Source organism: Humulus lupulus, chromosome 7 (genome assembly GCF_963169125.1).
Source record: "Humulus lupulus chromosome 7, drHumLupu1.1, whole genome shotgun sequence".
Taxonomy (NCBI): Eukaryota; Viridiplantae; Streptophyta; class Magnoliopsida; order Rosales; family Cannabaceae; genus Humulus; species Humulus lupulus.
In genome coordinates, this window is record NC_084799.1 from 183,430,515 (window position 1) to 183,502,603 (window position 72,089).

Sequence of the window (72,089 nt, forward strand, 5' to 3'; positions counted from 1 at the left end):
CTAGCCAATCAGGTGTTAGTTGATCAGGTGCTAGCCAGTCGCCAAGAGGTGCTAGCCAATCGCCAGAGGCCCTTGCCGATTGTCGGTGGCCCTCGCCACCCTAGCCTCCTTCCGCACTAGAGTGCATCGAGTGCACACAATAAGCCCCAGCTAGTTGCTAGGAGTCCTAGCTGGTCACCAGAGGCCCTCGTCGATCGTTAGAGACACTCATTGCTCGCCAATGGCCCTCGCCACCCGAGCCTTTTCTCACACTAGAGTGCGCCTTCAACCTTTAAATAAAAAGGACATGTTGGATTTCCATTTTGGGTGAGACAGAAACCTACTTTTGTCCAAGTGTACCAAAAATTAGCCTAATCTGGAAACAAGTTGTCACTATCAGCTCTTCCCATCTCTACGACTATAAATAGTGCAAATCAAGATGCAAGGGAGGGGGGAGGGATGAGTCGGATCAATCCGGATTTGGAAAATTTGGCTAGTTGGCTCATTAAGTCAGTAACTATTCATCTTCAGGAAAGCTCCCATTCTCCATTGATGTAACTTTGCCAATAACAAGATCAAACTCAGTGTACTTGTTCTTGAGTGTTCAAAGTTCATCATCAATAATATTGACTAACATGGATGTAGGTCGTCTTTTTGGGGTCGAACCACTATACAAATTTGTTTCCTTCATTAATTACCACAGTTGTTTCTCTTTCTTTGGTTCACTATTCACAAACAAGATTCCACTCCAGATTTTTACACACAAAAAAACTCTTCATTCATTGCTCCGTGCAAGTTGACGAAAAATTGAGTCAACACAACCCGCCACTAGATTGGTTGGGTATGGGTTGCAATAATATTAGGTGGGTCCAACCCGCACCTACTACTTTTTTCTTGTATATATATATTTTTAATAATATTCTAAACTTAAGAATACAACCTATTATCCATATTTTCCACCTTGTACACGTGGCATGGACAAATGGTTTCCATGGGCTCCCAGGAGAGTTCCAGGCCCAATGAATGATGAGCAACCAAACCCTGTCGGCCTTAACCATGTCGGGCCCAATAGCTGGCGATTAGCACGAGCATAGTAAAAGGGCCGGAATGGAGATGTAGGCCTGAACCACCTTCCCGGGCACACCTAACCTCTATCCTTCGGGATGTAAATTATGGTGGTGGACGATCCATTCTGAAAGATGAATCCCATCGAGTAGGATCCAGGTGAGGTCTCCGGGTCCATTGTCAATGCTAAAATTTTCCATCAAGATGTCCACCCTAATAAATGAACCCGGGTCTTGGTAAACGAACCTAGACATCGGTAAATGAACTAGGACCACAAATCTGGGTAGAACAATCCCAGTCTTTACTACAACTGACGTGTCCCCGAGAAATCTGGCATCTGGTCTCCCTTACCAACCTACAGAATGGGGTACGCACAAAACGTACAATGTTCCTAGGAAATGGTACTGCCACTACTCTGACAGATCCTGTCCCCAGGATCCCCTTAGTAACCCATGCGGATCAGTTCGTGCCAATGTACAAAGGGCAGTTGTAAGGCTCTACCACACCTAAACCGGCCCAACGGGCCTAGATTAACAACCTATAATCATGTTACATTCTTATATTATGGCTCCATTAGTGATCATTTATAATTATATCCTTATTGGGCCCGGATTAGTCCAACCCAAGTCACATGAATGCCTATAAATAGGTTCATTCGTGTACTGTAGCGATGATCCCCGATCTTCTCTTGTAATAAAAATGCTGCTAATCCGACCCAAGTCATATGACTGTCTATAAATAGGGTCATTCGTGTATTATAGTGAAGATCCCCAAATTTCTCTTGTGAGCAAAACGCTACTGAACTTGCAGAAAACCTCAATTGTAAAACTCTCTAAAGCCTAATACTAGTGACTCATGGACGAAGGCTCATTAACGCCCCAACCACGTAAAAATTGTGATCTTCTTCATTTCCTAGTTTTTCTTTCTAGCTCTTATTTTTAAATATATTTATAGTTTCCGAAAAACTCAATAAACATTTTGGTGCTTTCGTTAAGAGCCTGAAGAAATCTTGAATCAATATTTGTCATCTACGAAGATGGTGAACACAAGACATATCGTGTTTGTTCTCGTTCACCAACAGCAACAAGAGAATGGAGAACCATAGCGGGTGAATATGATGAAGACTATTACGAGGAAGATGGAGAGGGGTATGAGGACCACGAGGCTGAGAATCCCGTTGATCGTGGCGAGAATGATGTTGAACCTGAACGGGAGGATCCAGAAGTTGTATGTCTGAAGCAACAGGTCCTTGACCAATATGCAAGAATGGTGGAACAGTAAGAGACCACCCGCCAGATGCAAAAGTCCCTCCTAGCTCTTCAAGCTCTTGCACTGCTCAAGGATTCATAATCGTTCCTCCCCCAGGAACACAGCTACCTGTCCATCCTTCAGGGACTGGCATACCAAACAATGCTACAACCCATGTTCATCCTTCGGAATGATCCCCTCATTCTGGAGCCGGTCCATCGAACCCAACTCAAGAAAAAGGGAAAGCCAAAGTGGTCAATCCCATCGAAAAAGAAAACCCCCACAAGAAAGCCTCTCCCGCTCCAAAAACCAGAGCAGACTCAGGGTAGTTCCCTAGGAAAGAACAGATGAATCCTGTCTCAGGACCAAATCATCCTAACAATCCGCAAGGGAAATGCCCGTAGGGTACTAAGCCCCGGAACGTCCCTAGACAGGACGATCAGTGAAGGAGATTTTATCCCAGCGCATCCGTGAACAAGGATCACGAATGACGTAGAAACGGGGAGGAGCAAGAAGGGGTCAGTTCGGGAGATGACACTTCTTGCGTGGATTTGCGAGACGGCCTCAATGCTCAGAAGGAGCAGGCCTGAAAAATAAAAGATTCACCCTCGAGGAGGTGACTTGATGAATAACCTCAACGACAGGAGGAACGAAAGAGCCCCCATTGATGATGGAATGGCCAGGAAGTTCATGGAATAGATGGCTGCTGTGAAAAAGGTCATGGACCACTTGGTCCAGAAGAAAGAAGGCGGGGATTCTGATTCTAAAGATGAAGAAAAAGAACCATGCGCCAAGCACATTCTGGACGTCGTGTTACCCAAAGTGTTCAAGATGCCGAACATACCCGCCTATACTGGAAGCACTGACCCTAGAAACCATCTATCTCGCTACAATTGCCTGATGACTGTAGCTCATGTCTGCGACAACGACAAGTGCCTATGCTTCTCGATCACTTTGGCTGGACCTGCCGTAGAGTGGTGGAAAAGGCTCAAGACAGGGTCGGCCCAGTCTTGGTCCGAATTGCAGTCAGCTTTCCGTAAATAATTTGTGGCCACCTAGAAACTGGATATTGAGGTCTGTGCACTTGCCAACATTAAGCAACATCCCACTGAAACCCTTAGGGCTACATCCAACACTTCACGGAAGAAGCTTCAAAGACTAAGGTGGATGATGGGTAGCACCTAGTAGCCCTCCAATCCAGAATCAGAGCTAGATCCCCTCTCTGGGATGACATGCAATGTAGCAAGGCGACCACTCTTGAAGAATTTATAAGTAGGGCACAAGGCTTCATCAACTAGGAAGAGGCTCGAATCCAAGCCTTTGGATGGAAGCCGACACCCCAACCAACAACATAAACCCTTTCCCGGGTACGGAGCGCAGTACCTGACAAATCTTTGTTTGACACCTCCAGCGGTGTACGGACCCGCTGGAACCCTCGGGAAGTCGTTCATGATCCCAACTGTTTATGGGCCCACTTCATCGGGATATGCTCCAACTCCTTCAGCCCTTTTCTCTGGAAACAGAGTGGCACAAACTGGATACAGTGCTACTCCCAAAGGTGCCCAACCATCCCAGACCAAAGCAGCTGAGACGAGCATAAACCTTTCCTAAGGAAAGAGATCTGGCATAATTCAAAACCAGTTTGAGCCCATGAAGAAGGGAAAGAAGGGGTACGAGTCCCAATACACAGAATATACAAACTTGGTGGATACTTGGGAGAACATCTACCTTGCGACGGGCAACGTAGTCCATTACCGAAAACTAAGCCACATGTTTAAAGGGGGAAAGAACCCGAGGGACGCAATCAAAAGGTGTGCCTATCACAAGGACGTAGGCCACACAACTGAAGAATGTCATCAACTTAAAGATGAGATCGAGAATTTGATCAAGCTGGGGCACCTTCACCAATGGGTCAGGATGCCAACTGGAGTTCCGGGACTGCCCACGACTCTTGGACAACCTTTGGCCCAGGGAGAGCAGGTACCATACCAAACTCCTCAGGGGGCTGTAATACTGCAATCACCTGGAGGTCCTATGGATCCCGAGCCTAGGATGGCGTATCCCCCGGAACTGCGCCTCCTTAAGTAGATAGCCACGTAGCCACCATATCAGGAGGCCTGCACCTCGGAGGACCATCCCAGAATGACTAGAAGAGGTACCTCAGTGAGCTTGACCATGACCATGAGGTGTGTGCGTTGGTCCAGACTCCGGCCCAACGACCAAAGCTAATAAATCTGCCGATAACGTTCACGGAGGAGGATGCTCGGAATGTTCACGAAGGAGGATGCCCAGAATGCTCAAATCACCAACAAAAGAGTATCCCAAGTGTTGTGGACAATGGGAGTTCTGTCAATGTCCTATTTAAGTTGGCCTTCACAGAAATTGGCCTAACAAAAGCAGACCTGACATCGTGTCCAACGCAAATCTACGAATTCAATCGGGATTCATTGCTCCCAATGAGAAAGATTCAACTCCCTGTCATGTTGGAGAATGAGGTTCAGAGATCATTCAAATACTTCACCTTCGTAGTGTTAGATTGCCCCACTACATATAATGTAATTTTTGGGCGCTCCGCTCTAGTCGACTTCGGCGCCATCACCTCCATCCGCCATTTATGCTTTAAATTCCTGTGTGATAACAGCGGAGTGGGGACAGTATGGGGAGATCAGAAGAGCGCCCAAAAATGTTATCATGCCTCTGCCCAACCAATCTTCATGGTCTGCGAAGAACCTCTTGAAGAGGAAAACATTGATCCAATCCCACCACCACAGCCAACACGGAGGGTGGTCTGCGAAGACGACAGATTGGATCCTTGGATAGAGGCGAACAGGGCATTAGAACCCATGGAGGAAGTTGATGAGGTGTGCATTAGTGAAACCGACCCGACCAAAGTAATCCAGATAGGAAGAAATTTGAATCCGGAGGTCAGGGCTGCCATTATTGCCCAGGTAAAAGAGAACCAGGACGTCTGGGCCTGGTCCCACTTGGATATGGTCAGGATTGATCACAACATCATATGTCATGCCCTGAACATCAACGAGAACACAACTCTCATCTGACAGAAGTGAAGGCCATTGAGCACGGAAAGGGCAGAGGCCCTCAAGCTAGAAATCGAAAAGTTATCCTCGATCAACTTCATCCATTGGCTGGAAAATCTGGTGTCGGTGCCAAAGCCAAACAGGATGTGGAGGAATTGCATCGACTTCACAGATCTCAACAAGGCCTGCCCAAATGATTGATTTCCTCTGCCCCGAATAGACTAGATGGTGGATGCTATGTCTGGGTATGAGTTGATAAGTTTCATGGATGCTTACTCTAGCTACAACCAGATTTCGATGCATGTAGCAGACCAGGAACACACCAGCTTCCAGATGGACAAAGGTGTATACTGCTACATTGTAATGATCTTCGGGCTCAAGAATGCTGGGGCCACCTATCAAAGACTGGTCAACAGAATGTTCAGGAACATACTCAGGAAGAGCATGGAGGTCTACATAGATGACATGTTGGTCAAGTCCAAGACATCAGCCCAACACGCAGACGACTTGCCGAAAACATTCGCCATTATCCGGAAGTATGGGATGAAGCTGAATCCCAAAAAGTGGACTTTTGGCGTGGCATCCTGGATGTTTTTGGGATTCATAGTAAGCTTAAGAGGGATAGAAGCCAACCTAGATAAGATCAGAGCAATGATCGACAAGCCATCGCCGTAGAGACATAATGATGTTCAGATTCTAACGGGAAGAATAGCATCTTTGAGCCGCTTTGTGTTGAAGTCCATAGACAAGTGCATCTCGTTTTTCAACATACTCCACGGAAACCGAAGGTTCAAGTGGACGGCCAAGTGTGATGAGGATTTTCAAAAATTGAAGGAGCATTTGGCCCAAGCGCCAATCTTGTCGAAACCAATGGATGGGGAACCGATGTACTTATATTTGGAAGTTTCAGAACATGCCATCAGCGCTGCATTAGTTCGAGAAGAGGGAAAGGTTTAACTCCCAATCTATTACGTAAGCAAAAGGTTGCTGGGTGCGGAGTCCAGATATCCATTGATCGAGAAGTTGACATTTTGTTTACTGGCTGCTTCTAGGAAGATAAGACCTTACTTTCAGACCCACACCATCAAGGTACTAACAAACCATCCCCTACGACAAGTGTTACAAACACCCAAATCATCGAGAAGACTTTTGAAGTGGGCCACGGAGCTAAGTCGGTTCGATATTGCCTACGTCCCCAGAATCTCCATCAAGGTACAAGCCCTAGCCGACTTCATCCTAGAATGCACCAGAATATCTGAGGACGAAGAACCTATTGACCCCGTAGTGCCATTGTGGAAGATTTTTGTAAACGTAGCCTCCAATGAGAATGGGGCTGGGATCATTCTAATATCCCCTCAAGGTCACCAGTTGCAAAGTTCCGTACACTTCCAGTTCGAAGCATCAAACAATGAGGTCGAACACGAGGCCATGCTGGCTAGATTGCACTTGGCCCGAGAAGTGGGGGTAGAAAACATCGAAGTCCATAGCGACTCCCAACTGGTGGTCATGCAAATTTCGAGAGAATACCAAACAAAGGGGGAGAAGATGGCTGCCTATGTGGTACAAACCCGAGAGTCGCTCCAATCTTTCAAAAGATACTTCATCAGCCAGATCCCCAGGAAACAAAACGTGTTTGCCGACACGCTGGCAAATTTGACCACGAATGTTGAAGCGAAACTCTCCGGGGCAGTCCCAATCGACCATATACCCGCGCCTAGTATTCAAGCTCCCGAAATCATCAATGCCATAAATTAAACCACAACTCGGATGGGCCCCATCATCCAATATCTAATCATTGTGGAATTGCCCTCAGACAGGGTCGCCACCAGGAAGCTTCAATACCAGGCTCCTAGATACGTCATGATGGAGAACAGACTCTATCATAGGGGGTTATCCATGCCATATCTTTGATGCGTATCCAGGACCAAAATGAGCGCAATCATGCACGAAGTGCTCGAAGGCTTTTGCGGAGATCACACAGTCGGACTCAACTTGTCCAAGAAAAACCTCAGGCAAGGATATTTCTGGCCAATGATGAAGAAGGATTGTGTAGATTACGTCTACAAGTGCGAACAATGCCAAAGGTATGCGAAGATCCGTGAGCCCCTCCCATGGAGATAACTTTGATGACTAGTCCCTGGCCTTATGCAGTTTGGGGAATTGATTTGGTAGAATCCCTCCCGACCGAGATGGGCAAAGTAAAACATGCCATTGTAGCCGTCGACTATTACACCAAGTGGGTTGAAGCGAAACTAATGAGCATAATCACCTACAAAAAGGCCTTGGACTTCGTCATTAACAATATTCTATGTCGATATGGCCTCCTTCACAAAATCGTGCCCGACAACGGGAAGCAATTTGATAGCATCCACTTCACTGACTTTTGTGAAAGACATGGAATCATAGAAAGCTTCTCCATAGTCGCAAGGCCTTAAGCGAGCGGGCAAACAGAGGCCGTGAACAAGATTTTGAAGGGGACACTAAAGAATAAGCTACAACCTTGCAAGAGAAAGTGGCTGGAAGAGTTTCCCCTCGTCTTATAGGCCTACCAGACCACGGAAAGAAACTCAACTGGACATACTCCCTACTCAATGGTTTATGGATGCGAAGCGGTCATCCTAGTAGAAACTACAGTCCCATCCCACATACGAGACACATACAATTCCGTCCAAAATCATGCCCTATTCTAGGAATCCCTGGATCTCATCGAAGAGGTCTAGGAAGAATCACAAGTGTAGTTGAAGATGTATCAAGGAAAGATCGCAGGGCACTAAACTCAAAAGTTAAGAGCTGAAGGTTCGGAACCAGCGATCTAGTTCTAATAAGAGTCTTCCCTGCATCTCAAGATCTGGGAGTGGGGGTTTTAGGACCAAATTGGGAAGGACCCTATGAGATCCAAAACGAAGTATGTCCGGGAACATATCGCCTAAAGCAACTAGACGGAACAGAGGTCCCATGGCCTGGAACACAGAACACCTTCGCTGGTACTATCAGTAGTCGGGAGGATTTAACTCTGCTCTCTCTAACATTTTTAATTTCAAGTAATGTACACCCCAGGGCCATGTCTTATCTAATGAAAATGGTGTGAACAAGACACCATACGAAATTTTTTAAGAAAAGAAAAAGTTCATGTCCGTCTTTAATTTTTATATGAACAAGTGACCTAAGACTACACTCTTTGGTCACTTGGGGGGTAGGTCCATAAATACAAGTTAAGGATTAAAAACAAAAAAGGATACAAAGCTCAGAGCTTAGCCCTGATCCTGATTCGTATAGACTGGGGGTCCAAAACCAAACTCCAAAAAAAAAAAAGGATGTAAGACTCAAAGCCCAGTCCTAATCCCAAAGATTGGTCCAAACCTAACATGGTCCAGGATAACTTAATCCCTATTCATGGTTTCCCTATAACGGTGCAGGACCTTTGGAATCAGAATCTTAGGTTGAAATCGATTAAATTTTAGTCTTGTAAATTGTCCAGGTCATTGGAACATGAACCTAGGGTTCGAAATAAGTTAATTAACTAATTTCTACCTAAGTCATGTCATTAATGGTCCAGGCCATTAAAACTAAGTCATGACTGAAAAGTCCATAACAGTCCAGGCCGTTGGAACCTGAACCATAGAGTCAGGATAAACCAGTCAAGTTATATTCGGCAAGTCCAAAACGGTTTAGGCCGTTGAGACCTGAATTGTGGTTTCAGGACAAAGTAATTACTTTCTACATTTTTTCCCTAATGGTCCTGGCCATTGGAACAGGGATTCCACATTTAATCCTTATTCACTTATAGTGGTAAAACACTTAGTGGATTTTTTGCGGAAAAATAAATTAATATAAAGTGAGAATCATTGTGCAAAGACAAAAACCAATATAATAAAAGTGCAGTAAGATAAGCAGCTGTCTTAAGCGCATCTGTGCCCATAAAAAATATGTTTACAAAAAACAAAGAAAAGGAGAGAGAAGGCCCCAAATAAATGTACAACAACTTAGACCTGGGCTTCATTCTGAGTCGAGACGTCTGGAGCGTTTTCATCTTGTTTATCCCCAGCAAGGAGCTCCGCGCCCTCTCTTTCCTTAGCCTCGAACTCGACCCTATTTGCATCTGCATCCGGATAGAGGAGGAGATTCATATTCCTATCTTGGAGCCAAGCCATGTAAATGGCCTCATCAAAAGTGGCCGCCAATAATTCGTCAGCTTGCTCCTTCTCCTTGAGAGCCTCCTCGCTCCACTTCATCTCCAGCTGGATCATGGCCTCCAAAGACTGGAATTGTGCCCCGAAAGATGCCACATTTTCTTGCTCCAAGTGAAGTTGGGCCTCGGCCACCTCCAAGATTGCCTTGGTCGAAGCCTTCGAGTCGTGAGCACAGGATAGCTCCGCCTCCAGGTTATCCACCAACTTCTTGTGCTCGACATCTTTCCTGGACAAAGCTTCCTCATGCTGAGCCTGAACCCGAGCAGCCTCCTTGGAAAGGGCCTTGTTAGCAATTTATTTCTGGTTGACGGCTCCCTTCAGCTCCATCTTGGTCGTCTCCAGCTTCATTGCCATCTCTTCCATCAGCTCCTCGTTCCTATGAGCCAGCAATGCATCTTGGAACAATGCAGAGTTAGAGAGCACAAAAAGACAACGATAATAAAAAAACAAGACAGGGAAGTTGCTTACCATAGTGACCTGATGACGGATGGGCTGGGAGACGAAGAGCGTGTATTTGCTCGCCAAGGTGGTGTAGCAATTAAGCTGAAGGGTAGACATGGTAGTCCCCACCTGGGCCAGCAAGTCTTCAACAAGTGGGGTCGTGTCCTGCCCCAACCTAGGTCAAAACCTAATCTTGGCTGCCAGCCGATCCACGATTTGCTGGGGGTATTGAAGGCCTCGGGACGTTCGGAAAACTCCACCTTTAGACGGATGATCAAGGTCTGGGCCAACTCGTACCATTTATCGTGCCCCTCATCCCAGGCCTGAGACACCATCTTCATCCTCTCCTCCAGGATGATTGAGTCCTCTTCCCCAGGAAGGGCCGAATTGATGGGAAGCTCAGGAGCCTCCGGGAGCTTTGGCGTAACAATAAGGCTCTCACCAGAGGAATGTTCCTCGGTCACAGTGATGTATTTGGTCTTGGCCCGCTTCGAGGACTTCGCAGTAACAGAGTCTGTTTTCCTATTGCTCGTCCCACCTCCTTTCGAAGGCTCCTACTCCAACTTAATAATCTTGAGAGGAGCAGAGTGGGACAGGGGCTGCTCAACAAGCGTCATCAGAACTGCAGCGGTAGTTTGAACTCCTTTGGAAGTCGCTAGGTCCGATTTTGAGTCCCCAATGATCATGTCAATGATCTTCTTCTTGGTTAGGCCCTTGGCGGCTTTCTTTGTCGAGGCCTTGGTCGCAGCGACCCTGGCCTCAATCATTTCCTTCATCTTGGCCACTGGATTAGACATGTCCAGTTCACCCGAGATAGGAATAAAAATGGATTAGTAACGTAATGAAACAGGAATGACAGACAAATACAAAGGAACACATGCAGGCCTAAGTCCTCCGAGACAAACCCTCATCCATGGAATGGGTCTGACTTAACTCTCCTAGTGCAAAAGCATGAATTTGATCCCTCATGTCATCCGGGTCCAAAAAGCTACCATACTGAAGGAACTAGAACGAATACATGAGAGTTAACGTGTCTACAGCAATGGGGCAAGGAATCCCCACATTGCTAACAGTCCCGGTCAAATAATCTTGGTGACATTGCTTATTTCTAACTAAGCCCTCGATATGAGGGGCATAAGTTAAAATCGGAGGCATTTTACCTTGCCCTGAGATGCTGGCCCCAGGAGTTCCAGTGTTTGGCTGCCTACCCTCGAGAAGGGCATCCAACTCTTCAGATTCGGCTTGCTCCACACATCATGCATGCTCATTTTTCAGTTTCTCCACGTCCACCTTGACTGCGGCCTCCACCGCCTCGATATGAATAAGGGCTAAGTCCTCTCTTAAAGCAGGGTCCCTCTCACATTGCAGTCCCCAGAGGCTAGAGGCGTCTATCAATTGATGGCTGGCAATTAGCTTGACCAATCGAAGGTTCTCCATAGTCACAAACCCCCCCACGTCCAGCTCCTCGGTACTGAGGGTAGCATAAAACTTTTTACGATCTAGGATTGACTTAGTAAGTTGGGTTTGAGCGTACAGTCCTGTTCAAGGGAACGTGAGTATCCAATAAACAAAACAAAGGACGAGACGAAGGATGAAGAAGCATAAATTACCCACACGCTGAAAGTCCAGCACCAGAGTGGGATTCTTCTCTAGAAGGAATCCGAATGGCATGAACCAGTGGTGTCTAACATCCTGGGGATGTTTCCAGGAGATGTATGGAACCGAATTAATGCCACGGATCTTCAACTTATAAAATTTGTCTCGCATCTTGTCTTTGGAGTTTAGTTGCAGCTCCAACCGGTAATAATACAGCACCTCCGCAGGGGTGGGTGTCGCGATCTCCTGTGAGGTGCAAAATATGCACCATCTCGCAAGCAACTTGTACGCCTGAGGCAAGAGCTGGAAATGCGCGATCCCCACAAACTTGAGAAACCATGCAAAGTAGTCGTGAAGCGGGAGAATAGCTCCCGCACTGATATGGCATGCACTCCAGGCCCCAAATGAGCCCACTCTAGTGTGAGCCTTCTCTTCTTTCTGAGCCAGCCTACTGTAGAAGCGCCCTGGAGTCGACTATATACCAAAGGCTTTTTCCAACGCATTCAGCATCCAATAGTTCTAGAACTCGTTCGCTTTCACGTCCATTTCCCATGTGTTTCCAGTGGGAAGCTTATGCTCCTCCAAGACGACGAGGACAACATTCACTATATATTATGCATAGAGGGTGATGCCATGACCCATGATCGAAGACCTGGAGATGAAAAGAAAAAAATGAACTAAGCAGTTAGCACCAAAACTGAAGAAAACTGGTTAAGGTATGGGGATTCTCCTAAAACTTCTTGGAGAGGTCCCCTCCGGATCCAGATCCGGGAACAATTAAAGTCCTAGGAACATAAGTCGAGAACTAAAGGCCAAGGGTATTTACAAATAAACTAATTCACCTGAATGTTTTTTAGACGTCCAGGTTCAATGATCCAGAGCAATCAAGCCTGCTCCATCAATCAATTTTCCTACAGAATGGAGTATCACCTAGAAAGTTCCTTAATGTTCATCTTTACTACTACCACTACCTAAAGCCACCCTACATAGTGGTCGCGACCCTGACAGCTACATGGTCGTGGAAACAACGTGATAACAAAAATGATGAAAATAAATAAAGAAGTGACCAGAAAACTTACAAAGTGAGCGTGGATTTGGAATTCGTTGAGGTATAGGCGACAACGCCGAAAGGAATTCAACCCCTAAGGAAGTAATAAAGTAGTTCGTCGACGCTTTCAGACAGATCAGCCGAGAAAAAGTTGTCTTTTTGATGAATGAAAAAGGGCTTCGTCAGAAACAGATGAGCATGAAAATGTACTAATTGTCGGAGAATTTCGTTGGCAACTTCGAACATTCAAGGTTTCTAGCTCTCTGCTCTCTAGTTTGAAAATTTGGGATCAATAAAAGTGTGGAAGGAAGCCTACTGAGGTATTTATAGGAAGAAAATTTATTGTTTAATTCAACGGTCCACAGCGAGAATCCTAAGGCAATCCTCATCCGACGATCCCGGACAGCGCAGATGCATTAAATGGCCCAATCAAGTGCTAAATTATGGATTCGTCAATCCAAGATTCGTGCCTCCCTCATACAATGGTCCACATTGAAAATCCCAAGAAAATCCCCATTTGACGGCTCCGGATAATGCAAAAGCATTAAATAGCCTACTCGAGTGCTCAAAGCACCTTTTCGTATAGATGGGACGCTTCAGAAAATGCACTGACATCCATCAGTCACCTAGGTCATCAAAAGATTTTCCCCAGATTTTTCGGTCGCCAGTGGTACAGACATACCATCTATCTGGAGACACATGTCTAGGACAATGGGAAGTTGAAAGGACGGGGAGTGACCAGTTGGCCCCTAAGTAAAAGAACTTGGGTCTTGGTAAATGAACCGAGACGTAGGTAAATGAACCCGGATACAAGTGATTGATCCGGGATGAAAAAGGCAAGTCTCCACAGCGTGAACGCGAGTGTAGACTTTGGGGTAAATGTTATCCATATTTTCCACCTTGTACACGTGCCATGGCCAAATGGTTTCCATGTGCTCCCAGGAGAGAGGTCCGGGCCCAACCAAGGCCTAGTGAACGATGAGAAACCAAAACCTATCGGCCCTAACCATGTCAAGCCCAATAGCTAGCGAGTAGAACGAGCATAGTAAAGGGTTCGGAATGGAGATGCAGGCTTGAACCACCTTCCCATGCACACCTAACCTCTATCCTCGAGGATGTAAATTATGGTGGCAGACGATCCATTATGGGAGATGAATCCCATCGAGTAGGATCCAGGTGAGGTCTCCGGGTCCATTGCCAATGCTTAAATTTGACATCAAGATGTTTGCCCTAGTAAATGAACTCGGGTCTTGGTAAAAGAACCTGGACATCGGTAAATGAACCTGGACCACACTTCTGGGTAGAATAATCTAAGCCTTTCCTACAGCTGACGTGTCCCCGAGAAATTCGGCATCTGGTTTCCCTGAATAAACTGTAGAATGGGGTACACACAGAAAGTACAATGTTCCTAGGAAACGGTACTACCACTACTCTGACAGATCCTGTCCCCAGGATCCCCTTGGTAGCCCACACAGATTAGTTCGTGCCAACGTACAAAGGGCAGTTGTAAGGCTCTACCATACCTAGACCGACCCAACGTGCCTAGATTAACAACCTTTAATCATGTTACATTCTTATATTATGTCTTCGTTAGTGAGCATTTATAATTATATCCTTATTGGGACAAGACTAATCCGACCCAAGTCATATGACTGTCTATAAATAGGGTCATTCGTGTATTGTAGTGAAGATCCCCAAATTTCTCTTGTGAGCAAAACGCTACTGAACTTGCAGAAAACATCCATTGTAAAACTCTCTAAAGCTTAATACTAGTGACTCGTGGACTAAAGCTCATTAACGCCCCAACCACATAAAATTGTGATCTTATTCATTTTCGAGTCTTTCTTTCTAGCTCTTAGTTTTCAATACATTTTTAGTTTCCGAAAAACTCGGTAAACACAACCCATAAATGTTTCATTGAAATTATAAAGTTTGTGACCCATTTAATATTAGATTTTGAGATGTGAATTATTGTATTCTTTGTATTTATACATATATATACATATTTATATTAGTCCAAATATTTAACTTTTTTAATGAAAGCTTTCATTGCTATGAGATTAATTGTAATAACTTATGAATTCTAATATAAACTTTTTTAAGAAGAATAGATAAAAAAAAAAAAAATAATGTTACTTGTACTGATTGTATAAATATTAGTGAAACTTTTCATAATAAAACTCAAATTGTTGAAATTATCAACGTGTGGATTGATAATTTTGATATTATTAAGGGGTAGTGTCGTCCCTCATGAGAATTGGGAGTCATTCTCAAGAAAAGTCTATGAATGGAATGTGCACATGATCATTAATGGTGCAAAAGTGAGACATTGAGGTCTTAAGTGAACATAGCAAAGGAGTGTGTGTTATCATCGGTTTGTTATCAAGAGATAGTGGTTCAATGCTTCGGCAACCAAAATTTCAACAAACTTTGTGATAATTATACTAAGGTAAAATTCAAGTCGAAAGACATTTTACTTTATTCACCAATGCAAATGTTTCTATAGAGAGTGATTATTTAATCAAGTGGGGGAATATTATAATTTAATATAATGTTTGATTGATGAAATAAGTGTTACAAAAAGTTATTATTTAATCTAGTGGGGGAATGTTATATTATTTCATATAATATAATGTTAGATTAATGTGACAAAATGTGATTTGTTACACAAATGTGATTTGTCACACCTTGTAACATATTATTGAGAGTCACAAAAAATTAGACACATGTGTATGCCCAAATGTGACATATTTTGGAGTTACAAAATCAGTTACAAATTTGTAACTCCCAAATATTACCCAATAATGTGTATATTATATGTTACACAATTGAGATTGGATTTCACAAAGCTATGATGAAATATGGCTGTTGGAGACATGTTTTTAACTCCCAATAGGTGTTTGGAGGTTACAAAATCATGTGGAAAATGATTTGGGACGTTTTGGAATGTTTTGGAAAGATGGTTTTTTTGTGCTGAAAATGGCCTGTGGCCGCGACCTGGGGGACAGAAGCCAGTGGCTGCGGCCATTGAAAAGTCCTGGCCGCGCCCAATGAGGCTAACAAGATATATGATTTTTCAGTTTTTTCCAAATTGAACGGTTCTAAAATTCCAAATAACTCACAAATCTCCATTTTAACTCCATAAACATCCAATTAACACATTGGTAACATCCATGGGGGTTGGTGGAATTTGAAATTCAAAAGGGTATCTCAAACTCTATAAAGAGGAGCCTAAGGCTCACTTGTAAGACACACAATTTTCCATCCACAAAGCACTTGGCTGGAAAATACACCATAGAGGCTTGATAATTCCAGAGAGCTATTTCCTATAGAGATCTCTTAGTGCTTAGAGAATAGGGGGAAATAAGCTTTTGGACAAAGGTTTTGAACCTTGTTCAAGTTGGTGATCCCCACTACTCTACACTTTGGTTGAGTGAGAGTTTGTGTTTTCCATTGATCTTTTCATTCTGTTGTTCTTCTTGTATTATTATTGTTTTGAGTTTGTAATCTTCTTCTTCTAGATCTTTCTAGTTACTTGTATTTTGAGCAATTGAGTTGTAATATTTATTTAATCAATTACCTTGTCTATTGTATTTTTTGCATAGAGTTGTATTTTGGTTTTTCCATATTTCCACTGAGCAATAACATATATTCTCTAACAACATGTCCTACTCTGACTGCCACGTGTTCTACTCAAACCACCACGTGTCTTTGGGTGAAAATACGGACAGCAGTTATTATTGTTGATCTTGGTTATATTTTTCGAGGCTTGAATTTTGGATAAGGGCGTTATATTGATGTTTAAATCAGAATTATGAACTAATAATTTGGTTTTGAATGTGGATTGTGAACTAATAATTTTGGATAAGGATTTTGAATCTAGTTTTAATGATGAACTCAAAAACATATTTTGCTTTGATATGAGTCTTGATTCTTGATTCTTGATTTTAAATATGGGTTTCAAGGATGAACTCAACCACATATTTTGTTTTAATTTTTTATTTTGAACCTGGATTTTGAATATAGGTTTTGAATTTGGATTTCATAATGAATTAAAGAGCAAGTTTTTATTTAAAAGTATTTATGTTTTAATAAAAGTAATTTATATAATTTGTATTTGTTATTTAATATTAATTATTTAATTAACTCATTAATTAATAAAATTTTATGAGTATTTTTGTCATATTGAAAAATATTTTGACCAAAATTGAGTCCAGGGTGCTATTTTTACCAATTTTGTAAAATATAGTCTAAATCATCATTTTACAAAACATAAAAATCGATCAAGTATTCAGTCAAATCAGAGGGGCCAAACTGATATTTTCACTTTTTTACATTAAATTACAGGACAAAATGTTACTTTTGCCCCTTGAATTTTTTTGCTTGTCAAAATTACCCCTTGAACTATACCATCTGTGGAATCTTACCCTTTTCGTCCAAAATAGTAACAGTTTACTGATGTGGCAGTTAAGAAATATTTAAAAATATTTTTTTATTAATTAATTGATATTAAATTAGAAAGAATAAATAAAAATAATTTTAAAAATAAAAATTTGATAAAAACTTATATTTAAATTTATTAAATTATATAAAACCCAATAAATAAAAAATCCATAAACATAAATAGTTTTTAATCTAAATATAATTTAAAAAAAACTACAATCAATATTTCTAAACTAAATTATACTTTGAACTAAACTAAATTAAAATATTTAATTTTTTGCTTGATTGTTTTATAAATATGTTTGATTATCTGCGTTTGAAATATAGATTTGGTTGAGTTTTAATTTAATTTAGTATAGAAATATTGATTTTAGTTTTTTCAAAATTATATTAGAATTAAAAAAAATTATGTTTATTAATTTTTTATAGGATTTTATATAATTTTATAAATTTAAAAAAATAGTTTTTATTAATTTTTTATTTTTAAAAATGATATTTATTATTTTTTAATTTAAAATTTATTAATTAATAAAAAAAATATTTTTAATTGATTTTTTAACTGCCAACTTAGTAAACTGTTACTATTTCGGAGGGACGAAAATCTGCAAGTGCTATAGTTTGGGGATATTTTTACCAGCAAAAAAATAATAAATAACATTTTTGCCCTCGAACTATGACCACTATATGATCGTACCGTTCTGAATGATTCGCGATGTTAAAAATTTCCCTCAAACTATGCACGTTAGTGAAATATGAGACTTTTGTTAGATTTCGTCTTAGGTGGCTAACAGATTGATGATGTAATATTTTTTCTGTTGATGTGACACTGTCATGTGTAGAATAATTAGCAACCCCCCCCCCCCCCCGAAACTTTGACCGCTACCAAATAATACCTCTTTTATTAAAAAAAATTAATTTTCTTTTCTAAAAATAACAATCAAATCCTTAAAAAATTAAAATTTTAATTAATAAAAAATAACTCTTCTTTAGTTTTACTTTTTATTTTCTTTTACAATATAAACTAAATCTATTTTAGAATAAAAATTTAAAATAAATACTAAAATAAAGAAAAAATATATTTAATTAAAGTGAATGAGGACGAAGGGGAATAAACTTTGTTTTACGATTAATTTTTTTTATTATTAATTAGATTTTTAATTTTTGAGTATTTAAAAATTTATTTAATTAATTTAAAACTTTTAGTATTGTTTATTTTCTTAATTTTTTAAAATAATTTTTTAAAAAATTTTAAGGATATAATTATTATTTTTAAGAAAAAAAAAATTTTAAAATTAATTTTAATAAAAATAGTATAATTTGCTAATGGTCAAAGTTTGAAGTGTAAAATTGTTAATTATTCTACCCATAACAAAATTACATTATAGATTTGTTAGCCACCTGCAACAAAATCTAATTGAAATCTATTTCATTAGGATTTTTAAGCTTGCCAATCATACACAATTATATAGTAGTGAAATATTATTTATTCGCAAAAAAAAATGTTTTTCGTAAAAATCTACAAGTTCTATAGTCGTGGAAAAAACAAAGTTTTGTCCTAAATTAAATTGAAGAAAAATAAATATTGCATATTAATTATAAAGATAGCAACGCTAATACCGACTCAAAAGAAAGTAACAGGCTGACATTTTCGGGAAAGTTGTTGACTTTCATGCCATAATCCTCCTCAACACGGTTGCCATTAAATTCAATGGAATCGTCCTAGACTTGACAGAGTCGTTTGCAAGACTCAGCAAAATCTAAATGCCATATTTCTATATAATAAATCTTAAGATTAAAACCACAATTCAGAGTCCTTGATTAAGAAAAAGCAAATATGGAAGGAGAGAAAAGAAGGGTCGTCATCATTGGTGGTGGCGTTGCTGGTTCTCTTCTAGCTAAATCTATCCAGTTCAATTCCGATCTCACTCTCATTGATGAGTATGCATTCTCTCTCTATTATTTTTCATTGCAATTATTCTCATCTTGGAATGAGATGATCAAGTTTTAGATATGTGATCCATAATGTGCGATGATTAGCTCTTGAATACATTTTCTTGTTCAGCTATCTATGTTGTTAAGATTCAAAACTAGGCACAAATGATTAGGTATTCAAGTTTCTTCATATTATAGAAGTGGAAAAGCTGTCTCTTACATAGTTGATTAATGCAGAAATAATGTATTCCATTCTAAATAAAAACAGAAAATTTGGACTATGTCCTTCTGTTTTATTAATACATATAAAGATTCATTTTTGGCTTAAGATGTTTTAAATCTGATTTGGGAAAAATTGGAGCAATACAGAATAGGTGACAAGAAAAGGCAGAGAGGGTTTATAGTCAAACCTATTCATGATAGTGAGAAAATAGAAATAAATACAGATAAGTTTAATCCTCGGTTAACATCATCATAATATTTCTGGTGCTTCTTAATTGATATCTTGGCTAGGTTAATAATAGCATTAGAGGTCTTATGGCTTAATTTGGATTAGTACTAATAATTGGAAGCAAAATTTGAAACAGAAAAGAATATTTTGAGATACCATGGGCCAGGTGGAGGGCAATGGTAGAGCCATCATTTGGTGAGAGATCAGTGATCAACCATAGAGATTATCTCACAAATGGCAGAATTGTTGCATCGAGGGCCATCAATATTACTGAAACTGAAGTTTTGACTGCTGAGGGCCGCCATATTCCCTATGATTACCTCGTCATTGCCACTGGGCACACAGATCCTTCACCCAAAACAAGGAGTGAGATGCTAAACCAATACCAAGCAGGTAAAGCTGATTCATTAATGTTCAAGTTTTTTATTATTGGTTTTCATGTTGTTATGCCTCAAAAGTTTTCTAACATGACATGAATGAATGAGAAACATTTGTAACTTATCTAAGTTTTGTTATTGGATTAAAATTTCTGTTTAACAAGTTCTGAGGTTTGAGTGCTATTGTGCTATTGCTAACTCTAGTGCTATTGTCACTTATCCATGAACAGAATATGAGAAAATAAATTCGGCTCGTTCAATTTTGATTGTTGGAGGAGGCCCTACTGGTGTAGAGCTTGCAGCAGAAATTGCTGTTGATTTTCCAGACAAGTTGCTTACATTGGTGCATAGTGGTTCAAGGTTACTGGAGTTTGTGGGACTCAAGGCTGCTGAAAAATCTCTCAATTGGTTGACTTCAAAAAAAGTTGAAGTGAAATTGGAGCAATCAGTGATTCTTAATGATGATGATGATGGTGATGGTGATGATATTGTAAATGATGGAGTAAGAGTATTTCAAACTTCTGGAGGAGAATCTGTAAAGGCAGATTGCCATTTTGTATGCACTGGGAATCCTGTGGCTTCGTCATGGCTTAAGCGAACTCTTCTGAAAAAACACTTGGACAAGCACGGAAGATTGATGGTTGATCAGAATCTAAGAGTCAAGAATCGAGAGAACATCTTCGCCATTGGAGACATTACTGATGTTCCAGTAAGTATTATACTAGTATTCTATATTTGTCACTGAACAATCTGATCATAGGTAGGTTGTTTATGAACAGAAAATGTTTGTAGCTAGATCTAGATCACTTACTCAACAAGACATAAATGAATTTAGCAGAATCAAAGCAGGAGAAAAATGATACTCGGTTCAGATTTACAAAATAGAAATAGTTCATCAAAGACAGTGATTTTACCTCCCTAGCTAGTTTCACCCATTACCAAGATTACACACTCAAATAATACAAATACATGAGCCAATATCTCCATGTACACTATTACATTGCAGCTGTGATAATGGTAGATAGGATATGAAGAGTATATGATACATATAGCTTCTACTTTAGACTTGTTTTGCAAAGACAATGATTATTAGGAACTTGTTACTTGTGAGAAATATGGTCAATTTAACTAATAGATTATTGATAGATGAGCTATTAGTTTGGCTTTGCTGAGATCTCCTTCCCTGACTAATGTTAGAAATATTTAAGTTCTAATTTACTATATGTAAAACAGATAAAGAAACATTAAACATATCTATATGTGATTGCATTGCAGGAGATAAAACAAGGATATTTGGCACAAAAACATGCTTTGGTGGCTGCAAAGAACTTGAAGTTAATTATGGATGGAGAGAAAGAAAGCAGATTGGAAAAGTACGAGCCTCGTAGAGTGAAGGCAATAATGGTTTCACTTGGGAGGAGAGACGCAGTGGCTCAGTTCCCATTCACAACCGTTTCTGGAAGTGTTCCTGGAATGATCAAATCCAAAGACCTCTTTGTAGGGAAGACAAGGAAGAAGTTGGGTCTACAACCTAATGCTACACAAATTGATTAGTAATATTTGATGAGAGAATTATGTATATATGATATTTTTAAGTAGGTGAATTTTGTCATTCGTCACATCATTTCGTCTCTTCCTTTATTTTCTAAAGAAGACTTTATCTATAAAGGAATTAAAGTTACAAATTGAAGGTGGGATTTCCTTCTAACATGAGCTCAAAAGTTAGATAATAAAGTTTTTTTATATATATATATATATAATCAATCTTTTTCTTTTAACTTGTCGTGCAATTAATTTACTTTCTTCTTATGCAATTCTTTATATTTGTGTTGAAAATTAAAAATAGAATGTTGGTTTTTTAATTAATAGCTGTGGACTATTTGTTCGTTAAATATTGAATGATAGTTCTTTCAATTTCCAATAAAACAATTAATAGCTGTGGAAAACTTATGGTAGGTGGGCACAACAAATTGTTTCAATTTCTTTTAGTTATTTTAAAAAGAAACCAATATATTTACATCATTTAAATAATACAGTAAAAGTTCTTGATTTACTTTTGAGTTACTTAAATTATTTTTAAATATATAATATTCATTTTTATTGTTATTGTTATTGTTGTTGAAGTTGATATTTTTTAGTGTTTGAAAATCTTTTTGTACCAATACTTCTATTCAATTATAATATCTCAATTAGAATACAACTAGAAAACATAATCGTACTTCGCGCAGTATTTAATAATAATAAAAAAAATATATTTTTTAATTTTTAGGAGATTGTGTGGTATAGATTCATTTTCACCATATTTGTACAACATGCTCCTTATGAACACGTGAGGGTGTATTGACCGCGGTTTTCGAATTTTTTTGAATAATAGTTATTTTGATCGATTACATGTTTGACCATTTATTTTTAGAAATTAACTTTTAGACTTTGTGTTTTGTCAAAAGGTTAAAAGTATAAATAGATAGATCGATTATTTGAACAATGTATTTTGGTCGATTACCCGTTTTGACTCTTTATTTTTAAAAATTAACATTTGGATCATGTATTTATTCAAAAGGTTAAAAATTCTTTATAAAAAAAATTCTTATATAGAAGCATTATCTAGTCGAAGGATGTTCGAAGTAAATTCTTCTAATTGGCAAACCATTGTTTCTTCTAGTCCATATTTTCTCATTTGAATTCCAAACCCAACTTGTAGGGAAGTAAGTTAACTCTCGTGAATCATCATAATTCTTGTTGCCTCTAAAAATAATTATATATGTTTAAATTTATATTCATATATAAAAATATATTTTTTTATAAAATATCTTTAATTTAAAAAAATCTACAAAAATATATATGAAACAAATTCTAAGATTTTAACTAAAAACAAATTCTAAATAAGGTTATTATTATTATTATTATTATTATTATTATTATTATTATTATTATGTTAATAATATAGATTAAATTTAAAATGTATTTCATAAAACGAAATAACCACATCAAGAAAATATATATATATATATATTTGAATTTTTTTAGGTAGGAACATTACTTGAGCGTTTTCTATTTTCGACACTTGCAGAAATTATAACTCAATTTTTTTTGCATGATGACGTACATTATAGTTATAACAAGCATCATGGAAATTTTCGACGAATTCTTAATAATTTACGGTGTTGAAATCGGAGTTCAAACAGTCAGTTGCACGTGTGTCTAATATTTTTATACGCATGGAAAACATACTATTTGAACTTTGATTTCAGCACTGTAAATTATTCAGAATTTCCTGAAAATTTGCAGGATGTCTACTATAATTATCATATTTGCGGTCATGTAGAAAAAATTGGGTTATAATTTCTCCAAGTACAAAAAATAGAAAATGTCCTTACGGCAGGAGTAAAAGTAATATCCCAGCCTAAGAAACTCACAATATAGATATATATATATATTATAATATCTAGAAACAAATACAAAGAACATAACATGGATATATATAAAAATAGTATTGTAAAAAATAAGATGATAATAAGATACAACAAAGAAAATTAACCTTATAAGGATGCCCTTATATGTATTTATTTTTTTGCACGGAAATTAACCTAGGGTTATTTATATAAATAAGATGGTTACGTCAATTTCATATTATTATTATTGCTATGATATGTATTTTGGGATGATGATAATGTATTGTGTCCGGTTAATTTCATAAATATGTATATTATATCACATCAATATTGTCTTAATTTAAATAATAACAATTTCTTTATTTGAAGAGAATAAGTGAATATGTTTTATTAAGATGAATAATCAAAAATTTAATTTAATGTATATATTATTATTAATTTACATCACCCAAAACCCCACTTTTTATATTTATCTCATATTTCTACATTATAAAATATATCAATTTCTCTACTTCTTCACTACATTATTTAAGTATTCTAACTTTTAATATATTTTATTATTTTAAATATATTTTTTACATTATTTAAATTTATATTTTTTTAAATATATATATATAATGTATAATTTGGCTCACTTCATCTACCCAATTAATACCAGATATTTTCATCTTTATATTTAAAAATAAAAGATAAAGGTTTTTAAAATGATCCACTAAACTATATTTATCCATATATTGAATAAATATTAAAATTCTGTTTAGTAATTACCAAATTAATTAAACCATGTGGATTAATTAAGATGCAGAATGGTAATTAAAGTTGAAACAAATTTCAGATCTGTCAGCACAAAATACGAACTTGTCATGACATAAACTGAACACCATAAAAAGACAGTGCAAAAATAATAAAGAATACAACACAATTTTACAAGGTTTAGAAACTCTTTCGAATAACCTACTCATTGGGGCCACTCCCAGAGAATAAAACCAATTAATAAAGAATCACAAGTACAAAATATTGACTTAAACAAAACAAGACTCCCTCTTGAGATTTTCTGCAACTTTGTTGTACTTCTCTTCACTAATTTGATCTTGATTGAAACGTTCAACCACTCAAACTCCCTTCAATGGCCAGCAAGTGCTTGCATCCTCCCGACACAAGGCTTGTAAAAATATTCCCCCGAAGACTATAAGAATTGTGTTCAAATTACAAAATGTATTCACTCATGAAAGTGGTATAAACTCACCAAAAAAACTAAACACTCATTTTACTACAAGATCACGTGAATATAATGATATTGAATACAAACTAGGAACTCTCACAAATATTACAATTCACTCACAAACTATGCATCAAAGAGTTCACTTTTTCTCAATGCCTCAAAAGCCTATTTATAGAGTCTATTTCATGCTCAGAAAGGTTGAGAAAGAATCTCCTAATAAACTTGAAGATATTCTTGATTAATGAAGATTTTCCATTGTTAGGTGATTCTGATCCGACAGATACAATTTTGGTGGAGATAGTTAATACCTGTGTAAGATCAAATTTCTCAAGATAGAAATAACAATTAATTACTTCAAAGATTTAGTTTCGTGAAGTTTATTACCTTGTGCAGCACGAAAAATAGAAGAAAAATATTCCATAAATAATTTTGAGTAAGCACAGAATATTTTTATTTATATAACCATGATAGAAATTCCCTTTATAAATATATTGTGATAAAATCAAGATAAATAAGGAATTATATGAAATCCTTACAAATTAATTAAGGACCTTTATTTTGAAAATCACAATAGTATGAATTTAAAAATTATCTTTTAAATAAAAAGATATTTCTATAAAATTTGCCAATTTTAGATTTTACAACCTCCCCCATTTGGAAATTTTATAGACAAGGCATATCTACTTTGTTTAAAAGCTCCTGCATAAAACAAGTGAGTGCTTAAATTCACAAATAGTGAAAAGAGTCTCGAAATGACTCCCTCTACCAAATATAACCAAAGCACTAAAACAATAACCAAAACAAGGAACAATCGCAGTTCATAATCAAAGCACCAAAAAATAGAGCACTCTCTCTCCCCCTTGTTGTCTAAGAAAATGCTAAAGAAAAATGAAACGAAACCAAAACAAAAATGGATGGAGAGGAACTATAACCATCATGGAGCTGGAGTGGTAGATGCATTGATGATCGCCAAAGAAGCCAGGATGTGACGTTGAGTATCCTCCATGGCAGTGAATCGCTCGGAGAGACTTGCAATTCCTATCTGGACAGAAGCGAGAGCAGTCGAGACAACAGGGGAGTCAATCTCAACATCTCCAGACCCAGAACCAGCAAAATTAATGTCTTTGACCTTTCGAGTTGTGGAGGAGCATTGTCATCTTTGATCTCTTTGACAGTGTATGTAGGTCCAATCAAAGGAGAAATCAAGGTCTCATGTAACTTCTTCAAATGACGTTGAGAGTCCAACAGTTTGTAAATGACTTTGGGAAACATCAAGTGTTGACCCTTGCATTTAGCACCACTCAAGGACACAATCTGATCAAAGATAGCAGCAGCAAGATCAATAGTAACACTAGTTCCAATTTTGAACAATAGAAAGGCCATATCTTGAGTGATGGTCGAGGAGTGAGTGGTGGGTAGCCAATTGAACATGACAAACTTAAAAAGTGCACCATAGTAGTGAGTAAGGTCTGAGACACGGAGAGATGCACTTGGTTCCCACACCATAACTTGGCCAACTAATTCAGACAAAATTTGATCCTGTGCAAACTCAATAGAATCATCAATCTCCACAGGAACTATATTTAGGACCTTAGCAATTTCTGTAGGACTAAACTTATACCAATGACCCATAACATAAACCTTATGAAACATAAAGGAATTATGATCTAACAACTCATCATTCAGATTTGCATAAAATTCCTTAACTACTGAGGCACAAACCTATCAAAGTCAGACAAAGAACGTAACCAACCCCTTTCTTCAAAAGTAAGCAAAACCCCAAAAAAACGATGAGGAGCAAAAAGAAAATTTCGTTCACTAATAAAGTGACGATGCTCATAAAACTTCATATTTTACTCATTACCATTAAAATAGAAAGTAAGAGAATGAGCTTTGAAAGAGGAACTTGAAGAACAGACGGGGGTACCTTTGTGTTTAGTGCTTTTGGCAAAAAATTCAAGAAATACCAATGGTGTTGTGCCCTTTGGGTCAGATGCAACAGGAGTGGTTTTTGATGGGTCTGCTTTAGATTCAATCTCTGCCTCTGAATCTTCATGAGGTTCTTCAGGAATTGGCTCGGTGAAGGAGGGGTCCAACTCAGGCAACAAGTCTTCTGTTTTAGGAGAAACATCCTCTGAGGAGGTGCAAGGAGGTTGATTGATTTTTGCCTTCAATTTGAATTTAGATAAAGGAGTGGAGTCAGAGATGGAGCTAGTACCTTTTGCTGGAGCCATTTTGTTCTTCTTGGTTTGCTTTGATCCAACAGCTTTGGATTTGCGCTTGTCCTTTGCCTTGGGTGTTATCACATCAAAGGATAATGACGACTCAGAGTCATGAGCAAACTGATCGGTCTCGGCTTCGGTGGAGACAGATTGTGTAGGGCTTGAGGCCAAGACGGGTGTATTTTTTACTGGACCTTCGGGTGAGGCGAGTGGAACTGCTGAGGCTTGGTTTTCTTGCTCATCAAGTTTGGGAAAGGTCACTCCTTTACTAGTAGCCTCAACCAAAGTAGATCCCTCAAAACCCGGAAGAGCAAGGACGTTCTTCCTTGCTGTGGTTTTGGGTCGACGACCTGTATGAGTCGAGGCAGCTGGGATTGACGCTGGAACAAGAGGAGTGGCAGAGGGAACCATCTCAGGAACTGTCTCCTTCTGAGACTTCACGAGGTTGGAGGCAGACCACGACCTCGGGTCTTCATGGCTGTTGAAAGACAAAGAACAACAAAGAAAAAAAAACTAGAACCTTGGCAAAGTGAGTGAAAATGGGAAACAAGAACACTAACCAAAGAGCCAAAGGGAATCCGAATATAAGTATTTGGTGAAAAAATGAGGCAAGTTCGAAAATGGGTAACTGAATTTAGTGTGATAAATACCAAAATATCTTCTTTTCTTTTTTTAAATTCTTTCACACCTCAAAATTGGAAACTTTTACAAGATTTTGAATATAATAAAATAAAACAAATAAACTGCATTTATTTGTTTTTTGTTTCAAATTTGATTTTTTCTTTAGTACTCGGTCAAAAAAAGATGTTTTTTTTAATATATTTTATAAAAAAACAATTGCCGAAAATAACAGGATAAATTGTCATACAATATGTGTCCATGTAAATGCCAAGTCCTGTTCAAGAGAAACAAGATAACCATTTTCTTCAAAAATTAGAAAATGAATTATAATTAAAATACTAAGTGATAATGGTAACCATAATTCGAAAAAAGAATATACCAATCACAAAAAACATTTTAATCAATTCATTATGTGTATGAGTCTTACAACATTCTTACACAGTCTTGTCAACAAGCATATGTGTGTGCATGTGTAATCAATTTGGCGTTTCTTTTTGGCCTTTTAAATCTAGGGTCATTGCCCATGTTTGGCAATTGTAGCCTTTTTTTTTTTTTTCAAATTGTAACCATACTGGAGGCTATAACTCTTATACTGATTGTAGCCCTTTACACTAGTAGAGTTTCCTCCAAATATAATTGCTATTTACTTGGTACCAACTTACTCATTGTTGGCTTTCACACATCAGTATAGGTAGATCTTTTATAGAATGGAGCCTGAAAAAGAAACTGGATTAAGGAGAGCTCATACTAAAACGGACACAATGATTTGATCAAATATAAATTGGAGGGTCTATAAATTTATAAATGTGATTTTTATTCCTCATAAAGTATAAGAATTATAACATTCATTTTTCCAAAAATTGAAAAATTATGGTCAACAAATTTCTTCCAAACAGGACAAGAATTAAAACATGACATTCATTTCCAAAAAAACATAAAATAAACTGGAGCCCAGCCTCTAACATGTCATGTCCATGCCTCAAGCCCGCACCACTCACTGTTTCGCTTTGCCTTTACCTACACATAGAGTACCCGTGAGCTAACACACATAGAGTACCCGTGAGCTAATGCTAAGAAGAACCATAACTCCCCAAACCAGAAAACATAAACTTTCAACTAAACATAAATAAACATCATAAGCATAATAATCATCGTGCGATATATAAGCACCATATCACACTAACATAATGTGTGTTACACTCACACACATAAATACTAACAAGTCATGTTGATCGGGCATGAAATGTAATCTACCTTGCCTGCGTTGTACCACACTTGGCATTCCCACGGTGGCACCAAGTCTAGCCTGCGCTTTACTCACACTCGGTAGTTCCCTCGAGACATCGTTGCCCTGCTTGTGCATTACTCACACTCGACAATTTCGTGGTGGCATCCTATTATCCTGAGTTATACACACCCAAGATAATTCTTGCAGGTGCTATACTCACACAAGCAGTTAGAATCTGGTAGCACGCCTACTCTATCATCTAAGCATGTCTACTAACTAAAATCCCTAACACTATCCTCGTGCTAGTCAATCTAATGCAACAATTCATGTCACAAATATAATTACATAATTAAACAAATAAGAAAACAAGGTTGTATGCATAACGTACACCCTGTGCGCAGATGTCCACTCTTCTTACCTTAAGTAGTGCATTGTTCGCTGACGTGTCCTGAACCACTTGTTGTGTCACCTCGATAACTGATAGCTTCTAGACATCCAATTACACAACGACAATTAAGAGAAAATAAAAATAGGCGTTAGAGTTTTATTTCGAAACCCTAATTATCGAAATAATTTAACTATGCAATTTTAACATGCATGACACGTAAATTAAAATCATTTTTAACAAATGTTCAAACCATCGTGTCATATGTACAACACAAGGATGTTTCTACCGTAAAACATGAATTGATATAAATAATTTTACATGAAAATTACCAAAATGCCATTAATATCATAATTACATAAAAGACTCAATAATTTTCTAAAAATTATCATATGACAACAAAATTTAATAAACAACTTTTCCAAAACCCTAAATAATCAGCAAAGGCTCCTATATGACCAGAAAAATAATTTTTAATATTTATAAATTAATTTTCCTAAATTTCCCAAAAAATTTAAATAATTCAAAATAATTATATAGCTAGCAAAAAATTCAAACTAATCATACAGAATTGTTCAAAAATCCAAAATAAACTTATAAAAATTATTTTATAAATTTCTAGGCAAATTAATTATTTTTCTTAATTAATTTAATAGAAAAACCAATTAATTCAATAAAAATATATAAAAAATTAAAAATAGAATCTGATTGTACAGACTGGTTTCTACACCTACAGTAACACACAAAAATTACCGAGGGTTCAGTAAAATAGCATTAATATTTTTCATAATTAAAATATAGAATAAGCCAAATAAATCATGGAAATTACATAAATGATAAAAATTAGAAATGAAATTACAAAGAACCTTAGAATCTCATTTTAAATATATGAAAAAATTATTAGAATTTTTAGAATAATTTAAATAATTTTTTCACATTTATTTCCTAAAATCACATATTTAAAAGAAAATAATTGAAGAAAATTATCAAACATGATCAAAACTTAAATCTAAACATACAAAACAATTCTAAATCATATAGAGATCATTCAAATATAAACTCATATTTTTCTGAACAATAAAAATATTTTTCATAATTAATCTCTATTTAAACTTAAATAAATCATAGTAATTCAAAGAAAAAAAAAATCAGAAAAATACCAAACCAGTTGGAAAATGATTTAAAACTCATTTTCTAATTTTTAAGATTGAAAAAAAAATACCTCCAGAAACACCCAGATCGGGTTCGCCAGAGCCTCGCCGGAATCTTCTTCTTCTTCGTCATCGGCGAGATTCTAACTCCTCTTTCCGTTTGTTTTTTACACTCCAAACCAGTTGGAAGTTGTTCCTAAAGATATCAGCACCAAAAAAAAATCTTGAAGCTCAAGAAAATCAACCCATGATGGTCGGATCGTGGTTGTCTTCCCCGTCGCCGGTGTACTGCCAAAAATGGTGGTCAAAATGAAATTTTTTGTTTTAGAGCTTTTTGATCCGTTTCTTCACGTCCAAAACACTTCTTAGGGTCCCTCTAAGCTTTCTAAACACTTCAAATAAAAACCTAGAACCTCTCATGTTCCCTTAGATCCGAAATTATTCAAGAACACCCACTTTAATGGTGAAAATTTGTGACTTTTGAAAACGACCTTTCTAGCCCTTTTTGTCACGTCAAAAACGTTCCTTAGATCATAGGAAATATATTTCAAACATTCAAAACCACCTAGAAAATTTCTAGAGCTCTCAAAACCGAAATCTCCCTTTCTTCCCATGATTTTGAACTATTGGGAGGCTCTCTAAATCGTGCTTAAAAAAAAGAAACAAATGCTTAACCACTTGGTTGTTGTTGACCAATTCTAAGCCTATGCTTAAGGAATTTCTTTTAAAATAAAATAAAAGAAATGATGATCTTATTATAACTTATTTAAATTTCAAATTTAATCAGTTAATTGCAATTTAAATCATATTCTAATGTTATCTAAATGCCCCTCAACTAATTTCCAATATAGGGACATTATGGTCATTTCATAATTACATGCAATTACCATTTGTTACACCCAGATTTTGAGACGAGAGGTCATGACTCCGAAAACTGGGCTTGTCAGGTGTGAGCTCGAAATGTATGAAAACATCATATGGTCCAGCAGTAGATGTAACGCCCTGGTTACCCCAGAACAGTTACGGTGAACGGTGAACCGGAAATTTGACCCGCTACCCGAGTCCTTTGGTTAAAAACGTGATCTAGGTACCATTGACAGGTTAAGGTGAAAAACCAATAAAAAGGAAAGGGTACATTTTATTAAGTAAATAAACTGCTCATGAGCCTTTTAAAATGTTTACAAGTAGTTCAAGTTACAAAAGAGTTGCTACAGTTTCAAATATACAAACTCCGCCGGCCTAAGCGGCAAAATTAGGGTAAACCCCTAGTCCCTCTGAGAACTCCTTGACCGTGGCGGTCAAGCGGCCCTGTATGTACATTACATCGCCCAAGCTCTCCACTCAAGGCTGGCAAAGCTTTTCCTTTCCTTTACCTGCACCACATAGCACCCATGAGCCGAGGCCCAGCAAGAAAACACAATATAGCATGATATAATATCAACAATAATCACAGTTATTCCTTCAGGACTATCAGTCCAACGAATAAGTGACAATAGCCAAAAGTCACAATAATGAGCATCACTCCCTCTAGCCATGTGACGATAGGGTCACCAGGGCTTAATCGATAAGTGTTTCATTTATAAGTTTGTTTAGGACAGGTGCAAGGTGATTAGTCACCAACATAACCTTCCTCACGACTCTAGAGTCGAAACTATGGACAACGTCCCTTAGCCTTGTGACAAACGGTCACCGGGGTCATATACCTTGGCTATAATCATCTGGTCGTAGACCAGGCAAGCGCTTATAATTTTCTCGACCCTAGGGTCGGTCAGACATTAATGCTATAGAGCCATGCAATGCATGATTCTCGACTTTAGAGTCGGTCCCTGACTAGTCAGTGTCTTAAGCAGATAATCAGCGTTCACTAGCACTTAATATGCAATCCATGTCCACATATATCAACCAGCATGCCTCAAATATCAAACCATGCATGCCATATATCTATACAGGGTGCAACTGTACTAAAACACCGTTTTCTTACCTCTGGTTCGAGTGAGTATTATAATATGAACGACCCCTGAGAACGATCAACCATTAAATTCCTCGACGGTCACCTGGTCATAACCAAAATATAGGATTCATCAATAAAAATGATAACCAAGGGTTCCCAAACCAAATCCCAGCCCCCGAGACATCAAATACTACCCAACCGGGTACTAGGTCCAACCCCGAGGCCTATGGTTTGAATCCCCAAGCTAAAAACCTTATTTTAGCAAAATTGGCTCTAAGGGCCGCGGCCCTCCCTGCTTTTGCGCCGCGGCGCGCCTCCAGACAGAGAGGCTCCCTGCCTGCCAAACACCAAGGGCCGCGGCGCACCCCTGCTGCGCCGCGGCGCCCAGCCCAGATCAGCAAGTCGGCCACACACGAACCAGAATTTAACCCTGCGTTTTTCCCTTCAAACCAGTCCCTTGAATCATCTTAAAACCTTCTCCAAACATGTAATTGAACCCCCAAACCTTACCTATAACACCTCCTCACCAAAACCCAATCATCTAACACCAAGAACTCCCTTTAATCCTCACTTCCCACATCAAAAACCATGAACTAAATACCAAAGATAAAACAGAGCACCAGCTGTGATATATAGTAAAAACTCACCTTGGAACTAGCTTTAAACCTCCCACACCAGCTAAAACAAGTGCTCCAACCTTGCCTTTCAATTTCCTTAGCTTGATCCCACTCCTAGAGCTCAAAACCTCAAAGGAGTAATGAAGAGGGTGATGTACGGGAATGGAGGAGGCAAAACTCTGTTTTTGCACTGTTTTATTCCACAGCCTTCAGCCACTAAACCTTGTATATATCCTCCCCTAAAAAGACCAAAATGCCCTTGTGACATCTAAAGCCTTTCAAACTACTCTAGGGGTAAAATTGGTACATCTAGCTTAACCCGTTAATTATAATTAACGCTTCCCAATTCCCGCTAATCTCAAAATCCTCAAACACCAATATTTCATAACCCGTTACCCTAAAATCCCTGGTAACGCTATAACCTTTAATATCACCCCGAGACTCACCCCGAGCCCCGAGCTCAAACCTGTTATGACCAAACTGATAATCACGTTTAACGATCGTCTCATGTCGGAATACTCGAACCAATCCACATTATAATGTGGTCTCACAATATATCATTATCGCACATACAAATATACAATTATACCCTCAACGGGCCAAATTACCATAATACCCCTGTAATGAAATGTGGACTCACAAGCATGCATTTAACATCATATAATAATATAATTCTCATAAACATGCATAAACACATTTAATGGCGTAATTAAACAGTTATAGCCCTCCCGGCCTACTAAACCAGCCATTAACCACAATAGGGAATCCGGGGCATTACAGTAGAACCCTCTGAAGTAAAGCAACGACCTCGAGGATGTGTAACCTCGGATATTCTCTGAGCTCGCGACGCGCAATGGCACGACACTGGAATATATCTTTTACTGAGTGTGCTCAGGCGAGATAGTTCGAGCTCGGGAGGTATAAGCTCAGGGATGACAACCCCGACAATACCTACCTATCCCGAGCGTAGCGTGAAGTTGGGTGGTAGGTTCGTGATTGATCCATAAGTCCTGACAAACTCAATGCCAATCGCTGATCTCGAAGACCTGGTGAATCGCTTGGGATAGCCCCTTACGTGTGAACATATTTATTGTTGTGTAATCCCAATATTTAAGGGATGGCATTTAATCTGTTATCCGTTCCCAATCTTCAGGGGATGTTTCCATGTATATAGGAGATAATGCATTTAATATCATTATTTCAATTGATTGACAAAATATGTTCCCGAAATATGTGGGAATGAATTTTGCATCCTCCTCTATAAATAGAGAAGGAATCACCACTTGTAAAATACTAATTCTTGATGGCTGGAGAGAAAGTTCTACGGAATTCATCTCTGAAGAATTTTTCAGAAAACTCCAAGTCTTAATAACATAGACTCGTGGACTAGGCAGAATTAACTGCTGAACCATGTAAAAATCTTCTTGTCTTCCTCTTTAAATTCATTTGCTCCATTTTTTCATTTGTTTAATTACTCTACTATAAGTTGACGAAAAACGGCGTCAGCACCATTATTTAATCTATTTAAATAATAATGCAATAAACCATATAATAAAATAAAATAAATTCATATCATGTTATTAATATTATTATGCTCATAATAATAATAACATTCACAATATAAATAAATAATTAAATTAACTCATGTATTTAATTATTTATTAGGTATTATGCACATGTCGAGATTTAAATATCATTCCAGATTCTCAAACATAAGAAATCGAGAATCTTTATTATCATTGGAATCCATACATATCTAAACCCATAAATATGTAAAATGACAAAATACTCTCAGTGGAAAAATTACAAAATTACCCTTTTAGGAAAACGGACATTACAATTATCCCCCCTGAAAATAAATTTCGTCCCAATTTTTTTACTCAAACAACTTGGGATACTGGTGCTGCATATCAGACTCTAATTCTCAAGTTGCCTCCTCAACAACATTGTTCCTCTACAATACCTTCACCAAGGAAATGGTCTTATTCTTTAGGAGTTTGTCCTTTCGATCGAGTATTTTCACTGGACGCTCATCTAATGAAAAATCCTCCTGCAAACCCAAGGTATTGTAGCTCAACACATGATAGGGGTTGGACACATTTTTTTGAAGTTGTGACACATGAAATACGTTGTGCACCCCGAACAATGATGGCGGTAAAGCTACCCTGTAAGCCACATTGCCCACTCTATCCAAAATCTCAAAAGGTCAGACATATCTGGGTCTCAGCTTTCCCTTCTTGCCAAACCTCTTCACCAAGATTCCTTTCCTTGGAGTCACACGCAGAAATACATGATCACCAACTTCAAACTCAACATGCATGCACTTTATGTCGGCATAAGACTTCTGTCTGCTCTGAGCTGTGACCATTCTAGCCCTGATTTTCTAAATAGCCTCAACGGTGTGTTTCACTGCATCTAGCCCAAGTAGTTTTCTCTCTCCCAGTTCATCCCAGTGAAGTGGGGACCTACACTTTCTTCTATACAACATTACATATAGTGTTACTCTGATGGTAGATTGGTAGTTGTTGTACGAAAACTCCATCAGTGGCAAGTATCTACTCTAAGATCCCTGAAAGTCAATGACACATGCTCTGAGCATATCTTCTAAGATCTGATTTGTTCTCTCGGTCTAACAATTAGTTTCTAGGTGATAAGCTATACTGAACTTCAACCAAGTTCCCATTGCTCTTTGCAGACTCTCCCAGAGCGATGATGTAAACCGAGAATCCTAATCACATACAATAGGGTATGGTGTCCCATGTAGCCGTACTATCTTATTCATGTACAACTCGCGAATTAATCCATAGAATAAGTCATGCGCATCGATAGGAAGTGAGCCGACTTGGTATACGTATCCACGATTACCCAAATTGCATCGTGTTGTTTTGTGGTCCTAGGTAACCCTGTCACAAAATCCACATATCTCCTCCCACTTCCACTTAGGAATATTCAATGGTTATTGTAGCTTCACTGGTCTTTGATGTTCTGCCTTAACCTGCTGACAGGTTAAGCATTTTGCCACATATTGCACTACATCCTTCTTCATTCCTAGCCACCAATAGAATACCTTAAGGTCGTGGTACATCTTAGTTGTCTCGGGGTGAACTAAATACTGGGTAGTATGAGCTTCTGCCAGAATCTCTTTCCTCATCTCATCACTGTCTGGCACACAAATACACCCCTTGAATATGATCAGTCTGGTATCTGACATAGTGAAATCCTTGGCATTCCCATCCTGCATCTATTGCTTTAGGTCACTCAACTTCATGTCTGCATTCTGCCTTTCCCTGATCCTTTCTAACAAGGTGGACTAAAGTGTAACCTTTGCAAGCTGTCCTGTGATCAATTCTATACCAACTCGTTCCATGTCTTCCAGGATCTTCCTTGATACTCCTTGTGAAGAATAAACCATTCTCGGACCTCTGCGACTAAGAGCATCAGCTACTACATTGGCCTTACTGGGGTGATACATTATCTCTCAGTCATAATCTTTGACAAAATCTAACCACCTTCTTTGCCTCATGTTCAATTCCCTCTGCGTGAAGAAATACTTTAGGTACTTGTGATTGGTGTAGGTTTCACATTTCACCCCATAGAGGTAATGATGCCAAATATTTAATGCAAATACCACTGCAAATAACTCTAGGTCGTGTGTTGGATACCTCTGTTCATAATCTTTCAATTGCCTCGAAGCATAGGCAATTACTTTACCAAACTACATTAATACACAACCTAATCCTTGCTTTGATGCATCACAACAGACCACACACTGTCCTTCATCTGATGGTAAGTTGAGTACTGGTGCCAATATGACTTGACTCTTCAGTTCCTAGAAGCTTTGCTCACACTTGTCTGACGGAATGATTTTTTTAGATTATTTCTCGTGAGTTCTGTCAACGGTCTAGCTATTTTTGAGAACCCTTCAACAAATCTCCTGTAATAACTTGGTGAACCTAGAAAACTTCCGACCTCAGAGGCATTCTTCATTCTTGGCCACTCCTTCACTGCGGTGACCTTAGTAGGATCAATCTTGATTCCCTCCTTAGTGACAATGTGTCCCAAAGATGCAACATCAGACTACCAAAACTCACACTTCTTGTACTTCGCATACAACTGATGTTCTCTCAATCATTGCAAAGTCAAGTGTTGGTGCTCCTCATGTTCCTCCTGTGTCTTAGAATACACCAGTATATCATCTTTGAACATGATGACAAAACTGTTATACCCAGATTTCGAGCCATGTTAAATGTGACCTCGAAAGCTGGATTCGCAGCGAATGGACTCGTAAAGTCTGAAGTATGTTCCAAGACTAGACATCGAGCCTGCAAAGCTAAGATGACTTCGATTATGGTGGCCTCGAAATTCGCATGATCTCGAAGGGTAGCTCCTGAGATGCATCTGTCCTCAGGGATGACCTCGGATCAGGGGTTCCGAGCCTGACGCATGTACTATCTCGAAAACCATGTGACCTCGGGAGGTGTCATTAGCTCGAAAATTGATGAGAGACCTTGCAGATATATGATAATAACCTTGAACATCTACAAGTGTTGTCCATAAGAGACGTGTTCTACATTTATTATTTTAAATCCCCTAAAATCATGGGATATTATTTGATTAGTGATACACCCCCTGGTCTTCAGGGGACATTTCCTTTTATATCGGATTACAGGTATTTAAAGCCATTTAATCTATTTGCACAAAAAGAGTAACTACCCAAAATATGTGGGATAGTATTCTGCAATCTTCTCTATAAATAGAGAGGTCATGCACCATAGTAAAGGACCGAATTTCTGAATCTTGAGAGAAAACTCTGAAGAATTCATCCTTGAAGAATTTTTAGAGATCATCTTGAGTTTAATAAAAAAGACTCGTGGACTAGGCAGATTTAACTGCTGAACCACGTAAACATCGTGTTTTGTATTATCGTATTTATATTGGCCATTATTGTTCATTGTTTACGTGCTCTTCTTTCACTGCTGATGAAAAACGGCGTCAACAGTTTGGTGCTTTCATTGAGAGCCTTAAGCATTCATTCCTGAAAAGTCATGGCCACTAACAATCAGAACACGCTGGAAGAGAATTACCCAAGACGTCCTGGGAAACAGCCAATGGAAAATCCGGATGTTGAAGAAAGAAGTGGATCTTCCGATTCCCGGGGACCACCTGCTCCACCAAGGGATGAGGATATGTATTACAATCCTGAACGGTACGTTCCCATTATGGAACTTGAAAACCGAAAATTGAAGCAGCAGTTGGCAGAGGCCAACAAACGGAATGAGGAGTTGACAAGGATAACCGCAGAGGCGCAGGTGGCTCAGCCCCCGCCTCCGCACGAAAACCAAGTCCCTCCTCCAAGGGACGTACATGTTCCCCCCGGTAGACCCTGTGGGCATCCACGAAAAGATGCTGCCACAAGGAGGCCGACTCAACCTCCGACACCAGCAAAGCCATCCGCTCCACCTAGGTCCCAGAGGAGTACTCGGGCTCGGGCCCCGGCTAACCCACCTGTGGAAGTGCCTGCAGGAACTGAGAACAATCGAACCCTTGCAGAGGCTCGGACTCAGATACCTGGGAGCGCACCAAATGCGACCGACCCATCTCAGCCTAGGTCGCGACATGGATGGCAGCCACCGTCGCCCATACGGTTCCCTCCATCTCCTATAAGATATCCTTCGCCTCCCCGCAGGAATGCTCAACCCGTTCGAAATCAGGGCGAAGAGCGTGCGGGAGGAAGACAAGGAAACAGGGAGGCTTTCCAGGAGCGGAGAGGCGCCCCATCTGAAAAAAAAGTCAAACATCTCGGTCTCGCACGGCGGAGACGAGGCGACACGGACAGAATCCATCACGAAATAAACATGCGACGAGTTCTACCAGTGATGATTCTGGAGATACCAGGTCGGTCAGCAAGCATGACCGAGGTTGTAAGAATACTGGAAACCGCAGAAATCGTCCCGACCTGCGAGAGCACCTGAATCAAAGTCGGGGTAATGACGACCTGAGGGATCGCTTGAATAGGCGTAGAGATCCCTTGCGGAGACGCAAGCCTGGAATCATGATCGATGACAACCGATTCCAGACAGTACCCCTTGCGGACCCAGTCCAAGAAAGAATCGATCAGCTTGAAAAGGCTTTTAGGCTTTTGAAAAACGAGCAAAGGAATGATCGATATGAAGAATCTGACGAGGAGCTCGAACCGTTTGCTCCCCATATTTCCAATACTCCATTTCCTCAAGGGTTTCGGATCCCTCACGTCCCTACGTTTGAAGGAAAGACCGACCCGTGTAGTCATCTGAGCACGTTCAACACCATAATGAGAGCCAGTAACGTGGGTTACGAGCTCAGATGCATGTTGTTTCCAGCATCATTGACAGGACCTGCCAAAATCTGGTTCAAAAAATATAAGAGACACTCAATAACCTCTAGGGAGCAGTTGTCTAAAGACTTTAAGAAGTAGTTCAGAGCAATGATGGGGGTCAGACCAGAGGCATCGACCTTAACTAACGTTCGACAACAGCCGAGCGAAACACTAAAAAGTTACTTAACAAGGTTTAATCTGGAAGTCGCCCGAGCTCGGGAAGTGGATGACAGTGGTCACCTAATGGCTGTCCGAGAAGGCGTAATGCCGGGAAGCGCCCTTTGGGACGACATGCAAAGAAAACCAGTAAGGTCCATAACCGAGTTTAACAGACAAGCGCAGAGGTTTGTCAATGTAGAGGAAGCAAGGTCGACACTTAATGCGACTTCCCAGCCCGAAACTACAATGATAAACGTCAACTCTGCCTCAACCCTGGCGGACCCAACAGCTCCAAAGCATATCGCGGAAAACCCCTCCAAGAGGAAAAAGAACGAAGGGAGTAACCCCGAAGCCGAAGGAGGTAAGAAAAAGAAGGGGGAGAGATATTTCTCCGTGTATAAAGTATACACCGAGCTCAATGAGTCTCGGGAGAGCATATACCTGGCTAATGAAAAAGAGGCCCCCTTTAGGCGTCCGGACCCGATGAGGAATCAAAAATCCAAGAGGGACTCTAGTAAGTATTGCCGATTTCACAGAGACACCGGGCATACGACCGATGAATGTCGACAACTGAAGGACGAGATTGAAGGATTGATCTCGAGAGGTTACTTCCGGAAATATGTCAAAAACCAGAGTTCTAGTCAGGTGGCCACGAGCCAGAGAGTAGCCGCGCCTCCGACAACACAAAATAATAACTCCCGAGCTCGAGAAGAAGACAGGCCCCCGCCGATAGATGGAGAGGATGTAATAACCATCTCAGGAGGGCCTCATTTCGCAGGAGTGGGCAGGAATGCCCAAAAGAGATATGTTAACGAGCTGAAGACTGGAGATGGGTCTCCTTATGAGCCCGAACCTAGGGCTCTAAAAAGCCAGAAGGTTGAAACACAACCAATAACCTTCACTGAGGAAGACGCGTCCCATGTCCAGTTTCCTCACCATGATCCGCTGGTCATCACCCTCCAGCTGGCCAATAAAAGGGTCCACCGAGTTCTCATAGACAATGGGAGCTCAGTCAACATTCTCTATAAAGCTACCCTCGAAAAGATGGGACTCTCCCTTCGTGACCTGAAAGCGTGTGCAACTACTTTGTACGGATTTTCAGGAGAAGGAACCGCCTGCATGGGATCCATCGATCTCCCTGTCACCTTGGGAGACTACCCAGTCTCGGCAACCAAGATGATGGAGTTCGTGGTAGTAGACTTACCATCAGCCTACAATGTGCTGCTCGGGAGACCCGCCCTGATCGGGCTGGGGGCAGTTTCATCAGTAAGGCATCTGGCCCTTAAATTTTCGACCCCTAGCGGAGTCGGGACATTGAAAGGAGACCAATTAGCAGGGAGGGAATGCTACAGCATCTCCTTGAGAGAAAAGAAACAGACAAGCACACAAACACTCGTCATCATTCAAAACAAAGACGAAACGACCTTAGAGATTGACGATGAGATTGACCCAAGGATTGAGGAGAAAGTTGACCTCGAACCTTTAGAGGAACTCGAAGAAATTCAGCTCGAGGAGGCAGATCCCACGAAAAAGGTGAAGGTCGGAAAACACCTCCAAGATGAGACAAAATAGCAATTAGTTTGCTTTTTGAAGGAAAACCAGGATATCTTCGCATGGTCGCACTCGGACATGGTGGGAATAAGTCCGAACATAGCAAGCCACGCACTGAATATAGACAAGAGCTTCCCCCCGAAGCAGCAAAAGCGAAGACAGCTGGACAAAGAAAGAAAGAAAGCTCTAAAGGAGGAGGTTGACAGGTTAAAGGCAAACCGATTCATTAGGGATGCCTTTTACCCTAATTGGGTAGCCAATCCGATGTTGGTCCCAAAGCCCAATGGGACGTGGTGAACCTGTATTGACTACTCAGATCTCAACAAAGCATGCCCGAAAGACTGTTTTCCGTTGCCAAGGATTGACCAGCTCGTGGATGCCACGGCGGGGCATGGCTTGATGTCCTTCATGGATGCTTATTCTGGATATAACCAGATTCCCATGCATGCCCCCGACCAAGAACATACAAGCTTCATCATGGATAAGGGGCTATACTGCTATAATGTCATGCCTTTCGGGCTCAAGAATGCTGGGGCCACATACCAGCGGCCGTGAACATGATGTTTTCAGAACAAATAGGAAACAACATGGAGGTTTATGTTGATGACATGCTTGTCAAGTCTCAACTCAACAAGAACCATGTTGATGACCTCGAAGAGTGCTTCGGCGTGCTCCGGAAATACAACATGAAGTTAAATCCTCAGAAGTGCACTTTTGGGGTGTCTTCGGGAAAATTTCTGGGCTTTATCATGAACTCTCATGGAATCGAGGCCAACCCCGACAAGATCAAGGCCCTAATTGACATGCCCTCACCTCGAAGGCATAAAGATGTCCAAAGTTTGACTGGCAGGATGGCAGCCTTAAGCAGATTCATCTCGAAATCTACAGACCGTGGTCTCCCATTTTTCAACTTATTGAGAGGAGGTAAGAAGTTTGAATGGATGGAAGAATGCGAGCTGGCCTTTCAGGAGCTCAAAAAGCACCTTGCAGAACCACCCATCCTGTCAAAGCCTGAAATGGGAGAAATACTGTATCTGTACCTTTCAACCACCGAGCATGCGATAAGCGCGGTAATCGTTCGAGAAGAAGAGAAAGTACAAAGACCTGTTTATTACATCAGTAAAAGATTACTGGGGGCAGATTCAAGATATCCATTGATGGAGAAACTCACGCTCAGTTTGATCCATTCGTCTTGTAAACTCCGCCCCTTCTTTCAGGCGCATCCCATCCATGTGCTGACTGATCAACCACTTAGGCAAGTCTTGTCTAAACCAGAAGCTTCAGGTTGACTTCTTAAATGGGCTGTTGAGCTCGGACAGTTCGAGATCACCTACCACCCGAGAACAACCATTAAGGCACAGGCATTGGCGGACTTTATAATGGAATGTACGGGCATAACCGACGACGAAGTAATAACCCCAGGCCACGAGCTGTGGAAACTTTACGTCGACAACTCATCAAATGAAAATGGAGCGGGGGCAGGGGTCATTTTGGTTACCCCCGCAGGGAGCAAATTTCATTCTGCCTTAAGATTTGGCTTCAAAGCGTCGAATAATGAGGCCGAATACGAGGCTTTACTCGCGGGACTCCGTATAGCAAAGGAACTCAAAGCTAGAGCTATACATTGCTACAGTGACTCCCAGCTCGTGGTTAATCAAATCTTGGGAGAATACCAGGCTTGCGGCACGAGAATGGCAGCTTATTTGGAGAAGGCAAAATCCGCATTAGAGTGTTTCGAATTTTATACAATCGAACAGGTTCCCCGTGAGCGGAACTCAAATGCAGATGCCTTAGCTCAGCTCACCATATCCGCTGAGAATGAAGAACTAAACGTAGTGCCCATAGAACACCTTTTGGCACCTAGCATTAATGAGCCAGAGGAGAAAGATGTATGTATGATCGACACAGAGCCTACTTGGATGACCCCAATAGTTGAATATCTCGAGAACGGAGTCCTTCCAAGAGATTGGAACCAGGCTCGAAAGTTGATGTATCAACTTCCCCGCTACACCATTTTGGACGGGAAACTGTACAGGAGGGGATATTCCATGCCATTACTTAGATGCATAACCCCTCCCGAAGCTAAGAAGATCATTGAAGAAATTCATGAAGGGTTCTGCGGAGATCACATCAGGGGGCATAGCCTATCCAAAAAGATCATACGCCAAGGATATTTCCGGCCAACCATTAAAACAGATTCTTTCGAGTACATGAAGAAATGCGACAAATGCCAGAGATTCGCCACGATACCCCGAGCTCCACCATCCGAGCTGACTATGTTGACTTCTCCATGGGCTTTCGTGGTATGGGGCATCGACCTCATAGGCTCTCTCCCGACTGGCAAGGGCAGAGTAAAATATGCAGTATTCGCCGTGGATTATTTCACGAAGTGGACGGAGGTTGAACCATTGGCAACTATAACTTCAAAAAAGATCCTTGATTTCGTAGTAAAAAGCATCGTGTGCCGATACGGGGTGCCGAGGAAGATTGTATCCGACAACGGAACCCAGTTCGATTGCGACTTGTTCACCAACTTTTGTGACAAGAACGGCATAATAAAGAGGTTTTCATCAGTAGCTCATCCTCAAGCGAATGGCCAAGTCGAAGCTGTGAACAAAACACTCAAAAGTTCTCTGAAGAAAAAGCTGGAGGAGGCAAAGGGACGGTGGCCCGAAGAATTACCCCAGGTCCTATGGGGATATAGGATCACAGCTCGAACGTCAACAGGGCATACCCCGTTCTCTCTAGCATACGGCTGCGAGGCAATGTTGCCCATCGAGGTCGAAATCCCAACGATCCGAACTCAGATTTACGATCAAAGTTCAAACCACACTCAGCTCGAGGAAACCTTAGACTTAATTGAAGAAAAGAGAGAAGAGGCTCAGCTGAGAAACGCTGCTTACCAGCAACGAACCACCAGGTATTTCAACAAGAGAGTTCGAGATCGAAAGTTCGGAATGGGCGATCTGGTGTTGAGACGCGTATTTTTGGCAACACGAGATCCAGCAGCTAGAGTGCTCGGGCCGAATTGGGAAGGACCGTACCAGATAGAGTCAGTCATCCGTCCCGGTGTGTACAAACTTGCGAGATTGGACGGGAGCCTGGTACCACGAGCATGGAATGGCGAACACCTTAGACCTTACTATCAGTAGTGTAGGAAAAGTGTTGCCTATTACCATGATTTTTTATCTGTATTAGTTTGTTTACTTTTGGATTCCATCAAATAAAGATCTATTTCGTTCAATATGTTATCTCTTTTTATTTTTTCAATCTCTCTTAATTTAATAACCTATGGTCACACTCATAGGATATTAAGGAGGCATCATTGGTACATATACCATCGGCTTAAAAAATAAAAAATAACATACATGAAAAACATAAAAGTATTTGGATATAACCAGATACACGAGCTTAGATAGTTTGGACGTAATCGAATTATCAAAAACATAAAAGTATTTGGATATAACCAGATACACGAGCTTAGATAGTTTGGACGTAATCGAATTATCAAAAACAAAAGTATTTGGATATAACCAGATACGTGAGCGTAGATAGTTTGGACGTAACCGAATTATCAAAAACAAAAGTATTTGGATGTAACCAGATACGCGCGCTTAAATAGTTTGGACAACCAAATCATCAAAAGATAATAATGTTTGGATTTAACCAGATGTGCAAACTTAATAGGTTTGGAACAAACCAGCCAAAAAACTAATCAACGATAAGTAGGAACCTAAACCTATTTCGAGATAAGTCGATATCGAGGCTGGAATATCTTAAAGGAAAATAGTTTCGAACTCATAACCTTGGAGTAAAAACTGAGGACGAGAAAAAGTAACTATGCAGAAAATATATAACTAAACCAATCACATTACATACCATATGAGAACTTTCGAGTTCATGGTTAAAATAATATCCGACCTTGATAAATAATGAGATTGGAAGCGGATAATTCGAGCAAACAATGCATGAATGCATCGAGTCTCGAGCCTAAATCCACACTATGTTTGTGAGAATAAATAAACATAAATGATTCATCAATATAAAATGTGCAAAATATTTCGAGCTGAGAAATGTAAAGCATATATAGGTCAATAATAAAAGATATTGTATCAGCCCCGTGGGCATAAATTAAAGTGATTACAAGGAATAAGGGGACGCAGCCCCAAGACAAGATTTCCCCAATATCAGATTTAAGAAGGAGGAGTCTCCTTGGCCTTCTCAGCACCAGCAGCACCGGAATCCTCAGGACGAATAGCATGACTATCCTTCTGGACTCCCTCCGAACTGGCCTCACGAGCAGCCTCTTCCGCCTCAAGCCGAGCATTCCACCTATCAAGAAGTATCGCCTCGTGAGGACCTAAGAAGATGGTATCCAGGTCTTCGTTGTTGGCCCACATTCGGTACATGGCCGAGTCAACTGCCTGGTCCTTCTTCTCTTTGTACTCAGCAAGGAGACGAGCTTTTTCACCCTCCATAATATCAAAGGTGGCGGCCTTTTCCTCTTTGAGCTTCTTGTTGGCCTCCTAGAGCCGAGCGATCTCCTTCTTAAGGTCTGCGAGCTCGGCATTCTCCTTCTCAAGCTCCTCGAGCTTAGCTTTCAGCTTCCCAAGATCGGTGGCCATGCCCTCAAGTTCCTTAGCTCCTGCATCAAGCTTTGCATTTGCTACCTTCAAGTCATCGCTTGCTTTGAGGTGGAGATCCTTCGCCTCCTGAGCATGAAACTTGCTCGAGTGGATCTTGTTGTTCAACTTATAGTTGAGCTGGGCAGTAAAGGCAAGAGACTGACAAAGGAAGAAATCATCATTAGCACCAGGTCAGTATGATTATAACCAAGAAGTAGGACTGTAGAAGGACACTTACCGCGGCAACGAGATCGATACTCTTCTCATAGAGGACAGTGCAGTCTTGGGTATCGTTCAAGCATTGCCATTGGGGAGCTTCGAGACTGCCAAAGCTCTGGCCGATTCGGGACATAACATCCGAGACCAACGTAGACCCATGAGACCCAGCGGCATTGTCAACCACATATGCATCCATGTGGGTAGAAACTGACAGCTTCTGAGCTGGAGAAGCAGAAGGCTTTCTAGAAGGCGGACCAAGTGTCGATCGAACCACTACAGGAAGTTGGGGCTCGATCGTGTTAGGGGCATCGACCTGCGAAGTCGATGCCATAGTTGCGACACCAACCTGCGAAGATGGCGCCGTGATGGAGCTGGTAACAAGAGGAGCTGGGGGAGGAGGTGTCTTCTCGGTCCTTTTGGAAACTTTGGTGGGCCGGTCCACCTTTTCGACGGTGCCCTGGGACGCTTGCTCCTTTTGGCGCCACCACTCTCGATGATGTTGTCGAGGTCGGAGTCCATGGCACCTGCACAGTTCCAATCGGAGTTAGACATAATGATAACAAGCTTGGAAAAAAAAAAAAAAAACCAAGTAAAGAAAAGACCTAACTGGAACTCTCCCCCGAACTAGAGCTCGGGGACCATGAAATTCCCCCATCTTTAGAAGAGGCGGGGGGAGTACCTTCCCTATAGGTGGGTGTCAACCTCGAAAGGTCCCTATAATTGTTGGTCCCGTATTGGACAGCTATCCCGTTCCACACCTCGTCTGAAGTATACATGGTGTCATACTTCCCGAGCCCACTATCAAACCTATGAACACGGTCGTCTACCCAACTCCATATGTAGAAGTGGTATCCATCATAGGGGCATGAGACTAACCTATTGGGTTATGCTTTAGTAAGGTGGGGGACCACATTCTCGAGGTAAGGAGGGCTTTACCTACATCCGAATCTAAACTTGAGGCTTCGTCATTAGCCTCATTCCCCGACGGCGGACTCCTTCTACGAACTGGAAGTGGAGGCCTCACCTCTCTCCTCGGAGGGAGGACGCCTGTGGGCAAAGGCACTTGCTCCCAATGTTCATACTTCTTATTGGACCAGTCACAGGTGGACTGGCCCTCTCCCAAAAGTCCGCATTTTCGGAGCTTATCCTCATGTAAAAGGTACAAGAGAGACCTCGTGTCATGAGGGAGTTGGAGCAAGGTCTCTCTATGCCCCTTCATTGCCTCGTCAGGAGTATGACGCTGAAAATTGGCTGGAAAGCAAGAGACATTTCAGCTAAGTACGGGACCTACAACTAAATCCCGAGTACAGAGATAAGGGAAATTGAAATACTTACGAATCCGCCTAAACGAGTAGTGTCGAGACGGGGATAGACCGCCTGTCCAGAAGAAAGCTTTTTTGAAATCCGGTGGATGATTAGGGAGATCTTCAAAGGCCTTCTTCTCTTTAGGATAGATCGAAAGGTAATAAAAACCATCTCCTCCATGACCTCGGGAGGGGTTGCTTTTCAGACAAAATAGATATAAAATCTCCTGAGGTGAAGGCCCTTCCCACTCCAACTCGTGGTACAGCGACCTCAGGGCAGATAGCACCCTGTAAGAATTGGTGTTGAGCTGGAACGGAGCCAACCCAACGAAATCCGTGAAGTCCTTGAAAAAAGACTTCAAAGGCAACAGTGCCCCCGCCTTCATGTGTCCCTGGCTCCATGCCGCGTATCTCAGCCTGTTGTCACGATCCCCGGGGGCGTAACAGCTACGTTCGTGGGCGGCCGGAGCTCGACACTTCAAAGAACCTGACAAACTAAGGCCATGGAGGGCCAGAATGTCAGTTATCTAACTTGTCGAGGTAACTGTGCTCCAATAGTGCTCGGCCTCAAAAATTTCCTTCCTCGGCTGCGAGGAAGAAGGCTCCCCCATCAGCGAAAATTGAAGTTCTCCTGGACTAAATGCGACGGTGACCTTTAATGCGGGGTCGAGGAGGAACGGCCTAGGCCCTGAGTTGGACTCTGGATAAAGGGCCTCCCGAAGAGCTCTCCTTTTCTTCTCTATGACCTCGTCTATTTGGCGGCGGTAGTGAGCTCGAATATCCTCCTGCTCGCGTGCAAGCTCATACTCACGGATTCGATGTTGATTCTGACAAAACAGCGATTCCGAGCTCGGGATTTTTGGCGAATAAGGGATTGCCAGCAACAACCCCCACCATCTTTCCAGATTCTGTGACATCTAGCGAGAAAGAAAAAATGGTGAGGGCCACGCATGAAAGAATTACAATCTCGATAGGACGAGCTCGGAGTTTGAGAATAAAACAAGCTCGATACTAAGACCCTTGCTAAAAAGTCAGGACGTGCGTTCGATGAGAAAGGGAGGGGAGTAGACAATTATTTTTGAGAATCCTGAAAATCAGGGGAAAAAGAGTGGCGGATAACCAGAAAAGGTAACCTTGGGAATCATGCATCCGTCAATGCCAAGGTTTTATACCCGAAATCTTGGTGTGCAAGAAACGTTTTTCAAAATTTTAAAACCCAGAAAACATGAATCTTGCTCAAACATCAAAATTGGGTATGAACCAGTGATGTAAACTCAGCATAGAAACTTAAAAACATAAAAGCCCATCAGACAAAAATTCCCTAACATTTTGTACTAAGGAAACAAATTAGTACATTCAAAGACATAGCAAGAACGATATGAACAGAAACTGGGATAAAGGAAAAAAAAGATTGGACACTTACACAATGATGGCGATTGCAGAGAAATTGCTGACTGGAGGAGAGGCTGCAAATATGATTTCACAGACTCGAACAAACCGAAATTCCTTTGTTTTTTCGGCTGAGAGAACATGCACGAGAAAGAGGTTCTCTGGGATGGTCTCTGGTTTCGTCCCTTCCCTTTTCCGTTTCTGATGCGTGTAAAATAAGAGGAAGAAGAAGACCTTGAATATATAAAGGAAGAAAAGTGATAAAGAGGATTAATCTGGGCCATTGGCTAGAATCCTCATAAAATCCGACGATCAGGGGTCAATGACAAGATGGTGCCGAAAAGGTGGCAGACGAATGATCGTGGGCAGGTTTCCAAGGTACTCAAGTACCAAAAATGAGCAATACCCAAATGACGCGTGTCCATTTTCAAGTATATGATGATATGGTTCCCGAAGGAAGTAGTTCAAAAGTTTCCTTCTCTTAGGATTCGAACAAATACTTTTGAGGGGGCAAGATGTTATACCCAGATTTCGAGCCATGTTAAATGTGACCTCAAAAGCTAGATTCGCAGCGAATGGACTCGTAAAGTCTGAAGTATGTTCCAAGACTAGACATCGAGCCTGCAAAGCTGAGACGACTTCGAATATGGTGGCCTCGAAACCCGCATGATCTCGAAGGGTAGCTCCTGAGATGCATCTGTCCTCAGGGATGACCTCGGATCAGGGGTTCCGAGCCTGACGCATGTACTATCTCGAAAACCATGTGACCTCGAGAGGTGTCATTAGCTCGAAAATTGATGAGAGACCTTGCAGATATATGATAATAACCTTGAACATCTACAAGTGTTGTCCATAAGAGACGTTTTCTACATTTATTATTGTAAATCCTCTAAAATCATGGGATATTATTTGATTAGTGATACGCCCCCTGGTCTTCAGGGGACGTTTCCTTTTATATCGGATTACAGGCATTTAAAGCCATTTAATCTATTTGCACAAAAAGAGTAACTACCCAAAATATGTGGGATAGTATTCTGCAATCTTCTCTATAAATAGAGAGGTCATGCACCATAGTAAAGGACCGAATTCCTGAATCTTGAGAGAAAACTCTGAAGAATTCATCCTTGAAGAATTTTCAGAGATCATCTTGAGTTTAATAAAAAAGACTCATGGACTAGGCAGATTTAACTGTTGAACCATGTAAAAATTGTGTTTTGTATTATCGTATTTATATTGGCCATTATTGTTCATTGTTTACGTGCTCTTCTTTCACTGCTGACGAAAAACGGCATCAACAAAAACAATCTAGATACTCCTTGAAAACCCGGTTCATGAGGTCTATAAATGATGTTGGGGAATTTGTGAGTCCAAACGACATTACTAGAGACTCATAATGCCCATATCTAGTTATGAACATTGTCTTTGGTATGTCTTCATTCTTGATTCTATCCTGATGGTATCCTGATTGAAGATCAATTTTAGAAAATACCTTTGTCCTCTGAAGCTGGTCAAATAGATCATCAATGCTCGGCAATGGATACTTGTTATTTATCATAACCTTATTTAGCTCTCAATAATCGATGCACATCCAAATGGACCCATCCTTCTTCTTGGCAAATAAAACTGGTGCGGCCCAAGGTCTGATAAACCCTAGCTTGAGTAATTCTTCCAACTGTGTCTTGAGGTCTTTTAATTTCACTGGTGCCATTCTGTATGGTGTTCAAGATACTGGTGTTGTCCCTAGCATAAGGTCTATTATGAACTCAATCTCCCTATGCGGTGGTAACCCTAGCAACTCTTCTGGGAAGACGTCAAGAAATTCAGCAACTAATCTCGTTTCTTCAGACCTCCTATCTACTTCTTTATCGCCATTGACCATGTTCACTAGGTACCCTAGATATCCATGTTGAAACACCTCTCAAGACATCATCATTGAAATAATAAAAGTTTGGGGTTTCTTTCTGATCAAACTTTTATGCGTATTTAGTAATAGTAGACTCCCTAAATCCAGTCTGGTGAATTCATCCATATTAATAGCTAGGATGACAGAGTTATAATACTTTTCGTTGAAAACTTGTCTAAACTTGTCCAAGTCCATAGTATTCACATCCAATGTGTTGCATCACTTATTACCATGTGAAAGCATCATTCCTTAGCATATATAGGATGTACATACCACTCATCATTTCCCTGAAATCTCATCATGTTCAGGATGTTCTCCATGCGGTTGACCCACTATTCTGCCTCGACCGGATCAGTGCTTCCCTACAAAATATGTGGTTGGTTTTTTCAGAACCTTTCAAACAGTGGCTCCTTTCTATCATGTGCAGTAGTTTATACCACTAAAGCTAGTGATAGTCTTTTCTTTTCTCTGGCCCCATCGGTCTTGCTAGCACTGGCAGCATTGCTTGGTGCCTTATTTGCTTCATTTCACCTTTGGATGGTCTCTTCCATTCATAGTAAAATGCTCCTACCATCCCCATGGTTCTGGTGGTAAATCATTGTTTCCCCCTCAACCTCAACCATGACTTGCTCTGATAGACCTTCTAGGAGGGATTTTCTAACTCCTAAACTACTCATACCAATTAAGCGCAAAGAGAGAATGCTTTGATTCCAACAATAAACTTGATAAACCGAAGGAAAAATTTAATCGCGAATTTTCCAAATATTCAAATCATCTTCGAATTAACCTTATCAAGTTTCTAGCTAGAGGATTACACTTAGGTATTTATCAAGCTTCTCATCCTAGTATTACTATGTGCATAAACATAAAAAACAAAATTCACATAAGTAAGAATTTAGCACTTACATTACAGTGAGTCGAGCTCGTCTCTTGGCGATGAACTTTACATGTTAAGGCTTACCACAAATTCTTTAGGACCATTTTTTTTTTTTATACCATATTGTAACGCCCCAATTTTCTGAGACGCTACTTAGGAAGTTCGTTTAAAATAATAAACACATAAATACTTTAAGACACTGAAAGAAAATATTTATTTAAAATTTAAACAGATTTAAAACATGACATTCATTTCCAAAAAACATAAAATATCTTGAGCCCAGCATCTAACATGTCCTTTCCATGCCTCGAGCCCACACCACTCACTGATTCTCTTTGCCTTTACCTGCACATAGAGTACCCGTGAGCAAACACACATAAAGTACTCGTGAGCTAACGCTAAGAAGAGCCACGACTCCCCAAACCAGAAAACATAAACTTTCAACTAAACATAAATAAACATCATAAGAATTGTAATCATCGTGCGATATATAAGCACCATATCACACTAACATAATGTGTGTTACACACACACACACACATAAATACAAACAAGTCAGGTTGATCGGGCATGAAATGTAATCTGCCTTGCATGCGATGTACTCACACTCGACATTCCCACAGCGGCACCTAGTCTAGCCTGCACTGTACTCACACTCGTTCGTTCCCTTGAGACATCATTGCCCTACCTATGTTGTACTCACACTCGGCAGTTCCGTGGTGGCATTCTATTATCTTGAGTTATACACACCCAAGATAATTCCTAAAAGTGCTATACTCACACAAGCAGCTAGAATTTGGTAGCACGCCTACTCTATCATCTAAGCATGTCTACTAACTAAAATCCCTAGCACTATCCTCATGCTAGTAAATCTAATGCAACAATTCAGGTCATAAATATAATTGCATAAGTAAACAAATAAGAAAACAAGGTTGTACACATAACGTAGACCTTGTGCGCAGATGTTCACTCTTCTTACCTTAAGCAGTGCATTGTCCGCTGATGTGTCCTGAACCACTTGCTGTGTCACCTCGATGACCACTAACTTCTAAACTTCCAATTACACAGCGACAATTTAGAGAAAATAAAAATAGGCGTTAGGGTTTTATTTTGAAACCCTAATTATCGAAATAATTTAACTATGCAATTTTAACATGCATGGCACGTAAATTAAAATCATTTTTCACAAAAGGTTCAAACCATCATGTCACATGCGGAAACAATGTTTCTAATGTAAAACATGAATTTTGTGGATGCTCAAAATTCCATACTTGTAAAAGATCCAAAGCATGTGCTAAGGTCCCATGAATGCCTAAGTACATACCTATGCCGTGAGGCCCTCGGGCCACCATCTTCTCACAAGGCAATCGTGCGTGCCCAGGAGGTGTGCCACACGAGGCCCTCATGCGCCTGCGCCTCTGCGAGGCCCTTGGGCCACTATCTTCTCCTGAGGCCATCGGGCGTGCCCAGGAGGGGTGCCACACGAGGCCCTCATGCGCCTACGCCTCCGCGAGGCCATCGTGCATGTCCAGGAGGTGTGCCACTTGAGGCCCTCATGCGCCTACGCCTCCGTGAGGCCCTCGGGCCACCATCTTCTTGCAAGGCCATCACGTCATCGCCTCAAATGCCTGGGTCCGTGCCGCAAGGAGGCAAGCGCCTCGCGGTGCCCCAAGGCACCTCACACCAATAGATTCTCGTGAGTCCATCATGCCCTCGCCTCGCATTCCTGGGTCCGTGCCGCAAGGAGGCAAGTGTAGCGAGGCTACTCGCCCTTAGGAGCCTCACAAGGCACAACCATTGCATGGGTCCTTGCCACCTCGCACCTGCGCCTCACGCATAGGGGCCACGGGGCATTGGTCTCATGAAGTGAGACCATCAACTCACACATGGGTGTCAAGTCTTATCGCATACGTAGCATGCCTCATTGAAGAGGCCTCATCTCTCTCCTTGAGATAAGTGCCACCAACGGGGCACCTTTTTTCCTATGGGTATCACAGGATGTAAAGTTGAGGTTCTCTTTAACCCGCATTAAGGGAACGATTCGATGCGAAGTTAGAAGAGGTACGAAGTGCGCTTACAAACCAAAAGGAGTTAGAGTACGGACATAATATCCATGCCAGACAAGTAGTGGTAGTACGAGTGAGGTACCTGTTGTGGTCCTCACCAGCCAATCTCTAACACTCGTACTAGGCGAGTAGTGGAGGCACAATCGAGTACTAAAGTGGAGGTGCTCCCACAGACTTTGACCATGTACTAGAGCCGACACCACTACACCTGATACCACTCTCCTGACAATGTACTTGTGTACAATCTGGTCCCCTAGACCATAATGTATCAGGGGCCATTAGAGCCCACTATAAAGGGAACCCCACTTCAAACATTGAAGGGGGTTGAAAAAATATTGTAGCATTATACCAAGAGAAATACAAGTTCTTTTCTCCATTTTTTCTTTCTGGAACTATCACTACAACAAATTTGACTAAATATTACATTAAAATATTACATAATTTTAAAAGCGTTATTGTTGATTAGCATAAAAAACACGGAGAAAGAGTAAAAAAGCGCCAAATGAATTTTTTTGTTAAAACATCCCGCCTTTAACTTTTTCCCCATTCTTAACTCACTTTTTCATTCTCTAAAATCATAAAACAAAAAAAAAAACTCTCCTGAAATGGGTCTCGCCTCACTCGGTCTTTCTTTCTCTATATCCCTTCTCTCTCTCTCTCTATCTCTCGCATGGCCGATGGATGAATGGAAGGGTACAGGGGCTTCCATTTCTCAGCGATGGGTTTCGGGCAAGGACTGTTTTCCTTCCCCTTGTGTTGTTTCTCAGTCACAATAACTCTTTTCCATGGTATATCTCTCTCTCTCTCTCTCTCTCTACTTGCAATTGCAGAGACGATGTGTGGGATTTGAGCACGCGATGGGCTTCTGAGGTTAGTAGAGATCTTGTGATGATTCTTTGTTCTTAATCTTATTGTGGCAATAATTTTTGTTTTCAAGTTCTCTGAAATAATTTTCTCTACTCTCTGGGACTAATTTCCTGCTTCGAAACCATCCCCACTTCACTCTCTCTTGGAAGAATAGGTGACGGCGCCTGGCGGAGGCAGAGGCAAAGGCGAGGTCACGAGTTCGACGCTGCATGGGTCTTCTTCTCCTCAGCACACGACAAAGGCGAGATCTGGTATGTTTCCTCTTAACTTATTTTTGTTGCTGTTTGTTGGTTCATGGTAGTCGAAGGCTTAGTATGGGGTATTTTAATTACTGTGTGTTTAATAATCTTATAGGTTTCAGTAAGATTTTTCTATGAGTTTTATTTTTTTTGCTTCATATTTACGATTATATTTCATAGCCATGAGTTTTTTCTATGATAGATTTTATTATATGTTTTGATTTGCAAGTATCATATTTATGAATTTGTTTTATCTTTTGTTTAAGATTTGTGTATCAAAACTGGTTTTAGATTTCAATTTCATATTAGATCATCAATGTATATGTATATATATGTGTGTGTATTTGTGTTGTTTGGCCTTGTTATTCTATTTTACTGTTTCAACTCATGACTTGTTGTCTTCTCAGTATTCTTATGAGCTCCTTCTGCAATTTCTGCATAAGTCTCAATCTACCACTGTACTTGGTATTATCAAATGAGCATATCAACTTTCAAGGTACACGTTTCTTCTTTTACCGCTATGTAAAAATGCTTCCTTTATTTTTATATGATGTGTAATGTATGCATGTGTACTGGTTTGCAGTTTCTCCTGGACAGCCCAACTAAATTTCTGATGATGCGGAGGCTGTTACATTGACTGGAAGCTGCCAGGATGCAGCCAGTCAGATTAATCAGAAGGAAATACATTGGGGGGTGATTCAACAAAGTTATCTTGTTTCAATCGGGTTTGCTTTTTTCTGTTACCCCCTCATTGTGCTCTGAGTATTACACTTATGATCCATTGATTCGTGTTGGTATGTTGAAGTCAAAATGGAATCTAAATGTCTTTTATTCATTCCTTTTTCATTTGTCTTCTGATCTCAGTATTTATCACATGTTTTTCCCTTTTTCATTTTCATTCAAAATTATTTAGGAATGATAAGAATCATTCTTCTTTTCTAAATTAATTATTTAAAACTTGGTCAACCTACAGAGAGTTGTTTAGTAGCCTAAAAGAGGTTTTCTTTTCTGTCTATACGACAGTTTCTCATATATGTTTGTTAGTAATAGGAAATTTAAGTAGTTGCCATACTTTTATAGTTGCTGGAAGACTCTTTGGAAGAACGCTTGGAAAAGACTGGGGGTTTGCTTTCTGATTCTGAAAAGGCAGAAGGAGAAACTAAAGAGTCGGAATGGGAGGAAAATAAGGGACAAAAATGTTTGGTTATTTCTTTTACTATCCATATCTGTGTAACCTCTGTTTAGACTATGTTTGTGACTGTCTAGTTATAGGATATTTATCTGGCATCCACTCTTGTGATGCTTAATATTAACTCGTGTGTTCAGAAAAGATAAGCAGGAGGAGAGCAGGGCTCATCAGTTAAAAAGCTGAAAAAAGACAAGGCAACGGGAGCAACAGGGAAAGCCACTCGTCCTGAGACAAACATTGTAACTATGGCACCAAGAGTCAAACCAGAGCTTCCTTAAGGTATAGTATTTATTTATTTTTCAAGATTTTATATATCTTTGATTTTTTGCTCTCTTTAGGTGCATTTCCTTAATATTTAATTCTGTTTTTTACATGAATAACTGGTGCTGGAATTAAGTATTTGTTAGAATATAATGATGTATTAATTATTTTTGGTATTTTTAATGTTAGATGATAAATTTTAAAGTTCGTAATTAAAAGACGTAAAAAACTTATGATGAAGAGTGCCTAAGTAAAGTAATGCTCTCTTATGATTCCATATATGGTGAAATCAAAGTATTAGATAGATCTTTCATATGTTAAATTAGTCATAGTTTATTTTATTATTTGGTTTTGAATAAGAAATATGTATTTTATCCGTGTTTTTCTTTTGTTTGAATAAGGTGTCAACCTATTTATATACTCTTGCTATTTACAATTTTCTTTTCTGTTCTACACAGAAGCTGAAAGCTATTGTAGGAATTATCACTGATACATTAATAATGCCATTTTAATCTAAATTAGAGTTTATTTATTTTATATAATTCCTGCTCTATTTTTTTATACTATTCTTCTTGATTTCTCATGTCTTGATCTGGTTCTGACATAGCAGTCCTTCAAGAAAATAAAAAAGTGAAACTCGAGTAATAAGGTAAGATTTTATTGCTGAAATTTATAGTAGTACTTGTTTTAAAAATCTTATGGTTTGGTATATTTGTGGACTTGCTGGTTTATGAATTCGCTTATCTAGATTTGTTGAAGGTATGGTTCTCCTGTGTTTTCTAAATATGCTTGGCAACAATGAGTTGATGCGTGCACACTTCAGGTGTCCTCTTGCTTTTTATTAAAGATTTTCTCTTTGTTCAGTTTCTAGGAAGAAGTATAGTAATGTTTGTTTTGCCAGCTTTACAATGGCATGTTGATTTAGCACTAAAGTTTGTGTGTTTGTTATCTATTTTATTTTTTTTATGTATTGTTTCAACTAGTAAATTGTTGAAACAATAAATTGCTGCTAGTGTACATAATTTCTTTTGTCTGAAATATATTTTCTTCATTAGCATATGATCCAGAGCCTGCATGATGCTTCTAAGGTGTTGTTCTACTTACATTTCAAACTCTAAGTTCTATGTTTTTAATTTGTTGATTTGAACGCATAGCCCCATTATTGAGTCTCTAAACACCTTTTTCTTTTATGAGGCAAAGGAAAGTATGAATAATTTTCATATTGAACATGACTATAGCAAGAGTAAGACCACAAACTGGTTGCTAAGAAGTTCAAAATGAAAATTCTTGGGTATTTTGTTTGTTTGTTTTTTGAAATTGATTTGATAATCTGATATGGGTAAATCATTTGCTTTGAGCCATAGTTATGTATTAGTGTTAGTATTTTGTTTGTTTGTTTCTTTAACTTTTTGAGTCATTTAATATGTCTAATTTTCTATGTAGGAGTGGCTGTTTCATATTGAGTTATGCAAAAAAGTGTATAAATTGACTTTGAAGTCTTTATCTTTGCTCCTGTTGTAAATATTTATTGTTTAAATTGTTCTCTATGCATAATCTGTCTCTATTTTGAATTTTCTCTCTCTCCACTCTTTTGTCTACCTAACTCCCTTCCTAGACTTTCTCTCCTCTTTAAATTAGTTAAATTAGTTTAAGTATACATAGGGTGCAATGATATAAACTTGCCCAAGTCTTGTAAATCTAGCTAGGAGGAGAGACTTAGATATTTGTTGTAGTGATTATCATTCACATCAAATTTTCTTTCTATAATAAGTTCAGTAACTACATAATTTATTCTTTATTTTATAGTGGTCATTTCCTAAAACTTTAGCAATTAGAATATATATATAACTTTTGTTTTGTTGTTTAAAAAAAATACACTTATATGTGTAGAACCTTAGTGTAAAGATAAAAGACCAAGACATATTCCACACCTTACAGCAATATATACTCGTAAGTTTATATATATATATATGAATTAATAAGTTCTAAATGTGCATAAAGTAAATAATAATAATAAAATTAGATATGAATACTTGGAATCCAAAAATAAGTAAATAACTCTGTGATATACTAGTTCGGAACTCTATTTCAATGCAGAGTATGTTAGCAAATGTTTCCACACTTAAAAAAAAATCCATTGTTACTGCGTTCCTTGTTTTAAATCCATTTATGTATATGTATAAGCATATAAATATAGATGCTTTTAGGGCTATATATTCTAGCAGAATGTAAAGGTTCAAAATCATAATCCATGTAATTTGATCTTTAGTGTAGAGATTACAATAAGTAATAAGCTTGTTGTTGGTTATTGGTTCCAGTCAGCTTAGTTGACTTAACCGATTTTTGTTAAGTTTAGTTTTTTTTTTTCAAATATGATCTCTTTTTGTATATATAAGTCTCTTGTTTAAGTTTTGAGACTTAATAAATTCATTCTACTATTTTGTACAGACTGAAACTTGTAAAGAGAGTTTGAAAGTTGTATGAGAGAGAAATTGAAGAAGTAATAAGATTGACTGCCAGTGGAGTAGGCCAGAGATACTTTGCCTCTGTGTTCGAACCACGTATATCTTGGTGTTCTGTTTTTGTTTTCGATTCTGTGTTTAATTCTTATCTTGTGTTGGATAAAGGCTTGTGTTCTTGACAGTAAGTTCTCTGCACAACAAAGCTAAACAATATTGCTGCAGTCACTTGAATAAAACAGAACAGAGAGAAAAACTTAGGGAGAAGTAAAGCAAACAAACCAACCCTTTCTTTTTTATATTAGTAGTTAGTATTTATTATTTTGTCCAAATTATTTTTGAAGTTTCTAATACTTATGGTCGTTCCATAGCCTGTAGGTTTAATTCGTGAACAAAGTAATGTCCTTGCTAGACAGGTAAATAGCATAAACCTTTTTTTTTATTCGCATAAAGATGTTGATACTCTTTTTTGTTGATATGAGTAATTTTTTGATAGTGATGATAGTATACTTTATAAACTTTTTCTCTTTTGTTGAATTAGCTATTGTGATTTGTGTCAAGTTGCAGATTTGTCTTCTTAAGTATCAAGTTCTATATATTGTGATTGTGTCAAGTAACTTAAAGGAATTCCTGTTTTTTTTCATGCGAATATGCTAATGCAACACTTTTTTTTGGTTGGTTTTGCTTTTTTCTTTAGAACTGGCTACAACAACTTTTTTTCTCGATGCTTTCATACTCTTCTTAAAATTTTCTTCCTGTACTTCTGGTGGCTTTTTGACCTCTAGTTTGATACCATTTTTCTAATGTGTATTATTTGGTCTTTTGCTTCAGTTACCTCAACATATTGAGATACTTGTCTCAGCAGTCACTCATATCAATAAACCTGACAGCTTATATGGGATCATTCTGTCCAACAAGGTAAATAATACATGTATACTTAGCTTTGAATTGTAGTTAAAGGTAAGTAATACAACTGAACCAGCTTTGCTATAATAGTTTTGACCATCTAGATTGATTTTTTTTTTCTTCAGAGATTGTTGTTTTGAGATTTATTGATTTGTTAGTGATTTATCACACTCTTCCCAAAAAATTAACTTCTTTCACCTTAATTGTCCTTGTATGTTCCATGTGCCAAGGTTATGTGAAAATTTAAAACGTTATCACTTTTATTCTGATGGACATCTATGAAAGAGGAGTGAAAGTTTGTTGTGCTCCACTTTCTTGCATCTGTCATTAACCTGTTATAAATTCATGAAATAAGCATGTACTCATGGTTGTCCCTTTTTTTTTCTTTTTCTTAGGGGTGATATCATTATCAGCTGACCTCTCTAGTGTAGCATTTACCATCTGTCTTTTTGGTCATCAATTATTTTGCAGTATGAGGCCACTTGGCATGCTGGAAACTGGAATTTTTCCTTGCTTTACATGGGAGATAATTCACAGAGTGAGCAAAACTAAAAGTGGCCATTTCAATGAAAATCTGCAACAAAGACAAGTGCACAAAGGATTATGAATTGAATGATGGAGCAAGTTTCATGCATGATTTACTTTTGTGTATATTGTGATGTTTCTGTTTTTCATTTTTGAAGTAAAAAATGTTCTAAGATTATAAAACTTTATTATGTTATGCTTTCAAACTTAAGTTAGAACTAAGATCTCATGAAGTAGACACATTCATGGTTTGAATTAGTTATTGTTTAATGTAATACTTATGGTTTATCAATCTATTGAGAATTACATTTTATGATTAATTTTGATTTTTTTTTATCAAAATATAATAATGAAAATCTTTTAATTAAAAAAAAAAACCTTATAAGTATACTTATCAAAATAAAATTTAAAATATATTATCCACACTAAAGTAACAAAATTTTATTACTAGATTTTTAATATGTTATGATTTAGAAACATATTATAAGCATAACAAATCGTTATGATTTATATAATATAACAAACTAAAAATGATATCAAAATAATCAAATGTAACAGTGGAAAAGTGTTATGCAAAAAGTATAAGATTAAATGTCAAATTTATAACCAAATACTCTAACTAAATGTTATTATTTGAATATTATATCAACTAAAAATGTGTTATTGAATAGTTTAAGATAACATCGAATATAACATTCGAATACTGTTATAGAAAATACAGGACTTTTAATAACAGGGGCTATGTTAGCATTTTCAGAAGTGTTATCAATACTCCCGGTTAGCAGTTTTTAAGTGTTATGAATACTGTTTTTTCTTGTAGTGTATCTTCTAAGATTCTTATTAGATCTGTGAAGTTTTTCATTTTTAAGCTATATACTTTGATTTTTTCTGACTTAACTTCATTGACGAGTTCTCACCGTCAACAGTTTGGCACCGTCTATGGGAAGAATAAGGGCCAAGCCACTGTTCTTCCATTGATTCCGGTAGGGGGGTGAGCCTCACTCGGATGGGGGTGATGCAGAGTGTGTGCCCAAGGAGGTTTCCCTAGAACCTAGACGCCCACCCCGTTCACATTTACCTCCCGGGGGGTGTCCTCCTTTTGTCCCTGTGGACCACGGCGTGGCCTCTCACTCTCGTGGTCCATAGGTCAAGCCAAGGGGTTTCGTTGTGCCCTTCGCTAAGGAGTACGACAACCTTCCTTATGCTCCTACCAATCTTGGTCCTTCAGAGCCCTATCTTCCTGGTGTTTCCGTGCCTCCTCCTCCTCGACGAGTGGGTCATCAATTCTCGTTCACCCGGGCACCCCTAATTCGGGGGGGACGCCCTGGGTGCGTCGCATGGCGACCTCTTACTGGCAAAGGTATACCCGTGTCGCTGAGGATATTCCTGAGGACGAGTGGAAAGGTCTCGGGAACTTTTCCATGACGGAACATGGGGATACTCTTGTGCATTCTACAGCCTGGGTGAGTTCCTTCATCTTACATTGGCCTTCTCTTCTTTTTCTCTTTTTTTTTTTTTTTCAGGTTCTTTGTTTGCTCACCATTTTTTGTTTTTGGTTTCTTGCAGGCTTCTCTGGTGGCCCAATGCTTCACCGACACAGTGCAAGACCTCTCTTCGTTGAATGCTGAGAGAGACCATCTGACGGTCAAAGTTCAGGAGCTTGAGAGGGAGCTTACTGATACCAAACTCAGATTGGAGAAGGCTTTAGCGAAGGCCTCTTCGTCCGGCGGAGGCTAAGGTTATAATGTTGCAGGAGAGGGTCGCTCGTCTGGAGGATGCTCTTGAAGGCGCAGAAGCTGAGGCTGCCACAATGCGAGAGAAGGTTGCCTTCTTACAGGCGAATACGATTGTGGTTGAATATAAATCCACAGAGCGCATCCTTTATAGCCTATGGAGGTACAATCCTACCTTCGACTTTTCCTTCTTTGGTGAGCATGTCGTCGCCAGGGTGGCTGAGTGGAACGGTCGCGGTGGGAGGCCTTAAGATCTCATTTTTAAAATTTTTACCGTTCAGTTCAATGTGGTTGTATGCTCATTTGAGCCTTATTTTATTTTTGATTTCTCTGAGTCCTGTCACATTATTGAAACTCTTTTTTTAATATATATACATATGTGATCATTCGCTTTTGTTCCTCTATGTTTGATTTCCTTTTGAGCCCGTAAAATGGGGTTCAATAGGTTCTTTTTTTTTTTTACATATACTTTTTTATTTATCAGGCTTGAGGTCCTTTGGAGCCCATACAAAGGGGTTCGATAGGTCTCTTTGGTGCCTCTTGATTGTATCTATAAGGATATATTGACCATTTGGGTTCTAGTTATCCTTCTATGTATTTTTGTGCGCGCTTATTATTTTTTGCGAGAAGCGTCATTCTCGTCATTATTTATAGTACTATTTTTGCAAGGGTCTCTTTTAGGACCCTTTTTGGCTAGACGACTTGGTGGCCGCTCTACGCTTATTGGTGGGTGCTTCTCTTGAGGCATTTCCTCTTGTGGAAGCATTTACCTTTATTAGGAGGCTTTTCTTGTAGGACCTTTTGACCTCCTTGATGTTCATAAAGGTAGCTAATCCTTGTGAACTCAAGTGATCTCTTTCCAGGTCTTCTTTTATTTACAAGGGGTCTTTTTTTAAGGATATAAGGGGTCCTTTTAGGATCCTCTTCTTTGCTATATACTCTGCCCCCCAAGTGGTTGGCGAGATTTATCTCAGCAAGCACTTTGATCATTCCATTCACGTATCTTGATAATCATTTTGGTTAAACAAGAACTTTTACTACATGTTCATCTAATGTTACATCATATTCATTGGAAGTGGGTGAAGTACATGATAACTTAAGGTGACTTCATTCTTACTACATATTAAGGAATCCAAGTTAAAGTTATAGCTATTACATTTAATTTGCACGTTAGTCAGAACAATAACATTCGTGCCCCAACATGGAGGTCTTACTGATAATATTTCTTTAGATGTTCTGCGTTCCATGCTCTAGGTACCATGGTATCATCCAAGCGTGGAAGCTTGTAGGTGTTAGGGGGCACAACTTGGGCAACTTGGTAGGGCCCTTCCCAGTTTACTCTTAACACACCCGCGCTCGGATCTCGAGTGTTGGGCAGGACTTTTCGTAATACAAGGTCTCCAACTCTGAACGCCTTCTCTCGCACCCTTGAATTATAGTATCTTGCGGCTCGTTGCTGATATGTTGCCAGCCTCAGTTGTGCCCTTTCTCTCCTAGCTTCCAACAGGTCTAAATTCCCGGCTAATGTTGTGATATTAGCCTGGTCATCATATGCTTGTGTGCGGATGGAGTTAATCTTCATTTCTATTGGAAGGACAGCCTCGCAGCCATAGGCTAAGGCAAAAGGCGTCTCTCCAGTGGTGGAGTGAGGCATGGTCCTGTAGGCCCAAAGCATATTGGGAAGTTCTTCGACCCAGGCTCCTTTCAACTTTTCCAACTTTGTTTTCAAGTTCCTTTTTAGGATCTTGTTGATGGCCTCCACTTGTCCATAGGCTTGTGGGTGTACTACAGCGGAGAAACTCCTCTTGATTCCCTTTTCCCTGCAATATTCCTCAAACATCCCCCCTTCAAATTGCGTTCCATTGTCGGAGATTATCTTGTAGGGTACTCCAAACCTGTAGACGATAAATTTGTTGACGAAGGTGGTGATTTGCTTAGCCATTATGTTGACTAGAGGCTCCACTTCCACCCATTTAGTAAAATAATCGACTGCTACCACCGCGTATTTTGCTCCTCCTCTTCCTGCTAGCAACGCTCCAATCAAGTCAATCCCCCATATAGCGAAGGGCCACGGACTGGTCATGCTCACCAGCTCATTTGGTGACTATCTGGGGTAATTTGCATGCCTCTGGCACTTGTCACACCTTTTCGCAAAATCGCTCGCATCCTTCTCCAAGGTAGGAATAATACCCTTGGTGGATGGCATTTTTGCCGTGGACTGCCCCCCCAGCATGATTTCCACATTCCCCTTCGTGTATCTCTTGTAGAACTTTTAAAGCCTTTCCCTTATCTACGCACCGTAGGAGCGGGGTAGAGAAGCCTCTCTTATATAAGACTTCGTCTACTATGGTGTATTGGGCGACTTTGTAAGTCAGCATACGGGCATCTTTTTTGTCTAAAGGCAAGGTCTCGTCATTTAAGTACCTCACGATGGGTGCAAACCATGACTCCTCAGGGCTATTGACCACATGGATCTTTTCTTTTGCTATGCTCAGCTTAGAGAGGTATTTGACTGGGATGGACTCAAGCGTGTCTTCGTCTCAAGTAGAGGTGAGTTTTGTGAGAGCATCGACGTTTGTGTTTTGCTCCCTCGGGATCTGTTCTATGGTGTATTTTTTGAACTGATCCAAATACCCTTTCACCTTGGCAAGATATGAAGCCATTTTTGGGCCTCTAGCTTGCTATTCACCCTTCACCCAAAACAATACCAGTTGTGAGTCACTAAAGACATGCAAATGGGTTACCTTTAACTCCTTAGCTAGCCGCAGGCCAACCAACAGTGCCTCGTACTCTGCTTCATTGTTGGAAGCTTTGAATCTGAATCTTAAGGCGCAATACATCTTGTGCCCCTCAGGTCCCGTCATCACTATGCTAGCGCCGACTCCTCCTTTGTTAGATGCCCCGTCTACATGGAGGCTCATTCTTCAGGGTGTTTTTCCCCTTCACCTGTCGGTTCATTCTCTTCTACTTCTCCCTCTTCATGGGGTCGGTGTGCAAACTCGACTATAAAGTCTGCAAGTACCTGCCCGTTGATTGAGGTCCTTGGGGTGTAAGTGATGTAAAATTGACTTATTCAATCGACCACTTTAACAACCTTCCCGAAGTTTCCAGTTTGTGCAAGACTTGATGCAAAGGGGTGTTGGTGAGCACCTCGATAGCATGAGCATGAAAATAGGGCCTCAGCTTTCAAGAAGCCACTATCTAGGCATATGCCAACTTTTCTATTTCTGGGTACCAGGTTTATGCATCTACCAACTGCTTGCTCACATAGTACACAGGCTGCTAATGCTTTTTTTCTCCTTTGACCAAGGTGGCACTTATAGCATGCTCTGATACGGCTAGATACAAGTACAAATTTCCCCATTTTTTAAGCTTGGGCAAAAGGGGTGGTTTTACAAGGTGTTCCTTTAGCTTAGTGAAGGCTTCCTGACAATCATCATCCCAAGCGAACTTTTTTCTCCCTTTTAGGATGTTTAAGAAAGGGAGGCATTTTTCAGTGGACTTGGAGATGAACCTATTGAGGGCTGGTACTCTCCCTGTTAAGCACTGCACCTCCTTCTTGCTTTGTGGTGGGCTCATTTCCAGCAATGCCTTGATTTTTTTGGGGTTGGCCTCGATACCTCAGGATTTCACCATAAAGCCCAGGAACTTCCCTGATGAAACTCCAAAGGTGCACTTGAGCGGGTTTAGCTTCATTCTGAACTTTTGGAGGGTGCCGAACATCTCACTGAGATCGTTTGTGAGCTTTTCTGCCTTCTTTGTCTTTACTAGTATATTGTCCACGTATACTTCCATATTCCTTCCTATTTGATTCGCAAACATTCTGTTCACCAGCCTTTGATAAGTAGCACCTGCATTCTTTAAACCAAAAGGCATCACTTTGTAGCAATAAATCCCCTTGTCTGTTATGAATGAAGTGTGCTCTTCATCGGCCGGGTTCATGGGTATTGGGTTGTACCCGGAATATGCATCCATGAAGCTAAGTAGCTCATGCCCCGCCGTGGCATCTACTAACTGGTCTATCCTGGGAAGCGGGAAGCTATCCTTAGGGTAGGCTTTATTGAGGTTAGTAAAGTCCACACAAGTCCTACACTTTCCGTTGGGCTTTGGGACTAACACTGGGTTTGACACCCATATTGGGTAGAATGCCTCTCGGATAAACCATTTTCCTTAAACTTGTCAACCTCTTCTTTTAGGGCTGCATATCTTTCTGGGTCCAGCGCTCTCCTTTTCTGCAACTCCTCTACCGACTCGACTCTAGGTTCTTCCGCAACTCGCGGGTCCAACTTGTGCGGGTTCGTGCCTTCATGCATAACCATTGCCATAGGCACCGATGGCTTTGTGGCCATGCGGAGAGATGTGTTATAGCATTCCCTCACTTCCTTCTGCTATTCTTTCATGCTTGTTAATCCCCCAAGAGTTGGGAATTTCATGGCTAAGTGGTATACAGAAATTATCCCCTTCAATTCTCTTAGGGAGGGTCTCCCTAATACTGCATTGAAGGCTGAGGCGCAATCCACCACGACAAAGTTTGCCATTATGGTGGTTTGCCTGGGTTGTTCCCCCATGGTGAGGGCTAACTCAATTGCACCTAGGGGTTGTATCGAATCCCTTGTAAATCCGAAAAGGGAGGTATTGCAGGGCTTTAGGTGTCGGATGTTCAGTCCCATCTTCTCCAAAGCAAGATGATACAGGATGTCTACAGAGCTTCCATTATCCACCAAGACCCGATGTACTCTCATGTTCGCAAGTTGGACAGTTTGCACCAAGGGGTCATTATGAGGGAAATGCACCCCCCGTGCATCTTCTTCTGTGAAGGTTATCGAGTCGTTCTCCCCCTTAAAACTCTTCAAAGGGTGTTGCTCCAAACTTAAGATGCACGATGGTGGACTTCTCCTAGCCTCCCTAGCATATTTGTCTCACTCCTTCCTTGATTCGCCTTCGAATCTTGGCCCTCCGAAAATGGTCCTGACTTCTCCTTGTATCTCCAGGACCACCTCTCGTGCCCGTGGCGAGGATACCCCTTCTTCTGGCCTTTGGTTCTCTTTGCGGACGTATCTGCCCAAATGTCCCCTGCGTATAAGCTCTTCGATTTCTATTTTCAAATGGTTGCATTATGCGGCGGTGTGGTCGATATCTTTATGATACTGTGAATATTTACTGAGGTCTCTTTTTTATCGATCTTTTTTCATTGGCGGGGGCCTTATGAAAGGGACCTGGTTTTCGTTCGTGATGAAAATATGTTCGATAACGCAGCCGACTTTCGATTTCTACTCACATCTATGATTATGTGATCAATAATGCAGCCGGACCTCACGGGGCTACGCTTGGCTCAGGCATTCTGTCTCGGGTGGGCTAGAGCTTTGGCAGCTTCGACGCCCCTCATTGGCAGTTCTTGAATGATGCTCGAGATTGCAACACTCTTTATGAGAAGAGCATCAAGCTCACTGCTTCGGTAATCTTTCTCATCTCGCTACTAGATGAGTTTATACTTGGTTCGTATTCTAATTTGATTTCTTTGTATGCCAGACTCTTGTTGTCTCTGCTCAACTTAACTATAAGTTGAACAATGAGGTCCATTCGAGCATGGCTTTTTCTCTGGAGCCAAAGGATCTCCAACTCAAGCTCAGTGACAAGTTCAAGGCCACAAAGTCAAAGATGGAGGCAGAAGCTGAGCAGCTAAAGGCCAAGACAACCGAGCTTGAAGAGCTGAATGCCCGGCTCACGGAGTTTGAGAAGATCAATGCCCGGGTCACGGAGCTTGAGAAGATCAATGCCAATCTTGAAGAAGAGAAGGTCGCCACTATCGAGATCATGGAAGGTGAAAAGACTCGTCTTCTAGAAGAGTTTAAAGAGAAGAAGGATCGGGCAGTCGACCTAGCCATGTATAGAATCTGGGCCAATAATGTCGACCTCGACACCAGCTTCTTAGGCTCCCTTGAGGAAACAATCGTGGCTAAATGGCAAGCTCGGCTTGATGAGGAGGAGGCTGCTCGGGATTAGGCAGAGGGAGCCAGGGAGGATGCTGATGTTGAGAAGGCCAAGGAAGATGCTGGGAAGGCCAAGGAGAATGCTCCTCCTTCCTAATTCTTGCTTCGAGGCTGCGTCCCTCTAAATATCTTGTAATAGTCTTTGTGTTTGATTTTTTACTTTTTATGCCCCCGGGGCTAAGACAATTTTATAGCTCGTGAAAGAGCTGCCTTTTTACGAGCTATTTTCGAGCTTAAACTTATGATATTTGAGATACCATTTTTGACATTATCTTAATATATTTGCTTTACATTTCTTGGGTCAAAATATTTCGCGCATTTTATATTAGTGTCATGTATGCTTGTTTATTCATACAAACATATGGTGAATTTAAGCTCGAGGTTCAATGCATTTATGCACAGTTTGCTCGAAATATCCGCATCCGATCTCGTTATTTGTCAAGGTCGGAGATTACTTTTACCATGCACCTGAAAGTACTTATATGGTGTGTAATGCAAATGGTTTAGTTATATCTTACTTTTTTAGTTACTTTTTCTCGTCCTCGGGTAGCTCCTCGAGGTTATGAGGTCGAAACTATCGTTTTGCAAGATACTCCAGCCTCGATCTTGACTTAACGCGAAGTGGGTTTATGTTCCAACTTACTGTCGATTAGTTTTAGTTGGTTTGTTCCAAACCTATTAAGGTCGTGTTTGGTTTGTAATCCATACACTTATATTTTTAATCTAGTTCACATATTTGGTTACATCCAAACATTTTTATCAAAACTAGTTCGCATATTTGGTTACATCCAAACATTTTTATCTTTTTATAATTTGGTTATGTCCTAACTTTCTTAGCTCGTGCATTTGGTTATGTCTAAACACTTATATGTTTTTGATAGTTTGCTTATATCCAAACTATCTTAGCTCGCGCATTTGGTTACGTCCAAACACTTACATGTTTTTGATAGTTTGGTTATATCCAAACTATCTTAGCTCGCGCATTTGGTTATATCCAAACACTTGTATGCTTTTCGTATATGCTATTTTATTTTTTCAAGCTGATGGTATATGTACCACTAATGCCCCCCTAATATCCTATGCGTGTGACCATAGGTTATTTAATTAAGAGAGATTGCAAAAAATACAACATATTAAAATGAAATCAAACTTTATTCGAATAATTCAATAATAGGAAAATAGTACAGACAAACTAGCATGGTTATAGGAGACATCATTCCTACACTATTGATAGTAAGGTCGTAGATGTTCGACATTCCATGCTCGTGGTACCAAACTTCCATTCAATCTTTCCAACTTGTATACGCCGGGTCGGATGACTGATTCGATTTGATAAGGTCCTTCCCAATTTGGCTCGAGCACGCCAGCTGCTGGATCTTGTGTTGCCAAGAATACACGCCTCAACACCAAATCTCCTACGCCGAATTTTCTATCTCAAACTCTTTAATTGAATTACCGGGTAGCTCGCTGTTGGTATGCAACATTTTTTAGCTGAGCTTCATTCCTTCTTTCTTCAATCAAGTCCAGATTTACTTCGAGCTGGGATTGGTTCGAGGCTTGGTCATAAGCGAGGGCACGAATTGTGGGAATTTCGACCTCGATTGGCAACATAGCCTTGCAACCATATGCCAGAGAAAATGGGGTATGTCCTGTTGAAGTACGAGTCGTGGTTCTATATGTCCATAGAACTTGGGGCAATTCTTCGGGCCATTTCCCTTTAGCTTCTTCCAACTTTTTCTTTAGCGAACTCTTTAGGGTTTTATTCACAGCTTTGACCTGGCCATTCGCTTGGGGATGGGCCACAGATGAGAAGCTCTAGCAGCGGTCGAAGTGTCACGGGTCTTCCTCTTCACATCACTGGGGCCTCTGCCCCTACCAGACCCAGAATATGGAGGCACCACTCTGCGACCCTCTTGCCTCGCAGCACTTTCCTTCCAAATCTTGTTCTCTACTTTCTCAGTGGTAAGAGCCTTCTCAACAGCCTGGGCATAGGTCGTCCCCCCAGGTACTGTTGTAATCCTCACATCTCGAGCTATGATAGCATTAAGCCCTCTAATAAATCTATCTTGCCTTGCTGCATCTGTAGGCACAAGATCTGGTGCAAATTTTGCAAGTCTATCGAACTTTAGGGCATACTCGGTAATTGTCACGTTGCCCTGCACCAACCCCACAAATTCATTAACCTTCGCTGCCCTGATGGCAACATTGTAGTATTTCTAGCTGAACAAATCCTTAAATCCATCCCAACTCAAAGTAGTGACGTCCCTGGTCTGTGACGCTACTTCCCACCAGATGCGAGCATCCTCTCTCAGCATATATGTGGCACAGGCCACTCTGTCATATCCTTTTACCCTCATGAAATCAAGGATAGTAGTAGTCATAGTCATCCACTGTTCGGCCTTCAGTGGATCAGGTCCTCCCTCAAAAGTTGGGGGATGCTTCTTCCAGAACCACTCATACAATGGCTCCCACCTATTCCCAACTTCCACTAGCTGGATAATTGGTGCCACTACAGGTGGCACAATAGGTGCAGCACTCCCTGATGGAGACTGTTGTCGTAGAAAACGAATCTGTTCATCTTGGCTCTGAGGTCGCGCTTGCATCTTTGCCATAATCTGCTGCCAGTTCTCAGGGATTGGCGAAGGAATCTGGCCCTGGTCATCACCTCCAGTCTCAGACCTAGTGCCGGCTAGTCGCGTAGATTTCCTTGGACGCATAGCTATCCAAGTTAATCTGTAGTCAACGACTCAGCAATCAGACCATGATGACAGGGTAAAAGTTTTTTTCCAAAATCCACCAATGGAACATAATCAATCACAAGCAATCAAGATATAGACATCCATCCACACATTCACCCATATATACGTAATATGCAGTTAATCATTCAAATATTCATTTACATGCATAGCAATGCTAATAAGCACGCCTCAATATTATCACACAACAGTCAAGGGCTAGGCCCTATCAGTATCTCATTCTTCCTATTAATCCAATAAATAAAACACAACCAAAATTCTTTCCAATCACTTAAGCATATAAGCACATATACACAATTACCAAACCCTGAATCGAGCTTGTCTCTAGCAGCGAATGTACATGTGCAGCTGGTCTTCAGGAACCCTTAAACCTAGGACGCTCTGATACCAAGTTGTAATGCCCTAGGTAGCCAAGACCATTACACTGTGTATTTATAAAGGTGCAGGACTTGCTAATTAAGTCATTTAGTTGAAAACATGTCACTAAAACCATTAATGAACTAGGGTTAAAATATTTTGGTCATAAAAGATACATTTTATATAAATCAACATTTTGTACATGGGATCCCAAAAGAAATAACATTTAAAGGTCAGTTTACAAAACTTCTAGAGTACAAACAACCACTCTAAGGGCAAAACAAACATTTATGGTCCTTCTGTTCCCGTCCCACCCTCAACTGTGGCAGCTGAGTAGCTAGTCATGTACATTCTGCCTCTAGAGTCCTCCAAGTCAGGGTTGATCAAGTTTACCCTTGCCTTTACCTGCACCACGTAGTACCCGTGAGAAAAGTCCCAGCAAGAAAACATAACATCACAGTACAGTACAAACAATGATAATAATCAAACAACTCTCTAAGCATGTTCATACACTTAGAGATCCATACTAGTCACATAATCCATAGATACAATCAGGAAATTCATAAGCTAATACTCAACTATTAGCATGTCAAACTCATCAATTAACAATGATAACCAAATCACATGATAATCAAGGTCGAAGCCCTTAGAGCGCACCCTCTATTTACCCAACTGACTCCAGTCCGTTTAAACCGAGCTTAGTGAATATTAAGTTGTCCTCAGTTACCAGTGGTTCAGCCGCGCCCTGTGTGCCAATGTAAACTTCGGCACTCTTAGGTCGTTCGTTTATTATTCACATGGCATAATACCATTCTTCAAAAGCATACAAAAACAGGGATCCCTTAGTCCCGTTATAAACTCACAACCAGGTGCAGTTTTCTTACCTTTAATTTCCAAGTGTTTTGATTAAGAGAGATTCCCCTTGAGTACGATCTGTCTCCCGAGACCTAGCTTATACCTAGTCACAACCAAGATAAGGGATTCCATTAATATTTGTATAAAGGTTTCCGGATAAATTTCTAGCCTCCAGGACATCGAATTCCACCAAACACGGTAGTGGGATCGATCCCGAGCACCCTAGGTTAGGTTCCCGCACCTAAAATCTCCAAAAGGCCAAGAATGCCCTTAAGAGCCGCAGCCCAAGCTTCCAATGTCGCGGCTTGCCCCTGACCAGAGGCCCAGCCTCACCAAAAGCTAGACACAGATCGCGGCCCAACACTCCCCATGCCACGACCCACCCTTCTTCCCCAACTCCTATCTGCTTCAAAGGGTCGCGGCACACCAAGAACTGAGTCGCGGCCCTACCCCTTCGAACCCAGAAAATCCACCATTTTTAACACTCAAACCTCACCCAAATCCACCTAAAACCATCCTAATGATACAATCCAACTATCACAAACATTCTAACATGCTTCTAGTAGCATAACCCAGTAAAAACCTAGCTTAGAAACTCATTAAAACTACACTTTAATCTTTGAAACCCAAAAGCTCAAGAACACCAAAACCCAGCCAATAAAACACAGAATTTAGATGCTAGGCTAACATTACAAGCTTACCTTTACTGAAGAACAAGCCCACCAAACAACTGTTGAGCTAACTCCCAAGTCTTCTGCCTTGATTCAACCTTTAATGTCAAAAACCCATAAACACTTAGAACTCAGCCATGTCTACACTTACCTCAAACCTTGATTAGATCCTCTAGCTAACCCTGAGCTAATTTCCAAAGTACCCTTGATTAGATCCTCTAGCTAACCCTGAGCTA

At 40.1% G+C, this 72,089-nt stretch overlaps 1 protein-coding gene across 1 annotated transcript; it reads left to right on the forward strand.

Moving 5' to 3' along the window:
- Positions 1-18,745: 18,745 nt before the first annotated feature.
- On the forward strand, positions 18,746-21,516 carry LOC133788912 (uncharacterized). Its single transcript, XM_062226567.1, has 4 exons — positions 18,746-18,986; positions 19,568-19,824; positions 20,039-20,517; positions 21,084-21,516. Exons 1-4 carry the CDS (start codon positions 18,883-18,885, stop codon positions 21,360-21,362), a joined length of 1,119 nt encoding a protein of 372 aa, XP_062082551.1. The 5' UTR covers positions 18,746-18,882; the 3' UTR covers positions 21,363-21,516.
- Positions 21,517-72,089: the final 50,573 nt, after the last annotated feature.

Bases quoted from the DNA above. Each gene is read 5' to 3' on its own strand.
- LOC133788912 (XM_062226567.1), top strand. From the start codon at position 18,883: ATGGAAGGAGAGAAAAGAAGGGTCGTCATCATTGGTGGTGGCGTTGCT. The intron at 18,987-19,567 runs GTATGCATTCTC...AATTTGAAACAG, and splicing joins GATCTCACTCTCATTGATGA to AAAAGAATATTTTGAGATAC. The intron at 19,825-20,038 runs GTAAAGCTGATT...ATCCATGAACAG, and splicing joins GCTAAACCAATACCAAGCAG to AATATGAGAAAATAAATTCG.